At 46.6% G+C, this 72,089-nt stretch overlaps 1 protein-coding gene across 1 annotated transcript; it reads right to left on the bottom strand.

Annotated features, from left to right (window-relative positions):
* Positions 1–26,514: 26,514 nt before the first annotated feature.
* On the bottom strand, positions 26,515–71,538 carry mchr2b (melanin concentrating hormone receptor 2b). Its single transcript, XM_070877667.1, has 2 exons — positions 71,189–71,538; positions 26,515–27,157 (listed from the first exon to the last, which is right to left on the bottom strand). The coding sequence occupies exons 1-2, from the start codon at positions 71,536–71,538 to the stop codon at positions 26,515–26,517; spliced, it is 993 nt and encodes a 330-aa protein (XP_070733768.1).
* Between the last annotated feature and the right edge of the window lie 551 nt (positions 71,539–72,089).

Genomic DNA, 72,089 nt, shown 5'->3' with positions numbered 1-72,089 from the left:
TTTCGATTAGGTACGTTACAGCTTTCTGGATTCAACATCGAGTTCAACAATTTTTTTTCTCCGTTTTCAACAGCAGCTGTTGATGATTCTGTAATTTCCATTTACACCCTTACTGACTCCTCTTTTGCTTCTTAACTTGTCCCATTACCATCTCCTTTTGCCTTGCACCATCATCCCTTTTGTCTCTTAATCTCTTCTGCCTTCTATCTTATCACAGAACTTCCCTTTTGTTCTTTCCTCTCATCCCCTCTTTTCCTGCCCATACACTTGCTTAAATACCTGTTGCATCTCGAACTTTTTCCAGTCTGAAGAAGGTTCATCAGCCTAAAACATTAACTCTGTTTCTCTCTCCACAGATGCTGCCTGACCTGCTGAGTGTTTCCAGCATTTTCTGTTTATATTTCAGATTTCCAGCATCCGCAGTATTTTGCTTTTGTACTGGGATAAGGGAGTCAGAGTTAGCAACGTCAACACCGAGGGCCCAAGTTTCAGGCCGCGCCTATAACGGCGCAGCCCCGACCTGGACGCCCGTTTTTCGCGCCACAAAGTTTGCCTAAAAAAAACTGACAGATTCTCCGGCTCCCTGCTGGTCCTCTGGAGCTGGGCGTGCCGGGACCTCTGCACATGCGCGCTACAGTGAGCACGCATGTGCAGTAGCTTCAGGCGCCCAAAACTTTGTGGGAGGGGCCCGAAGCACACAGCCCCTAGCCCTGGCCGAATGGCCTCACTGGGGCTGCGTGCATAAGACTGCCTCCCACGCCCAGCTCCTGCTTCCTCCCGACCCGACTCGACTCCCGCTTCCCCCCCCACCCCCCCCGGACCGGACCCGACCCCGACACCGACCCGACTCCCGCATCCCCCCCCCCCCGCCCCCGGACCAGACTGGACCCGACCCCCCGGACTGGACCCGACCCGCGCTCCCACCGACCCGAACCGAACCGACCTCCCTCCCACCAGCCCCCGACCCGACCCGCGCTCCCGACCCCCCTCACCCACCTGGACCGGACCTGATCCAACCTGACCTCCCTCCCCCACGCCCCCGACACGAACCGACCCGACCCGACCTCCCTCTGCCCCCCCCCACCGACCCGAACCGACCCGACCCGCGCTCCCTCCTACCCGAACTAACCCGACCTCCCTCTGCCCCCCCCCGACCCGACCCGCGCTCCCGACCCCCCTCACCCACCTGGACCGGACCCGATCCAACCTGACCTCCCTCCCCCACGCCCCCGACACGAACCGACCCGACCCGACCTCCCTCTGAACCCCCCCCGACCCGAACCAACCCGAGCCGCGCTCCCTCCTACCCGAACTAACCCGACCTCCCTCTGCCCCCCCCCGACCCGACCCGCGCTCCCGACCCCGACCCGTGCTCCCCCCGACTCGACCCCCGCTCCCGACCCTGGAGCCCGGACCCCGGACCCGACCCGACCCAACGCCACCTCCCTGTAAATCTGGTGCTGAGGACGGGCCCTGCCCGAAGTCTTGGGCCCGGCACGTTCAGCCTCCCTCCCCCTTCTCCTTTCCCCCCCCTTCTCCTTTCCCCCCTTCTCCTTTCCCCCCTTCTCCTTCCCCCCTTCTCCTTTCCCCCTTCTCCTTTCTCCCCCCTTCTCTTTCCCCTTCTCCTCTCCCCCCCTTTCCCCTTCTCCCCACCTTCCCCTTCTCCTCCCCCCTTCCCCTTCTCCTCTCCCCTTCCCCTTCTCCTCCTCCCCCCTTCCCCTTCTCCTCCCCCCTTCCCCTTCTCCTCCCCCCTTCTCTCCCCCCCTTCCCTCCCCCTTCTCCCCATCCCTCCCCCTCTGCCTCCCTCCCTCCCCTCCCCATGTCCCCCCCTCTCTCCCTCTACCACCCTCCTCCCCCTCCCCTCGCTGTCAGAAACACAGACACTGACAGACAGAGAGTGAGAGACATAGACAGACAGTCAGACAGAGAGATAGAGACACTGACAGAGACACATAGGAGGGGGGGCATCCCAGCATGCTGTTGGAGGGCTCCCGGTGCTGCAGTCGGTAAGTAGAAAATGTTTTATTTATTGATTTTTTAAAAATTATTTCTTATAAAAAATTTTTGATTGATTTATTGGTTGATTTATTGATGTTTTTATCATTTATTATTGATGATGACTCTTTATTTGTAAAACTGAAGTGTTTAATGTTTGTAAACTTCCCTTTAAACCCCCCCCCCATTCCCTATGCCTGATTTGTAACCTACGCCTGATTTTCTAAAGTGTAGACAAGGTTTTTTCGAGCGTACAAAAATCTTCTCTTACTCCATTCTAAGTTAGTTTGGAGTAAGTTTTCACTGCCGAAACTTTGAAAACAGGCGTAAGTGGCCAGAGACGCCCCCTTTTGAAAAAAAAATTCTGTTCCAAAGTGAAACTGTTCTAACTAACTAGAACTGGAGCAAACTAAATGCCGAGAATTTGAATTTCTAAGATATTCCGTTCTACACCAGTTGCTCCAAAAAATCAGGAGCAACTGAGGCCGAAACTTGGGCCCATAGACCCAGCTAGCGTAAATGGCAGTCTCCTAAAATCCGGGATACAACAGCATGAGTTTTAAAGTAGCATTCCTCAATCATCACCTTGGTCTTCTGGTCCGTCCGTTCTGGGCTGGTAGACATCTGGGAAAGAGCACTTCACATTTAGCATTCACCTTTCCAGCTGTTCCTCAGGTGCCCTAAATCCATCCTGGCACACTGAGCACAGCAGCTTATTGCTGTTGGAATGCCAACAAGCACAAAAGTTTTTAAAACGAGCTCTGATTTATTAACTGTTAATTGCTGTCTTTGAACGAACACAATAATTGAATGGGCTAGACTTTCCACTTGGTGGCTAAGGTCAGAAAAAATGGGCCTTGTTCCAGCGATGCGGGACCTATCGCCCATGCTGATCGCCGGCTCAAGGCCCATTTTTTTTTTTTTGCGATTTTCCACTCGGCCTTAGCCCAACGATGTCAAATGGGCGATGTGATTTCTCGGCGATCTCACAATCACCCAAAGAAAATGGAAGTCAATGAAAAAAAAAGCTTCCCTAGCAACGCATTACTGCGCATGTGCAGGATGATTTTTTTTTCAGGTTGATGCTCCTTCCCGTGTTTTGAGAGGTCAAGGGTCTTCACTCATGCTCAGAAGCTCTGTGTGGGTCTGGGAGAGAGAGAGAGAGAGAGAGAGAGGAGAAAGGAAGCAGGTATTTTGACCAAGCCTTAAATCAGATAAATTTAAAGAATGGAGGGATCTGCAGGAAAGCGAAGGGCCAAGCCCTTCAGCGAGGAGGCCAATGAGGCCCTAGTAACATCTAATGAAGCCCAGTGCCGCAAAAGATGGAACAGTCTACTGGTGGCTGCAAGAGTAAGTTGAAATTTAAATTTGAAATCATCCATATTTATTATTTAATGATGTATGGAAATTCTAATTAGAATCTGCAATGTTATCTCGTAATCTTTAAGCATGACAAATAACTAAATTAGGATTAAATTATGATTACATTTATGCACCGCAACATAAATTTGAATGTTACAGTATGAAATATCTTATTCCTATGTAATGTAGTGCAAACTTGTAATTGAACTTATAAATCTGTCAGTCCTAAATGTTTATTGCCAAATCCATTTGCTTATGTCGTGCAATGTTACCTTATCTATTATAGAAGAAGATATCCATCAACCAGCGAGAGCAACGCAGGACGGGCGGGGGCTGTGCCATGCTGCAGTCGCTCACCGTCTACGAAGAGCTTGCAGTGGCCTTGGTGGACCAGAAAGCCGTTTGGTCACAACCCGTGGTGTGGCCGAACCCACCCTAGAGTCACGTGAAAAATGAGAACTATGCATTGTGTAATGTGTGAATCAATAGTAATTATTTGTTATGCGGGTAATCCTATGCAATGATACTTTAATTTGATATATAATTGAGTTATACTATTGAGATGTACTATTGATCTTCAAATGAGGTCATGTTAGGCCTGGTGAGCGCTTGTGCATATGGGCTAATGGTAATGTTTTGAGTTCTTGAAAAATTGAGATGAATTGATTTGCATTGTTAAACGTTGTTTATAACTTCCACTGTCTTTCAAAGGTCAACAAGTATCAGTGGAGTCAACGGACATATTCTCTGAACAATCAGGAAACTCCCAGGAGAAAGAGCCAGAGGAGGAGCCAGTACAGACTCCTGCTGCCGCTATGCATGAGCATGAGCAGGAGGAGGAGGAGGAGGAAGAACAGGAGATTTTTTTTGTGGGGGGGGGAACAACCTGCGGCCATCTCTTTTGAGACAGATGAGGCACCGGGACCAAGCGGTGTGCAGGTGGTGACGCCAAGGCGCGTGACATTGCAGACGCCGACCCCACGGCGGTCTGGTCAGCGTGATATGCACTCGCCTGCCACGGAGGACAAGACGGAGAGCTTTCTTTCCCTGTGCAGGGAGACAGTCGCGATCGGTTGCGACCTTATCCAGGGGTTCGCGGGTTTCTCAACCAATTGGAGCCAGTTCTCCACTACCTGGAGCGAGTTCTGCTCATGCTTCTCCAGCTGGTCTTGGAGGCGATCAGGGAGCAGACAGCCACAACAAATGCCCTACAGCATGCGTTGCTGGCTGGACACGGCACTGCACCCCAAGATGTCATGTCCACTCGCAGCAAGACCCCAAGCACACAAGCGAGTACGGAGGACATAGTTCCTCCTGACTCAGAAGTAGAGCCTGAGCCTTCTGCCTCCGCTCCGTTACCTCCACCACGGAAGGAAGTCTTACTGTCCCAATCTGCACGGCGTCTTGGTGTCGGTCTGCGTAGACCAAAACGGGCGGGTGGGGTGCGAACACGGGCTGGGACAGGATCTGGAGGGAAACGTGGCCGCAGGTAGGGAGGGGGGAGTGCTTCTCAATAGTTCACTTGTTCAAAAATGTTCACTTGTTATTATCACTTTATTATTCTCTTGTTATTGTTATTAAATTGGGCACTTGTAGGCAATACTTAAATGGTCATTTGTTATCATTAATTAACTGTTCACTTTCCATTCTTTCTGAAATGGTCACTTGTTATCATCACTGAAATGGTCACTTGTTATCATGACTGAGATGGTCACTTGTTATCATCAATGAAATGGTCACTTGTTATCATCACTGAAATGGTCACGTGTTCGCTTTACTGAAATGGTCACTTGTTAGCATTACTTAAATGGCCACTTGTTCTTTAAAACTTAAATGTTCAATTTCTTCTTCTAACGTTTTGGGAATTTTGAGGGAAGGGTGGGTTGGTGCAGGGGGTGGGGGTTGGAGGGAGGGTGTTGTTCATTCGTTCTTAAAAAAATATGTATTTCCTAATAAAGAAAAAAAAATTCTACAACTTTTGTATCGTCTCTCTTAATTACTTACAACGTACAGTTTTTCATGCATATTTGTTTGTTTATTCTGTTTCCTCACGGAAATTAAACTTTTGATTAACCGTAACTGTAATTGAACGTTTGAATATCAACAATAGTAATTCATGCGAAGCGTTCATTAATGAGATGCTGATGCAAAAGCTTAGCGGCCGTGTAGCTGCCACTGGCTACTGATCTTCGGGAGAGGTGTGGTGGTACCGGTGCTAGATCGCCATGCTGATTAAACTCCCCTGTGTCCTCGCCTGCATCCTCTCCCGCCTGTTCCTCCTCTTCATCCTCGCCGGTTGCCTCTTCTGTCTCATCTCCTTCTGGAGGTGGACCTGAAGCATGATCTGGCATTATTTGTCCTCTCTTTATAGCTAGGTTATGCAGCATGCAACACACCACAATAAACTCTGCTACCTGATCAGGGTGGTACTGGAGGCTGCCTCCAGAATGATCCAGGCATCTGAAGCGCTGCTTTAGGACTCCAATTGTCTTTTCAACGATGTTGCGAGTCGCTATGTGACTTTCATTATTCCGTTTCTGTGCTTCAGTGACAGGATTATGCAGAGGGGTCATCAGCCAACTGGCAAGGCCATATCCTTTATCCCCCAGCATCCAACCGTGACCTTCTGGCTGATTGGCAAACAGGTCAGGGATAGCACTTTCACGTAAGATGTGCACATCATGGATGTTGCCAGGAAATGTAGCATTTACTGTCATAATTGTTTGATTGTGGTCGTCAACAAGCTGCACATTTAGTGAGTGGAACCCCTTTCTGTTACGAAACATCTCCGCGTTCTTTAAGGGTGCTTTCAGGGCAATGTGCGTGCAATCTATTGCTCCCTGCACCTTAGGGAAGTTTGCTATTCTCGAGAAACCCAAAGCCCTCTCGATCTGGTCATTGGGAAGCTTATGAAGTCCATCCTGTGAGCGTAAAGGGCTTTAGTCACCTGTCGAATGCAGCAGTGTGTAGCGTGCTGAGAGATATGGCAGATGTCGCCAGCTGAAGCCTGAAAAGATCCCGATGTGTAAAAGGCTAGGGCAGCAGTAACCTTCACCTCAACGGACAGTGCAGTTCTGATGGTGCTGGAAGGCTGCAGATCATCCTTGAGAAGTTGACATATCTCATCGATGACCTCCTTCCGGAATCGCAGCCTCCTAAGACAAGCATTTTCAGACAAGTTCAGGTAGGATTGCTTCTCCAAGTACTTTCGTTGGCTATACGGTCTCCTCCTCTGTCTTTGTCTCCGTCTACGCATTACTGTGCCACCTCTTCGATTGATTCTTTCAGTAACCAGTGTGTGAACAGTTGCAATTAAAGGCAGGGAAAGCATAGGCCCCATAATCACTATCAATAATTACTTTCACTAATGTTAATAATCTCTCTACTCTATACTCTCTAATCACTGTAGTCTGCCCTCTCTGTACCAGTCAGTTTGATAGGCCCCAACAACATCATTAAATAACTTCACTATGTAAAAGTTATTACAAAATTATTCCAATATATGAGATCTATTTAGCATAAATAAGTTGATAATACCTATTTATATTCCCTGTCCCAAATTTCTGAGTACAATTTTCTTCAAATTAATCTCTAAATGACTCACAACTAATCCTCCACCCTTCCTCTGAAGTTAAAAATGGTGTCTGTATTGCCCATTTCCTTCTCTTAGGCCCTGAGCGAAGTGCATGGGATGGACCTTGTGTGGGCGATCATTTGGGCGACCAGCTCGGCGATCAAAGTGGAAACCGCCGATGTTTTGGGCCTAGTTTCCACTTTTTGCTCAAAATGGGCGATAGTGGTCTGTTTTGGGCGATAGATGGGCCATAGATGGGCGATGTGAAGTGGTTCACTACATGACACGTCGACTTGTGTTCTCTTGACAGATGCTGTCTGACCAGCGCTTTTGCCTTTTGCTTCAGATTTCCAGCATCTGCAATATTTCGCTTTTTGTTCTGATTTAATGATTGCCTGTTTGAGTTGATTGACATACCGTTAGTGGTTTGGGTGTGATTAAGTGTGGATTTCACCACTCCTTTTTAAATTACCCTGTGATTTAGATGTATGCTAAAGATTTTTAGTTGAATGTTCATGAAAGAAGAGGGAGTTTGAAATGAAGGGTTTAAATCCAGTCATTCATTTGGCTCCTCGCATATAACAGGCTCTGTAGAGATAAGCCATGTACAACTATTTAAGTTGAAACGATAAATCAAGTGCCCCCTTATTTAAGGGGCACTAAAGCTGACAAATTAAACAAATTAAACTTTTAACAATAAGCCATGTGCATTTCTGAAAGCACCGTGCAGTTGCAGCCAATGTGGCGTGGTCCAATCTGAACCTCAATGAGAGTGATTCTATAAATAATACTCCAGAGTGTTACTGTGGTCATGAACATCTGGCCCCAGCAGTCATTTCTTGGTTGGGTTGCGACTAATCTGCCTGCAGAAGCTGAGGCAGCTGCAGTGGCTTGCTGGTTCATTAGCTGAATGAATTCAGACCAGGGGGGGAGGTTTAACCCCCAAAAAAGGAGGGTTTGGATCGGGGGAGGTTAAAGTGCTAAAAATCTGAATCCCGACCCCAACCCACCTCCGACCCATCCGCTTCCGGTTTTAATGGAGGCAGGACGGGGGTGGGCTGTTTCGTAATTTAAATATTCTAATGAGGCTGTGTGTTTTGTATTGATCCATGATTTCAAATTTAACTCTGGCGGGCCAAATTTCCTTGGCCTCAGGGAAACCCACCGACTAAAGGGAGGCGAGGACTGCTGGATCCAGGAGGTAAGTGCTTTTCCATTTACCTGCTGGATCCAGCGTACCTGTCTTGCCAACCTCCCGCAGAAGGACACCCTTCTGATTTCCACCGACCTCCCCTACAATTCCACTAACCTTCCCCACGAGGCCTCCAATCTCCCACCCCCACACCCGGCCACCGATCTCCCACCACCCTCCCCCAAATGTCTGACCCTGCAGGCCTCCGATCTCCAAACCCCCACCCCCACTCTTCGTCTTCCGATCTCTCACATTTCCCCCAGCCTCCAATCCCTCAGGCCTCCAGTCTCTGACTCCCTCCTCCCCTCTCCGCCTTCTGACTACCGCCCCTCCCTCCCTCCTCTCCACTCCCAAGCTGCGGCCTGGTGCCAAAGGCATACCCACCCAACGGCTGGCTGTGGCCAGGAAACTGAGAAAAAGAATGTTAATTAGGTCCTGCCGTTAAATTTAATAGGGCCTGAGGGAAACCCATTCTTCTGGGTTTCCTGATCTCAATCCATTTTTCTCTCTTCTCCTTGCAGCAATTACAGCTCACTTGCAGCCAGCACACTCATTACTCCGAGTGAACCATCAGGATGTTCATGTCAGCCTTTGCTCCGTGGTAGCACTCTCACCTCTAAATCAATAGTTTCTGGCTTCAAGTCCCTTGAGACGAGCACAAAATCCAGGCTGACACTCCAGTGCAGTACTGAGGGAGTGCTGCACTGTCAGAGGTGCCGTCTTTTGGACGCCCAATCTGCCCTCTCAGGTGGGTGTGAAAGATCCCATGGCACTATCTCGAAGAAGAGGAGGGGAGTTATCCCCAGTGTCCTGGTCAATATTTATCCCTCAACCAATATCACTAAAACAGATTATCTGATCATTATCACATTGCTGTTTGTGGGAGCTTGCTGTGTGAAAATAGGCTGCATCGTCTCCTACATTACAACACTTCAAAAATACTTTATTCGAGGTCCTGAGGACAAGAAAAACACTCTATAAATATCTTTCTTTTATAGCGGCCCCGGGGAAAGGCATCTGACTGAGAAACCCTTGGCCTCCACTCCACTCTTTTCCACAGCAGCATGGCAGAGTTAAGGAATTTAGTGATCCTGCAAGCTATGTGTATTGAATGTGGGGATCCACGGTTATTCAGTTTATGTATCAGTGTTCCCTTTATTTTTCTTGCTTCTTGCCAGTTTCTTCTCCTGTAGGACATTAGCGAGCGTTTTCCACTGCAGCGTTCCAGGCACATGGCCAGAAGTGCATGTGGGGAAATTCTGCAATCCCTAGCCATGACTTTCAATCACGGTTTAAAAAATCACAAGCTTTTGGTCTTGAACTTCCTGTTGCACACTCGTGGCATATGACAGGGAGCTGAAGTTATCAGTTCTTTGCTGGGATACAATTCCACAAAATGCCTTGCGCATATGGTATTTCATCATATATGAGGCTCAGCAGTGAGCTTCCGTAGGATATTTGACCATGTCAGGTACCACAGCCAAGTCAAATCTTACCATCACTTGATGTCCTCAGTCAAGCTCTTAATTTATGAGAGACTCAGTCAGACAGAATTCTCGACAAATAGGAAGGAATGCTTAAAAATTCAGATCAGGCAAAATACAACCTCTGTTGTCAGAGTAAACCTTCCAGCTTTAATAGAAAAGTTTAATGAATGCTGTTTTACAGAAAATGAAGCACAAATTTATGCATAGGTCACAAAGCAGAGCCACAATACTTTTAGCTTTTATCATTTAGCAAAGTGCTATAGTGTATGAATGAAGATGAGAACTGAGAACAGACAACAGCTGTAATTATCTCAATAGGATCTAAAGCCATTGAACCTAGGAGGTTTTGCATTTTTGTTTGAAACCTGCGAATTACTTCAACACTGACTTCAATATCAGGCATGAGCGTGACTGGAATTTTCACTCAGAGGGCTTTTACCTTGATGGAGTGCCAGAGACTGCAGACTTAGAGGTCTCCCACTGTCAACCACAGTTGTGGTGGTCGCCCACTGTCGACCACAGGTTTTCAGAAATGGGGGCCTCTCACCATTGACTGCAGATGTAGTACTTTCTCACTGTCACTAGCAGTCGCAGGGGACTCTTACTTAAAGTTTAGCCACAAGGGAGGAGTCCGGGCGAGGGAGGGGGAGTGCAGGGGCGGAGGGGGGGGGAATCCAGGGTGGGTCTCTCCACGAATTGCAAACATTAGAATCTGCAGACACAAGGGTCGACTGAAAATGTAAATTCTCTCCTCAACATAAATTAACCAGCCTCCAGAGAACCATTGCAAACCCATCACTTGCTTTTTTGTGGGTCTTGCCATCTATCACCTCTTGAGAGATAATTAAAATTGGAGTATAATTATGCACTGACAAGCATGGCTCAGTTTGTAGCATTCTCATCTCTGAGTCATGAAAGGTTATGGGTTCAAGTGCAAATCTAGAGACTTGTGCACAAAAATCTAGGCTAACACTCAGTCCAGCACCAAGGGAAGCATTTACATTACAGCCACCTGAATATAAACAGCATGACCTGCAGGGAGCTGTTGACCATGTCGACCGACCAGAATGTGGGTCTCTGAATTTACCATCAGGTTCCAGCAAGGTAATTGTGGGGAGCCAGTCAGTGCAGCCCAGCACTCAGTCGCATTGATACCATACCACGATTATTAGAATAATTATTAAAACATCCAAACCAGCAAACAGCAAATTTGTCTCGTTAACAGCTCTTTAATTAGACTCCAATTTCAATTAACAGTTCTTTATAAATATAGCCAAATGTATCTCCTTCAAAAGTACTTCATATGCTATAAAGCACTTTGGGATGTCCTGAGGTCATGAAAGGCACTATATAAATGCAAGTTTTTCTTTTTTTCTCTCAGCTCCAGACTGATAATGATTCATACTGATCCAGCCCTCCGTGATCTGTGTTTCTGTTACGGAAATGGTGCTTTGCAATTACTCCCACTACATTGCAGGGTGGATATGACACCACCAGCAACAACAATGAAATGGCTGTGGACAGTAGCCTCCAGTTGTGAGTTTGATACCCCATTAATGTTGCAGAACTGCATCCAGTAGAAATATAAAAGAAAAACTTGTATTTATATAGCACCTTTCACGACCTCAGGAATGCCCCAAAGCGCTTTACAGCCAATGAAACATTTTTTGAAGTGTAGTCACTGTTGTAATGTAGAAAACGTGGCAGCCAATTTGCGCACAGCAAGATCCCACAAACAGCAATGTGATAATAACCAGATGGTCAGCTTTTTTTAAGTGATGTTGGTTGAGAGATAAATATTTGACAGGGCACCAGGAAAAACATGTCTGCTCTTCTTTGAATGTTCCCGATGTTGGGGAAGTCCAGAACCAGGGGACACAGTCCAAAGATAAGGGGTAAGCCATATAGGACCGCGCTGAGGAGAAACTTTTTCACCCAGAGAGTTGTGAACCTGTGGACTTCTCTGCCACAGAAAGTTGTTGAGTCCAGTTCATTGGACATATTCGAAAGGGAGTTAGATGTGGCTCTTATGGCTAAAGGGATCAGGAGGTATGGAGAGAAGGCTTGGGTAGGGTACTGAGGTTGAATGATCAGCCATGATCATATTGAATGGCAGTGCAGGCTCGAAGGGCTGAATGGCCTGCTCCTGCACCTATTTTCTATGGGTTTTTTTCTTTGAAATTGTGCCACAAAATCTTTTACATCCACCTGAGAAAGCAGATGGCGCCTTGGTTTAAAGTCTCATCTGAAAAACAGCACCTCTGACAGCACTCCCTTAGAGTCTCAGCCTAGATTTTTGTGCTGAAATTTCTGGAGTGGGACTTGAACCCACAACTTTCAGACTCAGAGGTGAGATTGCTACCCACTAAGCTGCAGCTGCTGCACAATGACGTTCCCGATTTGCAGATAAAACCAACCTCTCTCAGCAGACCCTTGCCCTTCCAAAAAATGTTTTATTTAAAGTGGTCAGAACTTTAATGGAAATAAGACATTTTGCAGTCACAACAGGAATTGAACAACTAATAAAGTTTACACAATCTAAACTGGATTAAATTTTGAGCCAGCTTGTGACCCATCATATCGATAAATAGAAAGGTACATGTACACAGTAAGGAGTTGATCCTTTATGGCAATACATGATTAAATCTGAATAATGCAATCAATAAGTACACATAGAAAAGTTACTACACCTTTAGTACAACCAGAATTCACGGAGCAAAAAGGTACATTTCACTCAACAGTAAAATCAGAGCTAGGCCATCAAAGACTGTAATCAGGGATGCCTTTTCATATAAAGGGTAGTGGCAATCTGGAACTCACTCCTCCAAAGGGCTGTGGATGTTGGGCCATTTTCATTTTCAAGACTGGTAATGATAGCTTTTTGGCAGGTAAAGGGTATCAAAGGATATGGAACAAAGTGGGTAAATGGGGTTGAGGTACAGATCAGCCATGATCTAATTGAATAGCGGAACAGACTCGAGGGATTGAATGGCCTACTCCTGTTCCTATGAGGCTTTCCCACCCTATGAATATGGACCTCACAATTAGTCGGTGCAGTGGTTTTGAGTGCAGTATGAGATTATAATAGGTTGGAAGTGTTTCTTTCTTCCCAATTTTGTCATTTGAAAACACTGACTTTTCCTGGGTTATGGTTCCACAAGCACTGGCAACTCTCTTGTACTATACCTTTGGTGAAAGAAACCATCTCCTCTTACCAAAGAGATGTTCCCAGTGACTTTTCGTACGAAATTCTCTCTCTGAGGTAGTGCTGCAACCCCCTCCCTCAGAGTATTGCCTCCTTTAGGGCTAGTTGTTCCACAGGAGAGAAGCAACTCTTCAGCGGGCATGGAAGTACAAGCAAGACATTTCCATTTGATGGAATCATGAGGAGCTGACTTTTTTTTTCTGTCAATGGTTCCTTGGATTTTTCTCCCCTTATTTTGAAGGACGCAGCTCCGGCTAGAACACAAGCCCACAGGTGCCGACTGCTCTCTGACAGTCACCATTTTTCACGTGTGAATCTAGATAGGCCACTTAGCTGTCAATGGTATAACCGAGCACGATTCTATCTCCACCCAAGATCTGTGCATGTGCACTCATGCCAAAGTCACTAAAATGACTAAAACTCTAGCTTGAAATTATGTCATTATACGTTAGCATACAGCATTTAATATATTTGTCTGAAATTCTTCTCCAATTTTAGAAGATGACTTTAAAATCAATGGTTATATTTTTGCTAAAAAAAGCAGAGAAATTTAGGATGAGCATGTGAAGAATTGTATGCAAGTGTCGAACAGAATCATTTCAAGCCTGGTCCTATAGGGATAGATTTTCAACTTCACAGCTGGGTTGCAGATTGTCCCTCAATTATAGAAACCTTCCATTGATTTCACTGGAAAAGAAAATGGAGCGTTTTTTTACAATGGCCAATCCACATGACTAGTTTTATACCCAGGCGGTAAGCTGAAAATCTACCCCACCCTGGGAAAAGCTGCATGAATTCTTCTTATTTTGCTTTAATTAGCTCTTAATGGTCCTTAACGAACTATTTTTTTTCCTCTTTGGTGGGTTAACTTTTGTAAATACCTTTTACTATGGGTAGTAAAAATAACAGAAGAAAACTGTAACCCCTTTCTACCACTCTTGCTCGCCTGTTTGCTCACATCAACTTTCTCATTAAACTTCATCACACTAGAAAAAAGTGGTAAATTCCGTGCTTAGACAGATTTATACATGGGTGAAATGCCCATGTAACACATTTTAGCACAGATAGGGTAGCATGTTAGTGTGGGGTTGGGTGGTGCGGTGGTCCAGATGTTGTCCTTTTCCTCTATAACTTCAAATTCAATCGCAACTAATGGAATGAAAGTCTATCCACTGGTTGAAAGAGTCCTATGTAAATTGGGAGCCCAATGTCCCTCTGCTGGTCTATTCCAAAGTAGCTCTATGTGAATTGGGATGGCCAGTTTCAATCCAGTTCCTAGTGGGTGCAAAAAGCATCACTAAATGTGTCATTAATTAGTAATAAGAACATAATAAGAACATAAGAATTAGGAACAGGAGTAGGCCATCTAGCCCCTCGAGCCTGCTCTGCCATTCAATAAGATCATGGCTGATCTGGCCATGAACTCAGCTCCACTTACCCGCCCTCTCCCCATAACCCTTAATTCCCTTATTGGTTAAAAATCTATCTATCTGTGACTTGAATACATTCAATGAGCTAGCCTCAACTGCTTCCTTGGGCAGAGAATTCCACAGATTCACAATCCTCTGGGAGAAGAAATTCCTTCTCAACTCGGTTTTAAATTGGCTCCCCCGTATTTTGAGGCTTTGCCCCCTAGTTCTAGTCTCCCCTACCAGTGGAAACAACCTCTCTGCCTCTATCTTGTCTATCCCTTTCATGATTTTAAATGTTTCTATAAGATCACCCCTCATCCTTCTGAACTCCAACGAGTAAAGACCCAGTCCACTCAATCTATCATCATAAGGTAACCCCCTCATCTCCGGAATCAGCCTAGTGAATCGTCTCTGTACCCCCTCCAAAGCCAGTATATCCTTCCTTAAGTAAGGTGACCAGAACTGCACGCAGTACTCCAGGTGTGGCCTTACCAATACCCTATACAGTTGCAGAAGCAACTCCCTGCTTTTGTACTCCATCCCTCTCGCAATGAAGGCCAACATTCCATTCACCTTCCTGATTACCTGCTGCACCTGCAAACTAACTTTTTGGGATTCATGCACAAGGACCCCCAGGTCCCTCTGCGTTGTAATTTCGCCCCATTCAAATAATATTCCCTTTTACTGTTTTTTTTCCCCAAGGTGGATGACCTCACACTTTGTATTCCATCTGCGAAACCTTAGCCCATTCGCTTAACCTATCCAAATCTCTTTGCAGCCTCTCTGTGTCCTCTACACAACCCGCTTTCCCACTAATCTTTGTGTAATCTGCAAATTTTGTTACAGTACACTCTGTCCCCTCTTCCAGGTCATCTATGTATATTGTAAACAGTTGTGGTCCCAGCACCGATCCCTGTGGCACACCACTAACCACCAATTTCCAACCCGAAAAGGATCCATTTATCCCGACTCTCTGCTTTCTGTTCACCAGCCAATTCTCTATCCATGCTAATACATTTCCTCTGACTCCGCGTACCTCTATCTTCTGCAGTAACCTTTTGTGTGGCATCTTATCGAATGCCTTTTGGAAATCTAAATACACCACATTCATCGGTACACCTCTATCCACCATGCTCGTTATATCCTCAAAGAATTCCAGTAAATTAGTTAAACATGATTTCCCCTTCATGAATCCATGCTGCGTCTGCTTGATTGCACTATTCCTATCTAGAAGTCCCGCTATTTCTTCCTTAATGATAGTTTCAAGCATTTTCCGCACTACAGATGTTAAACTAACCGGCCTATAGTTACCTACCTTTTGCCTGCCCCCTTTTTTAAACAGAGGCGTTACATTAGCTGCTTTCCAATCCGCTGGTACCTCCCCAGAGTCCAGAGAATTTTGGTAGATTATAACGAATGCATCTGCTATAACTTCCGCCATCTCTTTTAATACCCTGGGATGCATTTCATCAGGACCAGGGGACTTGTCTACCTTGAGTCCCATTAGCCTGTCCAGCACTAACCCCCCTTAGTGATAGTGATTGTCTCAAGGTCCTCCCTTCCCACATTCCTGTGACCAGCAATTTTTGGCATGGTTTTTGTGTCTTCCACTGGATGTTAGTGTGGGGTTGGGTGGTGCGGATAGCTGATGTGGAGGAAAATAAAAATATCTCACCGTAGGTGTATTCCTCTAAGTCTCAGGCATGCTGTTGGGGCAGAATAGAGGTTGCTTTATTCTGCATCTACCAATGCTGTACCTGACCTCAGAGTGCTTGATGCTGGCACTGGCTGCCTGAAATTGAAAGAGTTCCATTTTGAAGGACTAACAGTCTTCACTTTGATGAACATCAAACTCTCACAGGAATAAAATTACTTATTAAAAATGGGATATTAAAATAAATCCATGCTAAATACAACACAGTGCGAACAGTAAAACGAAAGCAAAATACTGCGGATACTGGAAATCTGGAATAAAAAGCGATATACTCAGCAATTCAGGCTGCATCTGTAGAGAGAGAAACAGATGGAAGATGAAAGATGAATTAATGGCACAAATAGAGAAAAATAGATTTGATCTAATAGCCATTACAGAGATGTGGCTGCATGGTGACCAAGATTAGGAACTAAATATTCCAGGGTAGTTAATGCTTCGAAAAGACAGACGAAATGGAAAAGGGTGGGGGTGGGTAGCCCTGAAAATAAAGGATGACATAAGGACAGTAGTGATAAAGCATCTTGGCTCAAAAGATCAGGAACTCGAATCAATATGGGAGGAGATAAATAACAAGGGGCAGAAAATACTAGTGGGAGTAATTTATAGGCCCCCTAACAGCAGCTATACCATTGGACAGAGAGTTAATCAAGAAATAAGTGGAGCTTGTAACAAAGGTAATGCGATAATCATGGGGGACTTTAATTTTGATACAGACTGGACAAATCAAATTGGCAAAAGTAATTCGGTGAACAATTTCATGGACTGCATTCAAGATAGTTTCCTCGAGCAATATTTAGTGGAACCAACCAGGGAACAGGTTATTTTCGAATCTGTCTTGTGTACTGAGACAGGGTTAATCAGTAATCTCATAGTAAGGGATGTCTGGGGAAGAATGATCATAACATGATAGAATTTCACATTGAGTTCGAGAGTGATGTACTTAAATACGAAACTAGAGTAATAAACTTAAATAAAGCCAATTACATAGGTATGAGGGACAAGTTGGTTAAGTAGATTGGAAAACTAGATTAAAAGGTATGATGGTAAATAAGCAATGACAAACATTTAAAGAAATATTTCATAATTCTCAATGAATATACATTGAGAAATAAAAGCTCCATGGGAAAAGTGATCCATCCATCCATCCTAAAGACGTTAAGGATAGTATTAGATTAAAAGAAGAGGCTTATAATGTTGCCACAAAGAGTAGTAAGCCTGAGGATTTGGAGAGTTTTATATACCAGCAAAGGATGACCAAAATTGATAAAGAGGAATAAAATATAATGAGAGTAAACTAGCAAGAAATATAAAAACAGATTGTAGGGGCTTTTACAAGTATCTAAAAAGGAAGAGAGTAGTGAAAGTAAACATGGATGCCTCAGAGGCTGAAAAAAGAGAAATTATAATGGGGAATAAGGAAATGGCAGAGAGGTTAAACAAATATGATATCTTTCTTCACAGTAGAAGACACAAAAATAGTGAGGAGCCAAGGATCTAATGAGAGTGAGGGCCTTAAAGTAATTAATATTTGTAAAGAAGAAGTACTGGAGAAATTAATGGGACTAAAAGCCGACAAGTCCCCTGGACCTGATGGCCTACATCCTCGGGTTCTAAACAAGGTGGCTGCACAGCTAGTGGATTCATTGGTGGTGATCTTCCAAAATTTCATAGATTCTGGAATTGTCCCAGTGGATTGGAAAGTAGCAAATGTAACTCTGCTTTTTAAGGAAGGGTGGAGAGAGAAAACAGTAAACCACAGGCCAGTTAGCCTAACATCAGTGGTTGGGAAAATGGTGCAATCCATTATTAAGGAAGTGGCACTTAGAAAATCATAATATGATTAGGCGTAGTCAACATGGTTTTATGAAAGGGAAATTGTGTTTGACAAATCTATTGTAGTTTTTTGAGAATGTAACTAGCAGGGTAGAAAAGGGGAACCAGTGGATGTAATATATTTGGATTTTCAAAAGGCATTCGATAAGGTGCCACATGAAGGTTGTTGCACAAGATAAGGGCTCATGGGGTTGGGGGTAATACGGATAGAGGATTGGTTAAAGGACAGAAAATAGAGAGTAGGAATAAACAGGTCATTTTCAGGTTGGCAGGTTGAGAGGGATGCTGCAAGGATCAGTGATTGGGCTGTATCTAAGGAAGGACCTATTTGTCTTTGAGGGGGTTCAATGAAGGATCACTACATTGATCCCTGAGATGAGAGGGTTATATTATGAGGAGAGATTGAGTAGAATGGGCCTATACTCTCTGGATTTTAGAAGAATGAGAGATGGTCTCATTGAAACATATAAGATGCTGAGAGGGCTTGACAGGGTAAATGCTGAGAGCCAGTTTACCTTGGCTGTAGAGTCTAGAACGAGGGGGCACACTCTCAGGATAAGGGGTCGGCCATTTAGGACTGATGAGGAGTAATTTCTTACCTCAGAGGGTTGTGAATCTTTGAAATTCTCTACCCCAGAGGGCTGTGGATGCTCAGTTATTGAGTATATTCAAGGCTGAGATCGACAGCATTTTGGACTCTAAGGGAATCAAGGTATATGGGGATTGGGCGGGAAACTGGAGTTGAGGTCGCAGATCAGCCATGATCGTACTGAATGTCGGAGCAGGTTCAAGGGACTGTATGGCCTACTCTTCCTCCTATTTCTTATGTTCTTATGTCATCAGCCTGAGCATCTCACCTTATTCCACCCTCTCACCTCTCATTTAAAATTCTCATTCTCCGCCGTCCACCCAAGTACCATCAAAATGTTATTACTGATATTTCTTCATTACTTTCCTCCCTCTGCCTCTGCACCAAACGACTTCTCATCCTCGGTGATTTCAACCTCCATCTCAATTCATCATGCTCTCTCTCCTCTGAGTTCACTAACCTCCTGTCCTCCCTTAATCGCGCCCTTCATTTAAACTCCATATTCACGACCATCTCCTCGACCGTTCCAGCTCTCGTGGCCTCGCTACTCCTATCATGTCAATCATAGATAAAGCCATCTCTGATCACTTCCTCATATCGCTCTCCAACCACATCCCCCTGCCACCCGCGCACCCCCCACCCCCACAACCCTACCTCCTTCTGTGTCCACCCCTGGAAAAAACTCTCTCCCAACTCTTACAACTGCACTTATGAACTCCCAACTGTCCAGCCTTTGGCCTTCCATTCAGCATGAAATTTCTGCAGCTTCTGACCTGCTCAATCACACCCTTACCATCGCCTTTGATGCTCCAGACCCTATTAAAACAGTTAATCTCTCTCACCCTTGCCATTTTCCCTGGTACAGCCCTGATCTTCGATCCCATAAGTCCAAGGGACGCAGACTTGAATGGATATGGCGGACAACTGGTTTAGCTATTCAGCACCAGATAAGGGTTAAGTCATGGCAGGAGAGCCAGACCTGTGTCATGCTCCTCCTGTGCTATGTGGGAAATCAGGATCGCTTCCAGTGTCCCTGACAACTATGTGAGCGGGAAGTGTATCCATCTGCAGCTCCTGTTAGACCGCATGACGGCACTGGAGCTGCGGATGGATTCATTCTGGAGCATGTGCGATGCTGAGGATGTCGGGGATAGCATGTTCAGTGTGTTGGTCACACCACAGGTAAAGGTTATAAAGGCAGATAGGGAATGGGTGACCATCAGGCAGAGCAGGAGTAGAAAGGTAGTGCAGGAGTCCTTCTAAAACAGATATACCGCTTTGGATACTGTTGAGAGAGATGGTTCACCAGGGGAAGGCAGCAGCAGCCAAGTTCATGGCACTGTGGGTGGCTTTGCTGCACAGGAGGGCAAAAAAAGAGTGGGAGAGCTATAGTGGTAGGGGCTTCTATTGTAAGGGGAATAGATAGGCATTTCTGCGGTCAAAACCGAGACTCCAGGATGGTATGTTGCCTCCCTGGTGCAAGGATCAAGGATGTCTCGGAGCGGCTGCAGGGCATTCTGGAGGAGGAGGGTGAACAACCAGTTGTCGTGTTGCATATAGGTACCAACGATATAGGTAAAAAATGGGATGAGGTCCTACAAGCTGAATTTAGGGAGTTAGGAGCTAAATTAAAAAGTAGGACCTCAAAGGTAGTAATATCAGGATTGCTACTAGTGCCATGTGCTAGTCAGAGTAGAAATAGCAGGATAGTTAAGATGAATACTTGGCTTGAGGAGTGGTGCAGAAGGGAGGGATTCAAATTCCTGGGACATTGGAACCAGTTCTGGGGGAGGTAGGACCAGTACAAACTGGATGGTCTGCACCTGGGCAGGATCAGAACCAATGTCCTAGGGGAAGTGTTTGCTCATGCTGTTGGGGAGGGGTTAATCTAATGTGGCAGGGGGATGGGAACCTATGCAGAGAGACAGAGGGAAGTAAAATGGGGGCAGAAGCAAAAGATAGAAAAGAGAATAGTAAAAGTGGAGGGCAGAAAAACTCAAGGCAAAAATCAAAAAATGCCACATTACAGCAAGATTCTAAATGGACAAAGATTGTTAAAAAGACAAGCCTGAAGGCTCTGTGCCTCAATGCGAGGAATATTCATAATAAGGTGGATGAATTAACTGTGCAGGCAACTATTAACGATTAAAATATAATTGGGATTACGGAGACATAGCTCCAGGGTGACCAAGGCTGAGAACTCAACATCCAGGGATATTCAACATTCAGGAAGGACAGACAGAAAGGAAAAGGAGGTGGGGTAGCGTTGCTGGTTAAAGAGGAAATTAACGCAATAGTAAGAAAGGACATTAGCCTGGATGATGTGGAATCTGTATTGGTAGAGCTGCGGAATACTAAAGGGCAGAAAATGCTAGTGGGAGTTGTGTACAGACCACCAAACAGTAGTAGTGAGGTTGGGGATGACATCAAACAAGAAATTAGGGATGCGTGCAATAAAGGTGCAGCAGTTATCATGGGTGACTTTAATCTACATATAGATTGGACTAACCAAGCTGGTAGCAATGCGGTGGAGGAGGATTTCCTGGAGTGTATTAGGGATGGCTTTCTAGACCAATATGTCGAGGAACCAACTAGAGAGCTGGCCATCCTAGACTGGGTGTTGTGTAATGAGAGAGGACTAATTAGCAATCTTGTTGTGCGAGGCCCCCTGTGGAAGAGTGACCATAATATGATAGAATTCTTTATTAAGATGGAGAGTGACAGTGTTAATTCAGAGACTAGGGTCCTGAACTTAAGGAATGGTAACTTCGATGGTATGAGACGTGAATTGGCTAGGATAGACTGGCAAATGATACTTAAAGGGTTGACGGTGAATAGGCAATGGCAGACATTTATAGATTACATGGATGAACTTCAACAATTGTACATCCCTGACTGGAGTAAAAATAAAACGGGAAAGGTGGCTCAACTGTGGCTAACAAGGGAAATTAGGGATAGTGTTAAATCCAAGGAAGAGGCATATAAATTGGCCAGAAAAAGAAGTATAGGGTCTAATTAGGAGGGGGAAAATAGAGTTTGAGAGGAAGCTTGTAGGGAATATAAAAACTGATTGCAAAAGCTTCTATAGATATGTGAAGAGAAAAAGATTAGTGAAGACCAACGTAGGTCCTTTGCAGTCAGAATCAGGTGAATTTATAATGGGGAACAAAGAAATGTCAGACCAATTGAACAAATACTTTGGATCTGTCTTCACTAAGGAAGACACAAATAACCTTCCGGAAATATTAGGGGTTCGAGGGTCTAGCGAAAAGGAGGAACTGAAGGAAATCCTTATTAGTCAGGAAATTGTGTTAGGGAACTTGATGGGATTGAAGGCTGATAAATCTCCAGGGCCTGATAGGCTGCATCCCAGAGTACTAAAGGAAGTGGCCCAAGAAATAGTGGATGCATTGGTGATCATTTTCCAACATTCTATTGAATCTGGATCAGTTTCTATGGACTGGAAGGTAGTTAATGTAACACCACTTTTTAAAAAAGGATGGAGAGAGTGAAAACAGGAAATTATAGACCGGCTAGTATGACATTGGTGGTGGGGAAAATGTTGGAATCAATTATTAAAGTTGAAATAGCAGCGCATTTGGAAAGCAGTGACAGGATCGGTCCAAGTCAGCATGGATTTATGAAAGGGAAATGATGCTTGACAAATCTTGTAGAATTTTTTGAGGATGTAACTAGTAGAGTGGACAAGGGAGAACCAGTGGATGTGGTGTATTTGGACTTTCAAAAAGCTTTTGACAAGGTCCCAAACAAGAGATTAATGTGCAAAATTAAAGCACATGGTATTGGGGTAATATATTGACGTGGATAGAGAACTGGTTGACAGACAGGAAGCAGAGAGTTGGAATAAACAGGTCCTTTTCAGAATGGCAGGCAGTGACCAGTGGGGTGCCGCAGGGCTCATTGCTGGGACCCCAGCTATTTACAATATAGATCAATGATTTAGATGAAGGAATTGAATGTAATATCTCCAAGTTTGCAGATGACACTAAGCTGTGTGGCGGTGTGAGCTGTGAGGAGAATGTTAAGAGGCTGCAGGGTGAATTGGACAGGTTAGGTGAGTGGGCAAATGCATGGCAGATGCAGTATAATGTGGATAACTGTGGTGGCAAAAACAGGAAGACAGAATATTATCTGAATGGTGACAGATTAGGAAAAGGGGAGGTGCGACGAGACCTGGGTGTCATGGTACATCAGTCATTGAAGGTTGGCATGCAGGTACAGCAGGTGGTGAAGAAGACAAATGGCATGTTGGCATTCATAGCTAGAGGATTTGAGTATATGAGCAGGGAGGACTTACTGCCGTTGTACAGAGCCTTAGTGAGGCCACACCTGGAATATTGTGTTCAGTTTTGGTCTCCTAATCTGAGGAAGGACATTCTTGCGATTGAGGGAGTACAGCGAAGGTTCACCAGACTGATTTCCGGGATGGTAGGACTGACATGAGGAGAGATTGGATCAACTGGGCTTGTATCCACTGGAGTTTAGAAGAATGAGAGGGGATCTCATAGAAACATGTAAAATTCTGATGGGATTGGATAGATTCGAGGCAGGAAGAATGTTCCCATTGCTGGGGAGTTCCAGAACCAGGGGTCACAGTCTAAGAATAAGGGGTAAGCCATTTAGGACTGAGATGAGGAGAAACTTCTTCACTCAGAGAGTTGTTAACCTGTGGAATTCTCTACTGCAGAAAGTTGTAGAGGCCAGTTCGTTAGATATATTCAAAAGGGAGTTAGATATGGCCCTTATGGCTAAAGGGATCAAGGGGTATGGAGAGAAAGCAGGAAAGGGGTACTGAGGTTAAATGATCAGCCATGATCTTATTGAATAGTGGAGCAGGCTCGAAGGACCGCATGGCCTGCTCCTGCACCTAATTTCTATGTTTCTATCTTTCTATGACCACATAAAGCACTATTGGGTCCTGCTCTCGTCTGCCAAATTTGCTCACTATTCCAGAATCATTCTAGAATGTAGAGATAAACCCCGACTTCTATTTTCCACTGCTAATCGCCTTTTTAAAGCCCTCTCCCCAGTCTCCACTCTCACCTCCGACAATAAGTGTGAGGAGCTCATGGACTTCTTTGTCTCTAAGATTGAGACCATCCGTTTGGCCACCTCTGCCTTTTCCCTTCCTTCTCTTACCTCACTGGGCCAAACTTTCTCTAAGGATCCTCCCTGCCCTAGCCCTGACCTCACATCTTTCTCCAGCTTCTCTCCGATCTCCTCTCATGACATTTCTGATCTCATCCTGTCTATGAGACCCACTTCCAGCTCCCTCGGCAATATTACCACCAAACTGCTGACCACCCAACTTTCTTTTCTGGCTCCCATGTTAGCTGACATTGTTAACAGTTCTCTCTCCTCTTGTACTGTCTCCCTCTGCCTCAAATCTGCTGTCATCATCCCTCTCCTCAAAAAAACAACCCTCGACCCCTCTGCCCTTATAAACTACCACCCCATCTCCAACCTCCTTTTACTCTCCAATGTCTTTGAACGTGTTGTCATCTCCAAAATCTGTGCCCTTCTTTCCCGCAATTCTATGTTTGAATCCCTTCAATCCAGATTCCGCGTCTGCCACAGTACCGAAACAGCTTCATCAAAGTCACAAATGACATCCTTTGTGACTGTAACAATGACAAACTATCCCTCCTTGTCCTTCTTGACTTGTCTGCAGCCTTTGACATGGTTGATCACTCTATCCTTCTCCAGCACTTCTCCACCATCGTCCAGCTGGGTGGGACTGCACTCGCCTGGTTCCATTCGTACCTATCTAATCGTAGCCAGAGAATCACCTGCAATAGTTTCTCTTCCCGCTCCCGCATTGTTATCTCTGGTGTTCCCCAAGGATCTATCCTTGGTCCCCTCCTATTTCTCATCTACATGTTGCCCCTTGGCAACATCATCTGAAAACAGAGTGTTAGTTTCCACGTGTACGCTGATGACATCCAGCCCTACCTCAATATCACTTTTCTCGACGCCTCCACAGTCTCTAAATTGTAAGACTGCTTGTCCAATATCTGAGCAGAAACTTTCTGCAATGGAATATTGAGAAGACCGAAGCCATTGTTTTCGGTCCCCACCACAAACTCCGTTCCCTGAGAAAAAATTGGCATCGGTCTTCCCAATATTCCATTGTAGAAAATTTCTGCTCATCCAGAACTGGACATCGGACAAGGAGTCTGACAATTCAGAGACCGTGGAGGGATCGAGAGAAGTGGTGGTGAGGTAGAGCTGGATGTCATCAGTGTATATGAGGAAACTGACCTCACACTTTCCAACATTATACTCCATGTGGCAAATTTGTGCCCACTCATTTAGCCTGCCTATTCCTTTTGCAGATTTTTGTGTCCTCACACATTGCTTTTCCTCCAATCTTTGTATCATCAGCAAACTTGGCTACGTTACACTCGGTCCCTTCATCCAAGTCATTACTATAAATTGTAAATAGTTGGTGTCCCAGCACTGATCCCTGCGGCATCCCACTAGTTACTGATTGCCAACCCGAGAATGAACCATTTATCCCGATTCTCTGTTTTCTGTTAGTTAGCCAATCCTCTATCCATGCTAATATATTACCCCCAACCCCGTGAACTTTTATCTTGTGCAATAACCTTTTATGTGGCACCTTGCCAAATGCCTTCTGGAAGTCCAAATACACCACATCCATTGGTTCCCCTTTATCCACTCTGTTCATTACATCCTCAAAGAATTCCAGCAAATTTGTCAAACATGACTTCCCCTTCATAAATCCATATCTGGTGACTTCGGCTGAAAAGCGTGCTTTGTGGATAAAGGGTGAGGACAGGGCCAGCCCTATGATGCGATGTGCAAGCAATTGAAAGAGGAGGTGAGAAAACTGGGGAAGGTGGAAGATGGAAGTGGGCAACCACTTGATTAGAACTGAAATTAGCTCTACAAGGAGACAACAAAGAGAGAGGTACGTAAAAAGCAAAAGAACCAGAGATAAAGAGAGCAGAAAGAGGAACTAACAGATACTGTATTGTACAGTTTGTATTGTGCTGTACTGTGAACAGTTTTAAGAACCCCATTATAGGAAAAAAGAAAAAGCAATGTAAAATGTGCAGTGTAGATTTTTGGGGATGTTAATAGCAATGAGAGATTACAATTATGAAAAGATACTTGAGAAGCTAAGGCCTATTTGATGATAACTGACAAAGGTCTTCTGGACTGTGAAGGATTATAATAAGGTGAATAATGAAAGACTATTTCCACTGATTGACAAGATGGTAATAATTTAAGACAATCACAAAAAGAATGAATGGTCACACAGGAATTCATCACCGATAGTGGTTGGAATGTGGATTTCTCTGTCATGGACTGTTGTTGAAGCAGAGTCCATATATTCTTTAAAAACAGGTTAGATAGTTGCTTGAAAACCATTGCTAAGGATATGAGGAGTGTGGAGGAGAGTGGGATTAAACTTGGTGACTCTTTTGGAGAAAAACACCTTCACGAACTTGACGGGCTGAACAGCTTGTTTCTATGAATATACAACATGTTCAAGGACTTTGGAGAGGAAAGGGAAGTTGGAGATGGGGTGGTAGTTTGCAAGGACAGAGGGGTCAAGATTTGCTGGTCCATCCAGTCTAGCCCATTCAAACGTGTTTTAAATAAGCAACACAACCCCCATTCTGTGTTGTAACATTCTATGATTCTCTCATAGGGATCATAATGATTGCAGAAAAATATAGAGACATGGACTGATTCTGTTTTTAGTCATTTGCCAAGGGAATGAAAGCCCAAATGAAATGAAGGCATGACAGCAACATGCACAGAGTCACAGAAGTTTATATGGGTCAACCAGATTTTATAACTAAACTACAGGCTGAGATAGACAGATTCTTGAAATATAGGGGAGTCAAAGGTTATGGGGACTGGGCGGGAAAGTGGAGTTGAGGTTGAAGATAAGCCATGATCTTGCTGAATGGCGGAGTGGGATCGAGTGGCTGTGTGACCTACTCCTACTCCTATTTCTTATGTTCTTATGTCATCGGCCTGAAATGTCAACTCTGTTTCTCTCTCCACGAATGCTGAGTGTTGCCAGCATTTTCTGTTTTTATTACAGTGGGAACAATGCTGATCTTTGACAACACTTTAATGTGTGCCACTTTCTCAGAGGCCTGAGCTTTTACACTCAATTTCCACACTTTCACAGGTTCCGCCTCTTCTAGTGGTGGTCAACTTGACATGAGAGGTGGAGCTGCTCTTTGTCACAGCACCACACAAGCGCTCCTGGAAATTCTTTGTGAAGAACAGGAGCATAAGAGGGTTGATGCAGCTGTGGGCATAGCTCAAACAGATGCTGATATGGTAGATGTAAAGAAAGAGCAAGGTGGGGGTCATGGAGGTTAAATTGAGCATCTGCATCACATGAAAAGGCAACCAACACATCAAAAAGACAGCTATTATCATGAGAACAGTTTTGGTCGCCCTCTTTGCCTGCACTGATTGCTTTCTACCCACTCTTCTGAGCGATTTAAAGACATGAAAGAGAGTCATCGAGTAGAAAGTGCTTATAATAATCAGGGGAATAATAAATCCCAATACAGACTGATAGAGTGTATACCAGTACATGTCCTTCATTCCAGAAGGCAGGTCCAGAGCACATACTTCAGAGTCTCCCATCTGGATAATCCTGGAATATAACATGACTGGGACTGTGAGCGACAAACTGCCGAGCCACACGAGAACATTCACTAGCACTGTCCGACGGACGGTCCGTTTCTCTGTGCTGGGGTGGACTATTACAATGTACCTGGCAAAGAACAAAAAATTCACTGGTTAGAGTTCTCCGTGCAATACTGACCTACTGCGATTATTACAGTAACACTGCACTAGCCCACTGGGATTATAAAGAAAAAGAAAGACTTGGATATATATAGCGCCTTTTACGACCACCGGATGTCTCAAAGCGCTTTACAGCCAATGAAGTACTTTTGAAGTGTAGTCACTGTTGTAATGTAGGGAATTATTACAGTATCACTGTATTGACCTGCTGGAATTGCTGCAGTTACACTCTCTGATGTTCCTGATACAATGGGATTACTGCAGTAACACTGTCCTTGTGGTACCGCTGTGCTCGGGTTAAGTGCAGTAACATTGTCCTTCTGGTACTGCTGTATTGGGATTAACTGCAGTAACACTGTCCTTGTGGTACTAGTGTGTCAGGATTACTGCCCTAACACTATCCTTGTGGTAATGGTATGTCAGGATTATTGCAGTAACGTGTATAGATGTGTTTATAGCTTTAACTGGTTAAGATTCATTCTGAGCCAGCCCCTCGTGATGCTGTGTTTATATTCCAGAAACGGTGCTTTGGAATTGACCTTATTTATATTTCAAAGTTAATTAAAGTTGGCATCATCGAGAGAGAAGAGAGAGGAACAATCTGTGACAGAGAATCATTTTCAGCAGTATTTTGGAACTCTTTTGGACAGTGACTGCCAACGAGATTTGTCTAAGTGGTTCAGGCAGTTGTTGAGAGTATGACAGTGAGGACATTGACTGAACATGCTGAATATAATTATGCAATTGTTGATGTGCTGCTGACTGTATCTCTATTGATGTTAATCCAGCTCTCTCACACTGTCAGCCTGCCATCAAGAATGCCAGCACCTTAGGAAATGCGGTCGTGTGGTGTCAAGACCATTGAAAATAGACAACTGGGCCATTCTCCTGTTGCTGTCAGTGGGAAAGGAGCGGAAATACTGGAAATGTTGAGCATTGTGTCAGTCACCTGTTCAGTACATCTGTGGGCGGTGCATTGTCTGACACTGCCAACGATCCCAATGCTAATATGTAAGGAGGTGGAGGCTGAAAGGCTGAAGATGCTGGTGACTATGACTGCCACTGGTAGTGCCACCTCTCTACTGGAGGTCGGCAGCAGGTGTTCTTGCAGAAGATGGCAAAGCTGAGCAGAGCCTGAAGAGACAGTTTCCCTCACTCACTACCCAGCAGGTTTGCCATAAGAAAACAGAGACTTGTATTTATATAGCGCATTTCACCCACTCAGCATGCCCCTCGTGCACTTTACAGCCAATAAAGTTGTTGTGAGATGCAGTTACTGCTGTAAAGTAAGAAACGCCACAGCCAATTTTGTGCACAGTAAGCTCCCACAACCAGCAATGAGATAATTATAGTGTCTCTGCACCTTGTTACAAACTCACACGAGGCATGTATATATCAGACACGGTCACTCTGTGACCTTCACTTTATTCCCCGGACCAAAGAGTGCTGACCCTGGGTGGGACCTCCCCTTTTATACCTGGAAACCCAGGTGAGGAGTGTCTCCCGCAAGCTTACACCCTGTGGTCAGGGTGTGCATTTCAAGGGTATAGGTACAGTATGCATGACTTACAGTTTCATAACTATTGACATTGCAAGATGGTGACATACATGACATCACCTCCCCCTTTGAGTCTTTTTAGTTTCAGAGGTTAAGTCTATCGGGTGGTCGACGCTCTCTCGTGGAGCGCCGCAGTTGTGGCTCTGGTGGCTGAGCCTCAGCATGCGTCTCTGTCACTTGAGGTGATTCCGGCCTGTCCGGGCTGGTCGCAGGGACTGTGCATGCTGAGGGCTGTCTTTGTTGCTCGTACGCTGGCAGTGGTGTGGGTGCTATCTCATCATGCTCTTCTTCCGGTTCCTCCGTGTCTATGCTGAATCTTGTCTTTACTTGGTCCAAGTGTTTGCGGCATATCTGCCCATTGTTTAGTCTGACCACCATGACCCTGTTTCCTTCTTTGCCAATTACGGTGCCCTCAAGACATTTGGGTCCCAAAGCATGGTTACGAACAAATACCGGGTCATCTATTTCAAACACCTCCCCCTTGAGCCTCGATCATGGAGCTCGGTTTTGGACTGGCGCTTGCACTCAACAATGTCTGCCAGGTCTGGGTGAATGAAGGACAGCCGCATCTTGAGCGTGTGTTTCATGAGGAGTTCCGCTGGTGGGACTTCCGTGAACGAGTGCGGCCGGGACCTGTAAGCCAGCAGGAGGCGCGATAGGCGGTACTGACGGGAGGGTCCTTGGATGCGTAGCATGCCCTGCTTTATGACTTGGACCACCCGTTCTGCCTGGCCATTAGAAGCCGGCTTGAATGGCGCTGTCTGGACGTGCTTGATCCCATTGCCCGACATAAATTCCTGGAATTCATGGCTGGTGAAACACGGGCCATTGTCGCTGACCAGGGTGTCCGGCAAGCCGTGGGTCGTGAAAACCGTACACAGACTCTCCACTGTGATGGATGTCGTGCACGAGTTCAATATGATGCACTCGATCCACTTCGAGTATGCATCGACTACGATCAGGAACATTTTCCCCATGAACGGGCTCGCATAGTCTATGTGAATCCGTGATCATGGCCTGGTGGGCCAAGGCCACAGGCTGAGTGGTGCCTCCCTGGGGGCATTGCCCAGCTGGGCACATGTCGTGCACCTGCGAACCCAGTGTTCCAGGTCTGAGTCAATCTCCGGCCACCATAGATGTGACCGGGCAATGGCCTTCATAAACACGATGCCAGGGTGCTCGCTGTGGAGTTCCCTGATGAATGCTTCCATTTCTTTCTGGGACATGACTACCCGGCTGCCCCATAGCAGGCAATCGGCTTGGATGGAGAGTACATCCCTGTCTGGCGTAAAAATAAAAAAGGGAAGATGGCTCAACCGTGGCTATCAAGGGAAATCAGGCATAGTATTAAAGCCAAGGAAGTGGCATACAAATTGGCCAGAAATAGCAGCGAACCTGGGGACTGGGAGAAATTTAGAACTCAGCAGAGGAGGACAAAGGGTTTGATTAGGGCAGGGAAAATAGAGTACGAGAGGAAGCTTGCAGGAAACATTAAGACGGACTGCAATAGCTTCTATAGATATGTAAGGAGAAAAAGGTTAGTAAAGACAAACGTAGGTCCCCTGCAGTCAGAATCAGGGGAAGTCATAACGGGGAACAAAGAAATGGCAGACCAATTGAACAAGTACTTTGGTTTGATATTCACTGAGGAGGACACAAACAACCTTCCGGATATAAAAGGGGTCAGAGGGTCTAGTAAGAAGGAGGAACTGAGGGAAATCCTTATTAGTCGGGAAATTGTGTTGGGGAAATTGATGGGATTGAAGGCCAATAAATCCCCAGGGCCTGATGGACTGCATCCCAGAATACTTAAGGAGGTGGCCTTGGAAATAACGGATGCATTGACAGTCATTTTCCAACATTCCATAGACTTTGGATCAGTTCCTATGGAGTGGAGGGTAGCCAATGTAACCCCACTTTTTAAAAAAGGAGGGAGAGAGAAAACAGGGAATTATAGACCGGTCAGCCTGACATCGGTAGTGGGTAAAATGATGGAATCAATTATTAAGGATGTCATAGCAGCGCATTTGGAAAGAGATGGCATGATAGGTCCAAGTCAACATGGATTTGTGAAAGGGAAATCATGCTTGACAAATCTTCTGGAATTTTTTGAGGATGTTTCCAGTAGAGTGGACAAGGGAGAACCAGTTGATGTGGTGTATTTGGACATTCAGAAGGCTTTTGACAAGGTCCCACACAAGAGATTAATGTGCAAAGTTAAAGTACATGGGATTGAGAGTAGTGTGCTGACATGGATTGAGAACTGGTTGGCAGACAGGAAGCAAAGAGTAGGAGTAAATGGGTACTTTTCAGAATGGCAGGCAGTGACTCGTAGGGTACCGCAAGGTTCCGTGCTGTGGCCCTAGCTGTTTACATTGTACATTAATGGTTTAGACGAGAGATTAAATGTAGTATCTCCAAATTTGTGGATGACACTAAGTTGGGTGGCAGTGTGAGCAGCGAGGAGGATGCTATGAACTGTAGAGTGACTTGGGTAGGTTAGGTGAGTGGGCAAATGCATGGCAGATGAAGTATAATGTGGATAAATGTGAGGCTATCCACTTCGGTGGTAAACAAGAGAGACAGACTATTATCTGAATGGTGACAGATTAGGAAAAGGGGAGGTGCAAAGAGACCTGGGTGTCATGGTACATCAGTCACTGAAGGTTGGCATGCAGGTACAGCAGGCGGTTAAGAAAGCAAATGGCATGTTGGCCTTCATAGCGAGGGAATTTGAATACAGGGGCAGGGAGGTGTTACTACAGTTGTACAGGGCCTCGGTGAGGCCACACCTAGAGTATTGTGTACAGTTTTGGTCTCCTAACTTGAGGAAGGACATTCTTGCTATTGAGGGCGTGCAGCGAAGGTTCACCAGACTGATTCCCGGGATGGTGGGACTTACATATCAAGAAAGACTGGATCACCTGGGCTTGTATTCACTGGAGTTCAGAAGAATGAGAGGGGATAGAAACGTTTAAAATTCTGATGGGTTTAGACAGGTTAGATGCAGGAAGAATGTTCCCAATATTGGGGAAGTCCAGAACTAGGGGTCACAGTCTAAGGATAAGGGGTAAGCCATTTAGGACCGAGATGAGGAGAAACTTCTTCACCCAGAGAGTGGTGAACCTGTGGAATTCTCTACCACAGAAAGTTGTTGAGGCCAATTCACTAAATATATTCAAAAAGGAGTTAGATGTAGTCCTTACTACTAGGAGGATCAAGGGGTATAGCGAGAAAGTAGGAATCGGGTACTGAAGTTGCATGTTCAGCCATGAACTCATTGAATGGCGGTACAGACTCGAAGGGTCGAATGGCCTATTCCTGCACCTATTTTCTATGTGTTCTATGTTTCTATGTTTCTATGTTTCATCCATCTGTCTCTGAAACGGCTTGACTTCCTTGGGGCACGCCCTGTGTGCGGGCGCCCAATTCCCAGTCAGGACACATTTCTTTATCATGGATAGGAGGGGGTCCCTGTTGGTCCAGAGTTTGATCTGTCGGGCTGTGCTGGGGGAGCCCGCAGTGTCAAAAGCCTCAACGGCCATGACCATCTCGGCGCTCTGCTCCGACGCATCCTTGGTGGTGGGCAGTGGGAGCCTGCTGAGTGCGTCAGCGCAATTTTCAGTGCCTGGCCGGAGCTGTATGGTGTAGTCATACGCAGCAAGCGTGAGGGCCCATCGCTGTATGCGAGCTGACGCATTAGCATTGACAGCCTTGCTGTCGGACAACAGGGATGTTAACGGCTTGTGGTCCGTCTCTAGCTTGAACTGTCTGCCGAAAAGGTACTGGTGCATCTTTTTCACACCGCACACACACGCGAGTGCCTCCTTCTCGACCATGCCGTATCCACGCTCTGCCTGGAAGAGCGACCTGGAGGCGTAAGCCACCAGTTGGAGTCGGCCGTCATCGTTACCCTGCTGCAACACACACCTAACCCCGTTGGATGACGCATCGCATGTTAAAACCAGTTTTTTACAGGGGTCATACAAAGTCAACAGTTTGTTGGAACACAGCAGGTTCCTCGCCTTATTGAAAGCCCGTTCTTGACAATCCCTCCAAAACCATTCACAACCTTTACGGAGGAGCATGTGTAACTGCTCCAACAATGTGCTTAAGTTCGGCAGAAAGTTCCCAAAATAGTTCAAAAGTCCCAGGAATGATCGCAACTCCGACGTGTTGCCGGGCCTGGGCGCCCGGCGAATCGCCTCAGTTTTTGATTCAGTGGGCCGGATACCGTCTGCGGCAACCCTCCTGCCCAGGAACTCGACCTCTGGGACCAAAAACACGCACTTGGCCTTTTTCAACCACAAGCCTACCCGATCCAATTGGCGTAGCACCTCCTCCAGGTTGCAGAGGTGTTCCTCGGTGTCTCGTCCCGTTATAAGGATGTCGTCTTGGAATATGACCATTCCAGGGATGGACTTGAGCAAGCTTTCCATGTTTCGCTGAAAGATAGCCGCTGCCGAACGAATACCAAACAGGCACCTGTTGTAGACAAATAATCCTTTGTGCGTTGTGATGCTGGTCAGAAGCTTGGAATCTTCCACCAGTTCTTGAGTCATGTAGGCCGAAGTGAGGTCCAGCTTCGTGAACAGCTTTCCACCTGCCAGCGTGGCAAAGAGATCCTCTGCTCTCAGAAGCGGGTATTGGTCTTGCAGTGACACTCGGTTGATGGTGGCTTTGTAGTCGCCACAAATCCTAACCGAGCATCTGCTTTGAGGACGGGAACGATGGGACTTGCCCAGTCACTGAATTCAATGGCCGAAATTATGCCCTCTCTGAGCAGCCTGTCCAGTTCACTTTCAATTGTCTCACGCATCATGTACGGCACCGCTCTGGCTTTGTGGTGCACTAGTCTGGCATCCGGAGTGATGTGTATCACTACTTTAGTGCCCTTGAACGTACCGACACCGGGTTGAAACAGTGACTCGAATTTTTGCAAGACCTGCGAGCATGAACTTCGCTCCATGGATGAAATGGTGTGCACATCCCCCCATTTCCAATTCATCTCAGCTAGCCAGCTCCTCCCCAAAAGCACGGGACCATTTCCCGGAACAATCCAGAGTGGCAGCTGGTTCTGTAATCCATTATGCGTTACTACCAAGTTTGCATTGCCCAGCACTGGGATGATCTCTTTGGTGTACGTACGTAGCTGCGTCTCAATGCATTCCAGTTTGGGCCTGCTAGCTCTGTGTAGCTCATAGTCTCTCAAACTGTTAGCCGCTCATGAGAGACTGGTTAGCTCCTGTATCCAGTTTCATGTGCACCGGGATGCCATTCAGTAAGACTTTCATCATCATGGGTGGCGTTTTAGTGTATGAGCTGTGGACGTCAGACACATGAACTCTCTGAACTTCCGCATCCATGGTTGTTCCCCAGGCCTCATCCTGCATTGCAGACCCCTCGTCTGGTTCCTCTGTCTCGCAGATTAGCCTCGCTACTGCTTTTTTGCACCTCCTGTCCAAGTGTCCACTGACATTACAAATCCTACAGGTGTAAAGCTGGAACCTGCAGCTTTTGGCAGTGTGTTTACCCCCACACTTCCACCATGAGCTGAGGTTGCTGTTAACAAAAGGACTATTCCCAGGCATTCCTCTCTGATGGCCCTTTTGGCTGTTTCTAAGCACTCTGAATGGTCCCATCACGGGATGCATTGTTCCTTGTGATGGCGTGAATTGCCGATCCCCTTTCCATTGTCCCTGTTGCGGGCCCACCCTGGAGCTTGTTGCTACCTGGGCGGTGTAGAATTACCCTTGCCTGCCTGTCTGGGCGGTGTCGAATTGTCCTTGCCTGCCTGCGGGGTTCTGTATCACTTTTACAACATTAACTCCCTGGTTCATTGCAATGTTAAATCCAGGGCTGCGTCCGTAAATTAGCTTGGTCTCCTCTTCCCCTGCCATAAAGGTCTGAGCTATCAACGCCGCCCCTTCTAAAGTCAGGTCCTTGGTCTTTATAAGCTTCCTGAAAATGCCGGCATGGTTAATGCCCTCGATGAAAAAGCCCCTTAACATCTCCCCCCTGCAGGCATCGGAGACCTTACAGAGACTGGCCAAACGGCGCAGTTCCGCCACGAAGTCCGAGACGTTTTGACCCTCCTGACGCCGGTGAGAGTAGAGCCGGTGCCAGGCCATGTGTACGCTACTTGCCGGCTTGAGGTGCTCACTGATCAGCTGGCTGAGCTCTTCGAAAGACTTGTCCGCTGGCTTTTGGGGTGCGAGCAGGTCTTTCATCAGCGCATACGTCTGTGGACCACAGCTGGTCAGTAGATGCGCCCTCCGCTTCTCAGCCACTATCTCTTCCAGCCAGTCCTTTGTGACAAAGCTCTGCTGGAGTCTTTCCACAAAGTCTTCCCAGTCCTCACCCACACAGTAGCGTTCCTCTGTGCCACCGGTGGCCATCCTCGTGGTTCGGTGATTCCCGTTTCTCATCGCCAGATGTAGTGTCTCTGCACCTTGTTACAAACTCACATGAGGCATGTATATATCACACATGGTCACTCTGTGACCTTCACTTTATTCCCAGGACCAAAGAGTGCTGACCCTGGATGGGACCTCCCCTTTTATACCTGGAAACCCAGTTGAGGAGTGTCTCCCGCAAGCTCACCCCCTGTGGTCAGGGTGTGCATTTCAAGGGTACAGGTACAGTGTGCATGAGTTACAGTTACATAATTATTGACATTGCAAGATGGTGAAATACATGACAATAATGACCAGATAATCTGTTATAGTGATATTGGTTGAGAGATATTGGCCAGGACACCAGAGAGAATCCTCCTAGCTCTTCTTTGAAATAGTACCATGGGATCTTTTATGCCCACATGAGAGGGCAGACGGGGGCTCAGTTTAGCATCTCATCCAAAAGATGGGACCAAGAAAATGCCATGGCCTGCAGATATGATTGCTCACATAATGGCAGTGTGCCTAATCTGGCTCTGGTGCCTGATAATCTCTCTGGTATGCCTTCTTTCATCTTATACCACTTCACCGATAAAATACTGTAGACTGTAGATAGTGTCTCCTAAAGCTAATGCCCAAATTGATTTTAATTTGACTTGCCACACACCAGGACTCTGCAGCTTGTATTTAGATGCTTTGTTGCTCTCTGGACTCCAGTGAAAGTTGTATTGCAAGAGGTTCTTTTTTTTTAACATCTCTTTTTATTAAACTCTTCCAGTTCTGACAATGTGTTATAAATATTTCAATGTGTTATGTTTTTAACCTGCATAATTGCGGTGAAACTTCATTAAGTCTTTTTCTAGTACGTTTGCAGACAATACTTGCCTATTTTGGTTGAACATCACTATTCCCAAAATAAATGTAAAAACTGCTAAAAAAAAGAACCTCACAAAATAAAGAAAAAACAGAAAAATACATCAAATAAAAAGAACAAAAAAAAAGCACTAAATATTCTAGAAAATTTAAGTTTCATATTTGTCTTCATTAGCCTTGCCCACTAAGAATATATATCGAGAATTTGGGCATATTCTGCCAACCTGAAGAACCCAGTGCGAGAAATGTCTGTCCATTTTCCTGGCCCCCAGCTACTTGTTTCTCTCTGGCAAAATTTGCCAGATGTAACTGGAACATGTGTCTCTCTTGATGTTAATCCAACTCCCTTGTATTTTCAGAGGCAGTGGGGGTTAAGTCAGTTAGGCCAAAAACAGGTACAAAGATTGCGATGCTCGATTAAGTGCGCTCGTTTTATGGAATGCAGGCAGCACACCAACTTCAGGCTGCCTGCTCAATATAATGGGCCGAAAATTCCAGTTTCGCCGGGTCCATACGGAGTGTGCACGGACCCAACAACGCCTCACAAAAGCCGGCTTTCGGGGCGCTGAAAATCAGCTTTTCCGATCTGTCAAAATTTCGCTGGACAGATCCTCCGCATCCACGGGAGAAGTACATCCAAGCGGGAGAGATTGCCCACCTCATGCCCAGCGAATGTCCTTCAAACTTTTACGCCTTCTAAAAGCAGGCGCATAATTTACTTTTACCAGTGTAACACTTTTAAAACATAAAAATGAAATTTAAACACTCATTTTCATATTTAAAACTCTGTCCATTTATTTTATTTTTAGTTTATTTTAATTTTAGTTTATTTAGTGTAAGTTTATTTTTAACCCCATTAAAACACATTTTTTTTAAATCCCCCCAAAAATATTTTTTCTACATTTAATTACAAATGCCATATCCTACCAACTGCACCAGTAACCTCAACCACTGTTCAATTCACCACACCCCCCATCACTCACCTACCAACAATCTTGATCAATCAGGACTCATACCTAACATTCATATGCTTCACCTCACCCTCACACACTTAACACTGTTGCAAGCCTCAAACCCATATCTCACAGCTTGCACACACTGCCAGCTGTTTAACCATGACTGCCACATCACCCGCACAAATTGCATGACACTCACTGTCACACTTCCTTTCTCTAGCAGGAGCAGGTGGTGCACAACTGGAAGCACATTCTTGCTATTGAGGGAGTGCAGCGAAGGTTCACCAGGCTGATTCCCGGGATGGCAGGACTGACATATGAAGAAAAACTGGATCAACTAGGCATATATTCACTGGAATTTAGAAGAATGAGAGGGGATCTCATAGAAACGTATAAAATTCTGATGGGATTAGACAGGTTAGATGCAGGAAGAATGTTCCTGATGTTGGGGAAGTCCAGAACCAGGGGTCACAGTCTAAGGATAAGGGGTAAGCCATTTAGGACCGAGATGAGGAGAAACTTCTTCACGCAGAGAATTGTGAACCTGTGGAATTCTCTACCACAGAAAGTTGTTGAGGCCAGTTCGTTAGATATATTCAAAAGGGAGATGGATGTGGCCCTTACAGCTAAAGGGATCAAGGGGTATGGAGAGAAAGCAGGAATGGGGTACTGAAGTTGCATGATCAGCCATGATCATATTGGTGCAGGCTCGAAGGGCCGAATGGCCTACTCCTGCACCTATTTTCTATGTTTCTATGTTTCTACCCAGAGGGGGAGAGCCACGCCTGCATGTTCTAACCCCCCATGGAGGAGACAGTGCTGACCTTTGTGGGAAGGTCCACCGGCGGAGCTAAAGCCCTAGAAGATGGCGGTATGCTCATAACTAATCCTCTTTTCTCTCATCCCACTTTTCCCTCATCCCACAATCTCTTCTGACTGAGAAGCAACTAATGGTGTAAGCATACACTTCTTACTTTCTCCTTTTCCCTCCCCACAACTCAACCATTGTCCCTTTTTGCTTTCAGATACTCAAGAACTGCCACCATCCAAGGCAGTGGAGGAAGAGGAAGAAGACAATGAAAATGAAGACACATTGTCTCTCGTTTCACTAGAGTGGCAGCCACTAACTCAGAGACTGACACTGTGTGTAATTTAGAGAATAGCATAGAGGTGGGATCTGCACGTGGTGAGATACCGGGCACAAGCACGCTGCAGGATCGGTGCACACACCCAAATGCTTGGTGCACTCGAAAGTCTGTGTTCAATGTCAAAGAGCATGGAGGAGTCCGACACTAACTTGGCACAGGGCTTTGCGCAGAGCCTAGAGTCTAACCTTTCCATCATGGAAAGGGTGACTACCAACAATGATGCAGCATCTGATGGCCGATGTCTCAGCTTCCACTGCAGCAAAAGCAGCATCCACCCAGCGTCTGAGTGCTGCAGTGGTAGCTCAGACTGCTGTCATGCAATCTCAGCACTCCAACAATCTGTTCTCCAAAAGATCTTCTCCTGCTGAGAGCTTCCTCCTCTTCCTCCCTCTTCTAGCAGCTGGTCCTGCTCTGCATGGCTTCTGCTCATTCCCTCAGACATGCTTAATGCCAAGAGGAAGGCCTACTGGTCCAGCCATGTCTGGGAGCAACTGGTCTGTGCAGAGCCTTTAAGTCAGCAAAAAGGTATTTCAGCAACTGCCGCACCACTCCCTGTACACTATTAGAACTTCAATCAACTATAGAAAGCACCCAAAACTCGTAGAAATGCAGAAACAGCCAGAAGAAGTAAAGCAGCAACTATGTAAGTAGCCTGTAAGTAGTTGATGATTCCTTTAAATAGAGCTGGAGGGGGTCCTTCCAGCTGCTTAATGGTGTGTTCAGCTGTGTGAGGTATTATAGGAAGGACGTGATTGCACCAGAGAGGGTGCAGAGGAGATTTACTTGGATGCTGCCTGGAATGGAGAATCTTAGTTATGTGGACAGATTGGAGAGGCTGGGTTTGTTCTCATTGGAACAGAGAAGGTTAAGAGGAGACCTCATCGAGGTGTGCAAAATATTGAGGGGCCTGGACATAGTGGATAGTAAGGACCTATTTCCATTGGTGGAGGGCTCTATTACGAGGGGGCATAGTTTTAAGGTGGTTGGTGGAAGGTTTAGAGGGGATTTGAGGGGGGCTTCTTTACGCAGAGGGTTGTGGGGATCTGGAACGCGCTGCCTGGAAGCGTGGTGAATGCAGAAACCCTCACCACTTTTAAGAGATGGTTGGATGGGCACTTAAAGTGCAGTAACCTGCAGGTTTACGGACCTAGAGCTGGTAATTGGGATTAGACTGGATGACCTTTTGTTGGACAGTGCAAATATAATGGTAAGTACTGCAGGGAATAGAATATACAGTCAGGGTGATCTTCTGGACTAGTTTTGATCACCTGGATGAGTCGGAGAGGAATTTTCAAAGATTTTTTCTCCCTAAATTGGCCTGGGTTTTTATCTGGTTTTTGCCTCTCCCAGGAGATCACATGGCTCCGGTGGGGTAGAGTGTTGAATTTTTTCAGTATAAGGGGTGTCGCAGTTGTGTGAGGCAGATTGGTTGGGCTGGGTGCTCTTTGCCTTTCCGTCATTGCTCATAGGTTTAAGTATAAACTTTAGGGCTGCTGACCAAGGGTCGTGCGGCTCTTTGTCAGCCAGCATAGACACGATGGGCCAAAATGGCCTCCTTCTGTGCTGTAAAATTCTATGTTTCTATGTTTCTATGTTAGGAGAGAGCAAAGGTTGGAGCGTGGAGCTCCAAAGTGGCAGCGCTGTCATCAAATCAGGGTTACATGCTGATTGACATTATGATCTGCCTGCTCTGCACGCTGTCGGTGGATGAATGCTCCCAAACCCCTTTATAAATATGGCGTCTGGCGCATTTTCCATTGGAATGTGTACACGCACCACAGATACCATTTTGAATGCTTAAGGGGCCTCGTAGCACAAAGAAAATGGGTGCTACCGAGCCCAATTTCACCCCCAATAACTCCATCCAGCCAGCCTCTTAATATAATATCATTAGTATCCAGGCCATGCTCCCACATCTTTATGATGCAGACTGATACGACTATGGGTTAGAAGTAGGCTATGTAAGCAGAATTATGAATTTTTGACTTTGAGCAGCCTGGGAAGGTGAAAGCATTCTGGCATTCTTTATCAGAAATGTGAAGTCAAAGAATCTTTCAGACAAGGAATTATTGTGTGTGTAAACAATAGACAATCATTACTCAATTCAGTTGGAATGGGAGATTTGCTTACTGTTTGGAGAGGAGCCTGCGCAAAGTATTGGAGGGCCTGTGTCCTCATTGATCATGATTGCAACTGGACATCAGAGACTCATTGAGAAACATAGCATAACAGAAAAAGCAGAAATAGTTGAGCCAAAAAGAGAAGCAGAGCTACATATAAACTATCAAAACCACTTAACTATGTCTCAGTCCATAGCCCACTCCCAGCAACCCATTATTCTGCATATACACCATCTGAACAACTCATCTATATCCCAGCGCATTTATCTGTATATAAGCCATCTGAACCCTTAGATTAGATTCCAGCCCGAAACTCACTCCCGGGTGTTCATTATTCTGTATATAAACTATCGTGAAACTTAGATTCGATTCCAGCCTGAAACTCCCTCCTTACAACACTGTGGGAGTACGTTCACCACAGCGGTTCAAGAAGGCGGCTCACCACCATTTTCTTAAGGGCAATTAGAGACGAGCAATAAATGCTGGCCCTGCCAGCGACACCCGCATCCCAGGAACGAATAAAAAAATAAATGGGGAGAAATTCCCAAGTGCCCTAACCGGCTCGGGACGGGGCTTCCTGCTCCTGGTGCGGAAGTCCCAAACCAGCCGCAAAATTGCGGTGACCGCCCCTTGGAGGAAGTAGAGCCCAATCTCGCGCACTCCACTTCCTGATGGGGCTGGTTCTGGGGCGATACTGGGGCATAGTGCTAATGCGGTTCAATGACCCTTCCCTTCACTTAAAGGGGAGGGCTGCTGCGCACTCTTCTGGGCCACCAGGGTGGCGAGATACCGAGGCACCAGCCCGGCACGATGGCGGAGCACGGCAAAGAAGTAAAGAAGGGGCCGACCGGTGAGTCGGCCAAACCATCAAGATGTCAGCACGGTGTGCTCCCCACCTCCCCTTTAACTTCCACCCTGCGAGCGGAGGTCGACCCGGTTCGCGACCCGCAAGGCTGGCGCTTGCACCGCTCACGGCAGTCTCGCAGGGCACAGGGCAATATCTGCTGCGGGACAGAAAGGGGATGGTGCCTGGCGCTAAAGGGTTGCCGCACACGGCGGTAATGTAATTGCCGGCTGATCGGCGGCCCGGGGCGCTATTGGTGGGGCATGGTGTTACCATGACAGCGGCTCCGCTAATTCCCACGCAATTTCGTGGGAGCCAGTAATGCCCTCTCTGCCACCCCATCCGCACCCCCCCAAGCCCTTGGGCGAAAACTGTTTTACACCCTGCTGGCGCCTCCCGGAGACACTAATGGGCATCGCAAAACAGGGAAATTTCAATCCCAAGGTTTCCATTATTCTATATTTAAACCACCTAAACCCCGAGATTAGATTATAGCCTAAAATTCATTATTCAATATATAAAGGCCTGAATTTTAATATTTTGGTAGGTTAGCAGCAGGGGCACTCGGAAGTGGCCGGGAAACCTGGAAGTATGGGTTTCCCACAGGCCCTGCCGAATTTAACAGTAGGGCCAGATTTGGATTTGAAACCTCTGTTACTGACCCGCGGCCTGCCAGAGGGAGAGACAGGCTGGCTGCGGGTGAGTAGGCCTGCAACTCTAGGCCGCAGAGAGGAGGGAGGGAGGGATCGAGTGGGAGTTGAGGGTTGTCGGGATGGGGAGCATGGGGGGGGTGGTGTCAGAGCATGATCGGGGGGGCGGAGGAGCATGGAGGGGGCCCGGAGCATGATCGGAGGCTGGAGGATGATAGGGGGGGGGGGCGGTGTGGGGGCTGATCAGGGGGCCGGGGGATCATCGCGTGGGGGCCAGACGAGCATGGGTGGAGACAGACAACATTAGGGGGCCAGAGGACCATCAGTGCAGAGGCCGGGAAGGCGATCGAAGGCCTCAGAAGGTGGGGACGGAATCGGAAGCCTGGCCGGGGGATCAGAGATCTCGTTGGGGTTCTCCAATAGGGGTTAGGCAAAGATGCCGGTTCCAGGAGGTAAGTGTAAAGGCAATTACCCCCTAGATCCAACAGTCCTCGCCTTCCATTCACTGGCAGGTTTCACGAGGCCTGCAAAACCCAACCAGCCACTGTTAAATTTAAAATAGTGGTTAAATCTGAGGTGCACCAGCCTCATTATAATATTTAAATGAGTGATCCACCTCCTGGAATCTGCCCGCCCTCCGTCTCGCCTCCGTTAGAACCGGAAGTGGGGTTTGGAGGCAGGTTCTGGTCAGGATTCAGACTTGTGACACTTTGGATCAAAATTCAGGCATGCCAGAAATCTGGCGCACCTTCCTTTTTCCAGATGTTTTTACCATTTGGTCCGACGAGGCAGACTCTTGATCCATTTTCACTTCATTGGCAATTGTTTTTGTGCGGACCGGAAGTCAGTCATAATGCGGGCGGAAGTACGGCGGTAAGTGCTGGAGAGGGACGGAAGTGGGAGTGGGACCGAGTCCTTGCTGCTGTCACTCAGCGGCGGAGCGGTGGTGATGTCAACGCGTGTACCTCACCACGTCTCTCCCCTCATTTAAAGGGGGAGAGAAGCAGCGATTTTTTTAGGTTCGACCACTGAGCCACCAGGGAGGGTTTCGGCCGGGCCAGTGGCCTGGCACCCAAGAGGGGGTGCCAGACTGCCTGTTGGTGGCCCGGCTGAACCCGGCCGAACCCGGGGCCATAATTGTCCGCTCGATCGGGAAGTCGGCCGTCAAAAAAAAACATGGTGGCCGCAGCAGTGCGCCCTCCCCTTGAAGAGCCGCCGTGATGCCATGTCTCACACACACAAAACAGGGTGCACCGACAGAAAAAGCTTGTATATTTTCTGAGGTAAATTTTGCGGGGAGTGGGATGGAGGTGCAGGAGAGCGGTAGTGCGCGCTTTGATGACACGTTTGGGGTGGTCGACAGCAGTGGGGCAGAAGTGGGGACCACTCGAAAAATCCCCGAGGTGAAATTGGATCGTGACGGCCAATGGGCTGCAACGCAGCGGCCATTTGATTCCCCTGCATAGCCGCTACAAAACAGCTGTAATAGGCCTTATCAGGACCCTGAATTTCAGCCCCTTTAACTTCTCACCCGACCCCAAACCACCCATTTTTTGGGGGTTAAAATTGCTCCCAAACTCTTTAAATTCAAGGATGTCAGAAGGAGGACACAATGTACACCATGCATACATATTATTTCAGATCATCACGGCAGCAGCATAACCCTATCCTTCACAACTTCATCAGGAGGACAGGAAGAGTAACAGACTCCAAGTTGTTAGCTGTCCAACCTATAATTCGTTCAGGTTTCCATTATTCGATATATAAAACATCCAATATGCTTAATTACATAGTATAACTCATTTCCAGGTACTTGCTGCTCTCCATGTAACTGACAGCCTCCACAGTGAAATCTATTTACAAAGCACATTGACACTTATTGTTTCCAAAGCACTGTGTAGCTTGAAAGCAACAATGATGCAGCACTGAAGTGGCAAAGCTTGCTTCTGATCTAAAGCACAGCCATTCCCCCTGTGCTAAGAGTGCTTCTGCATCAGGTACCCGTATTTTTTGAACAAACTAAACAGGATTTTGAGAATAAATCAAATCAATAAAAACACAAAACTTCCAGGCAAATACAGGTGGAACTTATCGGCTGCTGTTCTTATACCCAGCAACATCCTCCTGTGTCTCTGTGTAATTTATGTAACATAGAGATAGGCAAAGATACAGCAAGGGGAATGGAGGGAAGCTGAAAAAGAGTTTATCATAATCCATAATTATTATACAGCGCTCCAATATAAATGAGAGCAGCATACATGCCTCTAGAGGCACTGCTGCCCATCTTTGGATGCAGTTTACTGCCTGGCTACATAGGAAGAGCACAACCACTACCAGAATTAAACAGCATCTGCTATCAGGGCCAGCATTATGTTCTGGCTGGAGGTGGGTTGAACTCACGACCTGCCACAACAGAACCTTTAACCTCTTGTCCTGCTCTCTAGTAGAAGATAGCAGAGCTTTGTAATAACTGCACATCTTTGAATCTTGCAGTTTTTTGTTTGATTGAGAAACCGAGATGAAAGGCCAAGTTCCAAGATGTAGGACACCACCACAACTGAGGAGAGTGAAAGAAAAGCCGAGGTAAATGGGGAAGTAATGATGAGGCGATGTCAAGGTTGGATTTTAAAAGCTTGAAGCTTGTCGGGGATAGATACGACTGAGGAAAACGAGGAGCTTCACCGTTTCAGGTTCCTGGGAATGAATGGGAAAGAATAAGAGACAATGCACTGAATCTTGCTTTTAATACTGCGGGGATGTGTTGGTCAATAGCATTATAACTTAGAAGAAACAAGTGAAGACATTTCAGAGGAATACTGACCATAGTACAGTGGATATAATAAAGGAAAACAAGAACATTTGCAGTGGAGAGATTGGGGAACTAAGCAAGGTGAATCTATGATGACTCAGATGTAACCTTCTCCACTTTCCACGTGGCTTATTAAGATCTGGCCATGGGTTGTTACCTGCAGCTTAGTCGTCTTTCTTTTGCTAATATACCCAGCAGGCAATGAATGTTCTTACAATAACTGCATGCTTATCAAGCAGACAGAGCTGCATTCAATAAGTTACAACATGGTGCTCTTTACATAATTTGTGCACTAAACAATTTGAATGCTTGATTTGGGTACTGTTAGCAAGATGCTTGAATCTCTGCCATACCAGAGGCTACAGAACACACTTTTTCTATTCTCTTTCATTTGCTCCTTGCCCTCACTCTTCTAAGTGCAGTGACTTATGCTGGAGTTTGATACTATATATGCCAAAAGCCTTCTTGTATATCACCCAAGAGGCAATTCTTGTGTGAACCTAATCAGTGAATTTTAGCATTTTATTGTGTGTGTGTGGGGGGGGGGGAGGTGGGGGGCAGCTTGCAGCACAGCCTAACTGAGGTGAGGTAAGAATGACAGCCCTTGACACCAAGCCACATTTAACTGAACCAAATAAAACTGAAGTCAATGGGGATCAGGGGCAAAGCTTTCCTGTGGCTGGAATCATACCTGGCACAAAAGAAGAATTTTGTGGTCATTGGAAACCAACCATCTCAGCTCCAAGACTTCATTGCAGTAGTTCCTCTGGCATCCTTGGCCCAACTATCTTCAGCTTCTTCATCAATGTCATTCCCGTCATCATAAGGTCAGAGTGGAGCTGTTCCCTGATAATTACAGTGTTCAGCTCCATTCACAATTCCTCGAATAATGAAGCAGTCCATTCCTGCCTGCAGCAAGACTTGGATAATATCCAGGCTTGGCTGATAAAAGGCAAGTAACATTTGCACCAAGTGTCAGGCAATGATCTTCTTTAACAGAGAGCATAACCACCTCCCCTTGATATTCAATGACATTACCTTTGTTGAGTCCCCCACCATCAATATCCTGGGGGTCACCATTGACCAGAAAATTAACTGGACCTACAAAATCATTGGCATGGCTACTAGAGCAGGTAAAAGGATGGGTATTCTGTGATGAGCAGTTCACCTCCTGACTTTCCAAAGCCTCTCTACTACCCATGGGAGCAAAAGTCCTTATTACCCGAATACCTCACTGATTCGCTTTTTTTGCAGACTGTGAGATCAACACATGCTGGGTTAAAAGTTCAAGCAGCTTTCCAATGAGTGTGGATTGTAAATTGGATAAGAGATCAAAGTAGAGGATGTCTCCACAAGAAAGAAGATATTAGAAGGTGTGAGAGTCATTCAGCCATATTCGAATGTGTCAATTTGGTCACCTGTGTGTTACAGTAATAAAATGAATGGCAAGAGTTGATTGCAGTAATAAAGCAATTTCAGAAGAGTTGAGTGGCTGGTTGTTTAGTTTACATTGTCATTCTGTTAGCATTTGTATGTAACTTTGATGTACCAGAATTTATTGATAGTATGCATGGAATATAGAGATCAAATACCTGCCTGAGTATAAGAAATGTAAATGACATCCTTGACCCTGGCACCAGGGAGGAAACATACCATCCTGGAGTCATGTCTGTGGCCGCAGAAATGCGTGTTGCTCCCCTGACTATTGAATCCCCTACCACTCAGAACAGAGTACCGGTTGGAGAGCAAGGTGGACTCAGGGGACTGCTGCATTACCTGCCTAGTCCTCCTCTTCTGTCTGGCGATCACCCACTCCCTCTCTGCCTGAACACTCTTAAGCTACAGGGTGACCGCCTCTAGAAACATGCTATCGATGAATAATAGGGTGAGTAAAAGAGTTCCATCATGACTGAGAAACTTTCGGAGCATGTGTAGAGCGGCTAGAAATGTTTTTCATCACAAATAGTACTGTCAAAGTCCCCAATGATGAAAACCATATCCGAGTGGTTTTAGAAAGGAAACAAGCTACTTTCTTGACTGAAGCAGGCCCCGAGGTATATGAAACCCTGAAAAATGTGCTTGTTCCCATCAAGCCATAGATCACACCACTGACGGAGGTTCTAACCAATAGCACTACAGTCCTGAGCCCCTGGAAATTGCTGAAAGTTATCATTTTAGAATACAAGCTCAATTAATTGACGATGGTATCAGTGAGTATATTGTAGCTTTAAAAAAGCTACCCATTCACTGTCATTTTGGAAACTTTCAGGACCGAGCATTGCATGACCGTTTTGTTTGCGGGATGAAAAATGAAGCAATCAGAAGGAAGTTGTTGACAAACCCTAACTTGACTTTTGATTTAGCTTGTCAGACAGCTATGTCGATGGCAATGGTCGACTATTACTCCCGAGAATTTTGCACCATTTCCAGTCGTCAGACAACCGAGGTGAATCGTCTGCAGCTTAAAAGTAAAAGGCAATTGAAGTCATGCTAATGGTGCTTGGGACAACACATTGCTCACAGCTGTCCATATGTGAAGGCAGAGTGTTTCTATTGCAAGAAAACTGGGGATGTTGCGAAGGCATGCTGACTAGAGAGTAAACAGACTTTCAATGTTAGAAGTAGAAATCACCAGAAACGACAGAGCACTGAAGAGAAGCAACAGGATGAGGAGGTTCTGGAGATACACATCATCAGCAGCACAAGGGTATCTAACAGTGATTCACATAGTATCATCATCCAAGTAGACGTTGCAGGAACCAGGATACCCATGGAAATCGACACTGGTGAGCATAGTACCAGAATTGCTATATCTCGATAAGTTGAATGATTTGCGACTGGAGAAATAGAAGATAAAGCTGCAAGAATACGCTGGAGAGAAAATCTCTATGGTAGGATGTATCATCATACCGGTAAAATACAAGGATCAGTTTCAGAGCTTGTGGCAGGAGACAAGCCTGCCTTGATAGGTAGAACTTGGTTGGGATCACTGAAGCTTCATTTTTTCGTGTGGAAATGAAATTTGCACTGAAAGATGATGTCATCAAGCAGCATCCGAAGATGTTCCATGAGATAGGCAGTCCGATCCCAAGGCTTCAAGGTGAGTGATAGAATGCAGAAGGATGCTAGACTAGTTGACTACAAACCATGTTCCATACCATCCGCACTCAAGGAGAAAGTTGAGCCAGAACTCAAAAGACTAGAAACTGAGAACAGTATCTCAAAGGTAGAAGAAGGCATTCGATAAGGTGCCACATAAGAGGTTGCTGCACAAGATAAAAGTTCACGGGGTTGGGGGTAATATATTAGCATGGATAGAGGATTGGCTAACTAACAGAAAACAGAATCGGGATAAATAGGTCATTTTCAGGTTGGCAAACAGTGACTAGTGGGGTGCCGCAGGGATTGGTACTGGGTCCTCAACTACTTACAATCTATATTAATGACTTGGATGAAGGGACCGAGTGTAATGTAGCCAAGTTTGCTAATGATACAAAGGTGGGTGGGAAAGCAAATTGTGAGGAGGACACAAAAAATCTGCAAGGGATATAGACAGGCTAAGTGAGTGCAATAATCTGGCAGATGGAGTATAATGTGGGAAAATGTGGGGTTGTCCACTTTAGCAGAAAAAATAGAAAAGAAAATTATAATTTAAATGGAGAAAAATTGCAAAGTGCTGCAGTACAAAGGGACCTGGGGTCCTTGTGCATGAAACACAAAAAGTTAAATGCAGGTACAGCAAGTAATCAGGAAGGCAAATGGAATGTTGGCCTTTATTGCAAGGGGAATAGAATATAAAAGCAGAGAAGTCCTGCTACAACTGTACAGGGAATTGGTGAGACCACATCTAGAGTACTGCGTACAGTTTTGGTCTTCATATTTAAGGAAGGATATACTTGCATTGAAGGTTCACTAGGTTGATTCCGGAAATGACTTATGAAGATAGGTTGAGTAGGTTGGGCTCATTGGAGTTCAGAAGAATGAGAGGTGATCTTAACGAAACATATAAGATAATGAGGGGGCTCAACAAGGTGGATGCAGAGAGGATATTTCCACTGATAGGGGAATCCAAAGCTAGGGGACATAATCTCAGAATAAGGGACCGCCCATTTAAAACTGAGATGAGGAGAAATTTCTTCTCTCAGAGGATTGTAAATCTATGGAATTCTCTGCCCCAGAGAGCTGTGGAGGCTGGGTCATTGAATATATTTAAGGTGGAGATAGACAGATTTTTGAGAATAAAGGGTTATGGGGAGCGAGCAGGGAAGTGGAGCTGAGTCCATGATCAGATCAGCCATGATCTTCTTAAATGGTGGAGCAGACTCAAGGGACCAGGTGGTCTACTTCTGCTCCTATTTCTTATGTTCTTATGTTCTCACGTTCTATTTTTCATACATTGATGAGCTGCAAGTCACAGCTGAAGATTGGTAGAGCAACCAAACTTGACCCAGTTATGTCAAAGGTGTATGATTACATAGCAAATGGCTGGCCAAGCCAGGTACCAGAGGAAGATGTTCATCCATATTTCATTCGTAGGAATGAATTATCATTGGATAAAGATTGTATCATGTGAAGTGCAAGAGCAGTTATTGGGACGGGAAAGTTACCGGCCGGGAATAGTCTGCGCTTTGGTAAGGAATTTTCACCATCTGGGCCCTGCGGCAGGCACGAAGGGAGGCGTTGTACACTTTTCGAGGTGCAAAAATGGGAAACTCATGAACTAAAGTACCGAGCCATGTGTGCTCCGAGAGAGACTTGTGGGTGGGGGGGGGGGGTTACCTTAAAAAAACACACAAAGACATTCCCAAAACATTGCTCATGCCACCACAACACAAATTGCTGAAACAATTAAAAGAACAAACTTTCATACTTACCTTCGGTAGAGCACAAAGTACAAATTGTAGAACGTGTCCTCATCAAGCAAATGTTGAATCCAAATCCAAAGAAACGGCTGTTGTCGTTGGACCACAAATTGGCAAATTTTCTAATTACTTATCGTAATACTCCTCATACAGCTACTGGTAGAACACCAGCAGAGTTGTTTCTCAAATGACAGTCACGAACTAGGTTCTCATTGTTAAAGCCAAACTTGTCACAGTCAGTAGAAGAGAAATAATTAAGACTGAAAGAAAATCATGATAGAGGTACAGTAGGAGAGAGAACTGTGAAATTGAAGGTTAGAGTGAAGGTTAGAGTGAAGATTAGAGTGAAGAACCATCACCATAAATGGTTAAAGTGGTTACCAGGAAGAGTGGTGAAGATATGTGGCCTCGCACATATTTGGTCAAGATGTTTGATCATGGAAAGGTTAGGTTTGTTCACATTGACCATATTTTACCAACAGATGTGGACGGAGTTGAAAGTTGGAATGATTCGATTATTTCTGATGAATCAGATAGCCTTGTTACAACTAGAGTAGCAGTAGCAAATCCTACATCAGAGGTACTAGAAACAAGTCCAAGATAAGAAAGAATTTAAGTCTGAGTCCAAGTCAGGCAGACAAATAGTCTGAAATTGTAGAGAGTCTGAATATAGATCAAGGGTTGCACTTGGAGAAAAATTATCCTCAGGCTCAGCCTAGAATGAGTCTAAGTTCTTCACCAAGTTTGGAAAATTCTGTCGAGAGCGAAAGTATCCTCTTTGAAACAGAAAAATAGTGGTTAAGTTTCATTTGTAAATATGGAAAAATAAATCCGTATCTTTTGTTGTGTATAACCAAGCAAGTTATGTATGATGATTATTTTGTTATGATTACTTCTTCATTAAGGAGGGAGAAGTGTAATAGAGCTCCCCCTAATGGATTACAAGTGGACTATTGTGGTAATGCAACTACTGCTGTATAACAATAAAAGGGTCATGTGGCAAAGTCACATGAGGACAGTTTCAGTGTAAAGCCATCTTGTAGAGTGTGTTTCTTAGTGATGTCATAAGAATATATGACATTAAACCGAGGCCTCGTCTGATCTCTGAGTTGGACTTAAAAGATCCCATGGCACTATTTTGAAGAAGAGCAGGGGAGTTATCCCTGGTGTCCTGGCCAATATTCCTCAATCATCATAACAAAAAACAAATTATCTAGTCATTATCACATTGTTGTTTGTGGGTGCTTGCTGTGTGCAAATTGGCTGCCACGTTTCCTACATTATAACAGTGGCTACACTTCAAAATTAAAAAGTACTTCATTGGCTGTAAAGCGCTTTGCTATGTCGGTGGTTGTGAAAGCCGCTATATAAATGCAATTATTTATTTCTTATTTATCCTATTGCTGTTTGTGTGTCAATGTTGATGCAGAATGGCTTCACTTCATAACGACAGTCATTTCACTGAATAATTCATAGTGTGAAGTGTTTTCAGGCATTTTCACATGATAAGGTGCTGTATGAATGCAAGTATTTTTAGAAAATCCAAATCATCACGAGAAAAATATAAAAAGTGATGATTTCATATCTTACATTCAGCTCCCTCTGATCTATTTAAAGAGACTTGCTGGAGGTCATTATTGTAAACTGGGTGATATCGGATCAGCCGCCCGTTATATACCTTTCCACTGAAGTCATGAAAAGTAAAATCAGGAGAGGCATTTAACGAGCAGCCGATCCATTGTCGCCTGTTTTACACTATCGCCAGAAGTTCAAATGACCTCCATCCTGGCTGAACTAAATAATTCTCTATTGGTTTCTGCTTCACATCCTCCAGCACTTTCCATAATATTATGCTAATGTTTTCAGTGTGTCTGCTTTACACTTTAAAAAGCATAGAGAGAGTTGGAAATGAGGCACAGTTGCTAATTGTATCAGTCACATCCTGTGCCTTAGAAATAATGAGATATCTGGTTTGGTCAGGTCATTTTAAATCATCATCATAGGCAGTCCCTCGGAATCAAGGAAGACTTGCTTCCACTCTAAAAGTGAGTCGTTAGGTTACTGAACAGTCCAATACGGTAACCACAGTCCCTGTCACAAGTGGGACAGATAGTCGTTGAGGGAAGAGGTGGGTGGGACAGGTTTGCCGCACACTCTTTCCGCTGCCTGCGCTTGATTTCTGCATGCTCTCAGTGATGAGACTCAAGGTGCTCAGCGCCCTCCCGGATGCACTTCTTCCACTTTAAACTGAAGCTGGGTGCTCCCTTGTTTGTGCAACTACCAAATGGTAGAAATGTCTCACTTCAGTAAGATTCCAAGTGGAATCAATTATCTTTGAATTCCCCCTTCCACAAAACAATTTGGATATTGGGTCCAAATTTTCCATGTGTTTTATGGGGGAGGGGAGGGGATGGGTTGATTTTTTGATACCAAATTTTAGTGTGTTTTTTAGTGCATAGATAATGCAAAGTTGCAATGCAAAAACTACAGATTGAGGAAGTATTTTATATTTTATACATATTAGATTTTATATATTTAAAAATAAAAACCAGTGAGATTGTGGAAACAGTTAAGAGAGGCTTGAAGGTGGTGAATGTCCAGATATAGTAATGAAGCAGTTTAAGGATGTGGAGACTGGGATTACAGAGCAGAACAGATTCGAGCAGCTCTCGGTGAATACAATGAAACATATCATGCTGCTGGGCAGCTTGATGAAAGTTAGCTGGAGATCCTATGTTAATGTTGTGTTAAATCCTTGCACCACAGCACACTTGAGATGTGAAGCGCCAGAATATTTTTGAAGATGCAATATGTGTTTTGGGGCCATAAAATAAAATCAAGAGTTCAGGCAGAACCTGTGAACCTGCTCTTGGTATTAAACCTGTGTAAATAACTGTGTTCAATGATGTGGGAACTTGATGTAAATCATCATCATCATAGGCAGTCCCTTGGGGTCGAGGATGACTTGCTTCCACACTAAAAATGAGTACTCAGGTGACTGCTGAACTCATTTTAAATGGTGGAAGTTGCCTGTGCGTGAATTATTTTAATGTGGGGTGGCCATTGCACACCAACCACCACACGGGCTTGACGGAGCAAGGTCTTGGTCCAGTGGCAAGGGGATCCAAGACGACTGGAGACCAGGCTCCGCCGCATGTGCCAATACATACACACAAACTCAAACATACTCCTACTGTCCTCCTTCCTTCCTCCTTCCCACAGGACCTCTCTCTACGTGGAATTCATAGACCTCACAGCCTCGCTATTAGCCCATGCTGCGCCTTCCCTTGGTCTTGTCCACGCTGCTTCAGTTCTGGGCTCCGACCTCTGCTCCTCCATACCTAGTCGGTCCTCTCCTTTCTGCTTCCAATCTCCGGACCGCGCCCATCCCAAGCTCCGGACCTCGTCGGTCCCTCCCTCCACTCCTCGCCACTTCCGACCTCCGCTCCTCGTCAGTCCCTCCCTCCACTCCTCGCCGCTTCCAACTTCCACTCCTCGTCACCTCCGACCTCCGCTCCTCGCCGCTTCTGACCGCCGCTCCACACCATTTCCAACCTCCGCTCCTCACCGCTTCCATCCTCCACTCCTCGCTGCTTCCACCCTCCGCTCCTCACCGCTTCCATCCTCCACTCCTCGCTGCTTCCACCCTCCGCTCGTCACCGCTTCCATCCTCCGCTCCTCGCCGCTTCTGACCTCCGCTCCTCGCCGCTTCCATCCTCCGCTCCTCACCGCTTCTGACTTCCGCTCCTCGCCGCTTCCATCCTCCGCTCCTCGCCGCTTCCATCCTCCACTCCTCACCGCTTCTGACCTCCGCTCCTCGCCGCTTCCATCCTCCGCTCCTCACCGCTTCTGACCTCCGCTCCTCGCCGCTTCCATCCTCCACTCCTCACCGCTTCTGACCTCCGCTCCTCACCGCTTCCATCCTCCACTCCTCGCTGCTTCCACCCTCCGCTCGTCACCGCTTCCATCCTCCGCTCCTCGCCGCTTCTGACCTCCGCTCCTCGCCGCTTCCATCCTCCGCTCCTCACCGCTTCTGACCTCCGCTCCTCGCCGCTTCCATCCTCCACTCGTCACCGCTTCCATCCTCCGCTCCTCGCCGCTTCCATCCTCCGCTCCTCACCGCTTCCATCCTCCACTCCTCGCCGCTTCCATCCTCCGCTCCTCGCCGCTTCCATCCTCCGCTCCTCACCGCTTCCATCCTCCACTCCTCGCCGCTTCCATCCTCCGCTCCTCGCCGCTTCCATCCTCCGCTCCTCGCTGCTTCCACCCTCCGCTCCTCACCGCTTCCATCCTCCACTCCTCACCGCTTCCATCCTCCGCTCCTCGCCGCTTCCATCCTCCGCTCCTCACCGCTTCCATCCTCCGCTCCTCGCCGCTTCCATCCTCCGCTCCTCGCCGCTTCCATCCTCCGCTCCTCACCGCTTCCGACCTCCGCTCCTCACCGCTTCCATCCTCCACTCCTCGCCGCTTCCGACCTCCGCTCCTCACCGCTTCCATCCTCCGCTCCTCACCGCTTCCATCCTCCGCTCCTCGCCGCTTCCATCCTCCGCTCCTCGCCGCTTCCATCCTCCGCTCCTCACCGCTTCCGACCTCCGCTCCTCGCCGCTTCTGACCTCCGCTCCTCGCCGCTTCTGACCTCCGCTCCTCGCCGCTTCCGTCCTCCGCTCCTCGCCGCTTCCATCCTCCGCTCCTCGCCGCTTCCATCCTCCGCTCCTCGCCGCTTCCATCCTCCGCTCCTCGCCGCTTCCATCCTCCGCTCCTCGCCGCTTCTGACCTCCGCTCCTCGCCGCTTCCGACCTCCGCTCCTCGCCGCTTCCATCCTCCGCTCCTCGCCGCTTCCATCCTCCGCTCCTCGCCGCTTCCATCCTCCGCTCCTCGCCGCTTCTGACCTCCGCTCCTCGCCGCTTCCTTCCTCCGCTCCTCGCCGCTTCCATCCTCCGCTCCTCGCCGCTTCCGTCCTCCGCTCCTCGCCGCTTCCATCCTCCGCTCCTCGCCGCTTCTGACCTCCGCTCCTCGCCGCTTCCTTCCTCCGCTCCTCACCGCTTCCATCCTCCGCTCATCACCGCTTCCGACCTCCACTCCTCACCGCTTCCATCCTCCACTCCTCGCTGCTTCCATCCTCCGCTCCTCACCGCTTCCATCCTCCGCTCCTCACCGCTTCCGACCTCCACTCCTCGCCGCTTCCATCCTCCGCTCCTCGCCGCTTCCATCCTCCGCTCCTCACCGCTTCCGTCCTCCGCTCCTCACCGCTTCCGACCTCCGCTCCTCGCCGCTTCCATCCTCCGCTCCTCGCCGCTTCCATCCTCCGCTCCTCACCGCTTCCGACCTCCGCTCCTCACCGCTTCCATCCTCCGCTCGTCACCGCTTCCATCCTCCACTCCTCACCGCTTCCATCCTCCGCTCCTCGCCGCTTCCATCCTCCGCTCCTCACCGCTTCCGTCCTCCGCTCCTCACCGCTTCCGACCTCCGCTCCTCGCCGCTTCCATCCTCCGCTCCTCGCCGCTTCCATCCTCCGCTCCTCACCGCTTCCATCCTCCGCTCCTCGCCGCTTCCATCCTCCGCTCCTCACCGCTTCCATCCTCCACTCCTCGCTGCTTCCATCCTCCGCTCCTCGCTGCTTCCATCGTCCGCTCCTCACCGCTTCCATCCTCCGCTCCTCACCGCTTCCGACCTCCGCTCCTCACCGCTTCCATCCTCCGCTCCTCACCGCTTCCATCCTCCGCTCCTCGCCGCTTCCATCCTCCACTCCTCGCCGCTTCCATCCTCCGCTCCTCGCTGCTTCCGTCCTCCGCTCCTTGCCGCTTCCGACCTCCACTCCTCGCCGCTTCCATCCTCCGCTCCTCGCTGCTTCCGTCCTCCGCTCCTTGCCGCTTCCATCCTCCACTCCTCACCGCTTCCATCCTCTGCTCGTCACCGCTTCCATCCTCCGCTCCTCGCTGCTTCCGTCCTCCGCTCCTCGCCGCTTCCGACCTCCACTCCTCGCCGCTTCCGACCTCCACTCCTCGCCGCTTCCATCCTCCGCTCCTCGCTGCTTCCGTCCTCCGCTCCTTGCCGCTTCCATCCTCCACTCCTCACCGCTTCCGTCCTCCGCTCCTCACCGCTTCCATCCTCCGCTCCTCGCCGCTTCCATCCTCCACTCCTCGCCGCTTCCATCCTCCGCTCCTCGCTGCTTCCGTCCTCCGCTCCTTGCCGCTTCCGACCTCCACTCCTCGCCGCTTCCATCCTCCGCTCCTCGCTGCTTCCGTCCTCCGCTCCTTGCCGCTTCCATCCTCCACTCCTCACCGCTTCCGACCTCCGCTCCTCGCCGCTTCCGTCCTCCGCTCCTCACCGCTTCCGACCTCCGCTTCTCCCACTCCTGCTCCTGGGTTGTTTCTCCACCACTAGGCTCCACCACACTCCAAGAGATGCCAACAATCATCTACCTGCATTTTGATGAGGTCTAATTTTGTCGCCCACTTTGGTTTTGTTGGCCCCTCGAGACCGTTGTTGATTCTGCTGCTGAGGTGGCTAGCTTTTTTTGATTTGCCAACAGCTCCAGCCTCGCACTCCAAACTGCTCCTCTGACTGTCCCACAAAATAATAACAACTTTATATAGCACCTTTAAAATAGTAAAATGTCCCAAGGTGTTTCACAGGAGTATTATAAGAAAAAGGAATCTGGCACGGAGCCACATAAGGAAAAATTACAGCAGATGACCAAAAGCCTGATCAAAGAGATAGGTTTTAAGGAGCGTGTTAAAGGAGGAAAGAGAGGTAAAGTGGTGAAGAGATTTAGCAGGGAATTCCAGAGCTAGGACCGAGGCATTTATTTTAAACAAATAAAGTGAGTGTGGGTTCTATACATTATTAATAGTTTAGTTGTAAATTATACCTATTAATAGTAAGGGGTATAACTAATATAATATGAATAAATTGGGTGCATAACAATATGCCTGCCCAAGAATAAAATACCTTGCATTTATATAGTGCCTTTCACGACCTCAGGACATCCCAAAGCACTTTACAACCAATTAAGTATGTTTGAATTGTTGTAATGTAGGAAATTCGGCAGCCAATTTGCATACAACAAGGTACCACAAACAGCAACGTTGTAATGACATGCTAATCTGTTTTAGTGATATTGGTTGAGGGATATATATTGGCCAGGTTAAGAGGAATAGGGGAATTGGTCTGGAGGTAATGAATTAGCTGCTGTATGTTCAAATTTGCTACCTATCTCACTGGCCTCAGCCTGACTCCACTAATGTCCCCTGCTAATCAGTGCCTATGAGACCTGTGATTTTTCTGGTCTGTATGACTTAATGCCACAAAACTTAAGGTAGCACCTCTGCTTGTCCAATCCATGCTTTGTTTAAGTAACAGTGATCCCATTAATCTGAATTAACACTCTAGAATTGTCCTACTGGTGGATACACGGGATCACTTTACTTTCCATGAACTCTGACCGAGCATTGAGCTACTTCTGCAGTGTATTTAAAACTATTGTCACATCTCAGCATTCTGTCAACATATCTTCGTCCAAGCTCTGATCTACTCCAATTTAATTTACCTCTGGAGGCAGTCGACGTGTGATGGAGTTGCATTCACTGCAGCTTACAAAAATGAACACCGAGCAGTTTTAGTACATAAGAACGTAAGAAATAGAAGCAGGAGTAGGCCTTCAATAAGATCATGGCTGATCTGATCTTGGCCTCAACTCCGCTTTCCTGCCTGCTCCCCATAACCCTTGACTCCCACATCGTACAAAAATCTGTCTATCTCTACCTTAAATATATTAAATGAACCAACCTCCACAGCTCTCTGGGGCAGAGAAATCCAAAGATTCACGACCCTCTGGGTGAAGAAATTCCTCCTCATTTCTGCTTTAAATGGGCGGCTCCTTATTCTAAAACTATGCCCCCTAGTCCTAGATTCCCCCACGAGGTGAAACATCCTCTCTGCAATCTATCCTGTCAAGCCCCCTCAGAGTCTTATAAATTTCAATAAGATCACCTCTCAGTTTTCTAGACTTCAATGAGTATAGGCCCAACCTTTCTTCATACGACAACCCCTTCATCTCAGGAATCAACCTAGTAAACCTTCTCTGAACTGCCTCCAAAGCAAGTATATCCCTCCTTAAATAAGGAGACCAAAACTGTATGCAGTACTCCAGGTGTGGTCTCAACAACACCCTATACAGTTGTAGCAGGACTTCCCTGCATTTATACTCCATCTCCCTTGCAATAAAGGCCAACATTCCATTTGCCTACCTAATTACTTGCTGTACTTGCATGCTAACTTTTTGTGTTTCATGCACAAGGACCCCCAGATCCCTCAGTACTGCAGCATTTTGTAGTCTCTCTCCATTTAAATAATAATTTGCTTTTTTATTCTTCCTACCAAAGAATACTTCCTTGGTTAAAGTGGACTGGGAAAATAGATTAAAGGGTAAGACTGCAAATAAGCAGTGACAAACATTTAAGGAGCTATTTCATAACTCTCAGCAAAGATATATTCCAGTGAAAAAGAAAGGCTCAAAGAGATGGTTGAACCATTCGTGGCTAACTAAGGAAATAAAGGATGGTATCAAATTGAAAACAAAGGCATACAATGTTGTGAAGAATAGTGGGCGGCCAGAGGATTGGGAAATTTTTAGAAACCAGCAAAGGACAACTAAAAAAATGATAGAGAGAGAAGATATCTTATGAGAGTAAATTAGCAAGAAATATAAAAACAGACTGTAAGAGCTTCTACAGGTATATGAAAAGGAAGAGAGTAGCTAAAGTAAATGTTCATCCCTTAGACGGTGAGACTGGAGAATTAATAATGGGAAACAGGGAAATGGCGGAGACTTTGAATAAATATTTTGCATCGCTCTTCACAGTAGAAGACACTAAAAGCATTCCAATAATTGATAATCAAGGGGCTATTGGGGGGAACTTAAAACAATCACTATCACGAGAGAAAAAGTACTAAGCAAACTAATGGGACTAAGGGCCCAAATTTTCCCAGCCGCCTAGAGCGGCACAGTTAGGGGTGGCACGCCGACTTTCTAAGCCAAGAAAAGCGCAAAAAATGACCTTCCACTTTGGTCGCTCCCTCATCGTCCGGATCCATCGGAGTGGCGCTGCAGAGCCTGCAGGGGGTAGAGCTTCAGCCACGCTTGCTCAGCACGGCCAGCAGGGGAGTGGGGCTTCAGCCCAGCGTCTTGTGGCATGCCGACGCATGTCTATTTGAACGTGCGCGCATGCGCAATGGGCATTTCAGCATGCGCGCATGCGCGGTGCAACATGAAGCTTCGCAATCGGCCAATTAAAGGGAGAGCGTCCTCAGTATCATTGACAATGGATCCTATATAAAGGTAAGGTTTAAATATTGATTTTTGTGTGGCTGAGGGAGTGGAAAGGAGTGCTGGATAGGTGGAAGCCGAAAGGTGAAGTGTGATTTTTGAACATTACCTGAGTGTAAGTCCAATACACGAATGGCGCAGGAGCGTGCAACAAGAACAAAGAATTTCCTCCATGAGGAAGTGGAGAAACTAGCGACAGTCATTGAGGAGAAATGGCTGGAGCTGGATATCAGCAAGTGTGGTCTGTCAAAAGTTTCACCCAAGGAAATGAGAAGAAGATGGAACCTAATTGCAGAAGAATACTCCGCAGGGGTCAATACCGCAAGATCTGGAAGCCAGAAGAAGAAGAAATGGCAGGATATTAGTCAAATAGTGAGTGTAAGTAATATCTTCATCTTTAAATTGAATTGCAATTGAAAATGTGATCATCTGTATGTGTTCCACCCATCAGAAGCGCACCATGTGTGAAAATTAATATTTTCATCTTTGCAGAAGAAATTGGCCCACAACAAAAGGGCAAGACTTAGAACAGGAGGAGGTCTGCCAAATCTGCACCAACGGTCACCCCTGGAACAGAGAGTTGCTGCCTTGCTGAGTCGCACTGGCAGAAAAAGAATCAGCTCTGCACAAGCTGGACCCACACGCAAGGGTGAGGGTGAGTCATTAAAATGCATAGTCGCCTTTCAAATCAACCTGCTGACTGGCCAGCTACGCATCAACTACTCATGCCACCCATCCTGCCCCCTCCTTTGCTGCTAACCATTTGACTGTTCTGTTATATTTTGCAGAAGAAGAAGACACTCCTCAACATCCTGAAGATCCACCAAAAGATCCAGATGCAGGCGCTCCAGACCAAGGCGGGTGGGGGCAGGAGGGGTCCATGGAAATGTGTTCACGGGAGAATGCTGACCACGATATGGATCAGTCCATAGTACAGGGCATCACACTGTCAGGAACCTCCATGAGCTCCTCAACAACATTTCATGGTTTCACACCTTTTGAGGTCGTGGGTCCCAGTGGCAGTCGTGAAATGCATGTTGGGACATCCAGTGCCCCACCGTCCCAGCCTGCGCCTCACACTGGAGGGGTGCCACTAGGCAGACCTACGGCGAGGGGAAGGAGAAGCCGACCAGTCTCTCCTGAGGTGCAGCCCACAGTAGAGGTTAATCAGGTTCTGTCATTAGGTGAGGAGACCAATGCCCTCACAAGATCACTCGTGGCAGCTGTCAGTGGGGTGCGTGATGAGATAGCGACACTGTCGGGTGAAATCTCAGCACTGAGACGGGAAGTGAGGGCAGCATTTCAGAGGGTGTGCAAACGATGGCAGATGCCATGAGGGAGCTAGCTTCTGCAATAAGGGCACAAAGGCCGGATACTGAACTGCCACTCCCACTTCACTCCATGCACCAGCCACCGGTGAGACCCAAGCCGGGCCCCCAACCCCCACAACCATCACCGACCCTATGAGGAAGTGCACTTTCCCCGAGATGTGGGTGAGGGATGGGTGCAGACTTTCTTTGCTGTTGTTGTTGCTGTTCTTGTTGTTGTCATTGAAATGCACTGAAAAATATCCAATAAAAGATATTTTGCATTAAAACTGAATCATGTTCCATTAGGACCACGCAACATTTAGGGACAACTGTAAAAAGTAAAAATCCCTCACCCCTACAGTCATGCGTGCCTGCTGCCTCAGGTCCTGGTGGGAAGACGAGCCGGTGCGTTCTGCAGTCGGCAAGGTAGGACTGCTCTATTTTCAGTAGCTGATTTATCTTTCATTTATTTTTGATGATGTTGTGCAGCTTTTGTGCTGATGTTGTGAAGGTCTTTAGTGCTTCAGAATCCTCTAACTCACCTCCCCACCCCCACCACCCCCACCCCCGCCTATCTCTGGCTACCTGCGCTGATTTCTTAAATGTCGGTAAGGTTTTTCTGTGCCTACAAAAGTGGCCACATACACTGGCCTAAGTTAGTTTGGAGTAACTTTCAGCTGGCCAAATTTACTTCTATGGCCAGAAGAGGTGTAAGTGGCTTGTCATGCCCCCTTTTGGAGAGAACAAACTAAACTAGAAAAAAACCTAACTAACTGACTTACACTGGAGCAAGTTAAATGGGGAAATTTGCGATTTTTAAGTTACTCCAAAAAAAGCTACTTACTCCAAAAGAAATAGGGCAACTCCTGGGAAAATGTGAGCTCTAAAGATGGACAAGTCCCCTGGACCTGATGGTCTGAGTCCTAGGGTCTTAAACATGGCTGCAGAGAGTGTGGATGCATTGCTTGTAATCTACCAAAATTCCTATGATTCTGGGGAGTCCCAGCGGACTGGAAAACAGCAAATGTAACGTCCCTATTTAAGAAAGGAGGGAAACAGAAAGCAAGAAACTATAGACCAGCTAGTCTAACATCCATCATTGGGAGTCCATTATTAAGGAAGTAGTAGCAGGACATTTAGAAAATCATAATGCAGTCAAGCAGAGTCAGCATGGTTTTATGAAAGAGAAGTCATGTTTGACAAATTTGCTGGAGTTCTTTGAGGATGTAACTAGCAGAGTGGATAAAGGGGAACCAGTAGATGTAGTGAATTTGGATATCCAGAAATCATTCAATAAGGTGCCACATAAAAGATTGTTGTACAAGACAAGAGCTCACTGGGTTGGGGGGTAATATATTAGCATGGACAGAGGATTGGCTAACAGAAAACAGAGAGTCGGGATAAATGGGCCATTTTCAGGTTGGCAAACTGTAACTAGCGGGGTGCCACAGGGATCAATGCTGGGGCCTCAACTATTTACAATCTATATTAATGACTTGGATGAAGGGACCGAGTGTAATGTAGACAAATTTGCTAATGATATAAAGATAGGTGGGAAAGTAAGTTGTGAGGAGGACGCAATGAATCTGCAAAGGGATATAGACAGGCTAAGTGAGTGGGCAAAAATTTGGCAGATGGAGTATAATGAGGGAAATGTGAGGTTATCCACTTTGAACATAAGAATATAAGAAATAGGAGCAGCAGAAGGCCATTTGGCCCCTCGAGCCTGCTCCGCCATTCAATAAGTTCACAGCTGATCTGATTTCTCCTTATGTAGCTCGGTGCCAAATGTTTTTTGTCTTATAATGCTCCTGTGAAGTGTCTGCGGATGTTTTACTATGTGAAAGGCACTATATAATTACAAGTTGTATTTGAGTCCTTGAGAGCACTGCACACTACAAGCCGCCTTCTCTGCTCACTGCTCTGTCTCTCCTTCAAGCACTGTTTCTTAAAGAGAAGGGAATGCTATAGAGAGTGCGCTCCAGGGTCCAGAAATTCCTGGACCCCATCTCTGCCAACAGAAATGCAGCAGGTCGGGAACCCTAGGCGCTGGTAGGGAAAAGGACAGATCCCATCCCTGAAAATTCATGATGGACTTTGCCACTTCTCTCCTGTATTTTGTGTGAGAAATTGTAAAAAAGATAAACTGACTAAAAGAATAGAAGGAGAAACTGACTAGGCAGAAAGAGAGAATAGGGAATAGGGAATCAGGATAGGGATGTGATAGACAGAAATAAAGAAAACGGAGAAAAAGAGAAGAGGAAAGACAGATTAGAGAGAGAGGCAGGCCAGTGGGGCCAGAAAGAAGAATGGAAAAGAGAGGGATTAGGGAGAGAGAGGAAACTGGAGGAGAGAGAGGGGATAAAAATGGTGAGGGATTTGCTACATTCTGAGCTTGGTAGTGCCAGTTGCTGTATTCTAGTCATTATTTGGTTCTGGATTTGAAGCAGCTTTTCACCCTGGAGAATCCAATTCGCAGCATACAGGAGGAAAGTCAGTGGATGGGTCTCAAAAGAATCATAAAAACATTTTCATATTTATATGCTGTTTGGAGCGCTACCTGAGAGCACTTTCATCAGCTTGGATCTAATGTTTGAAACATTGTCAGAGGCAGCTTGCGTTGGGTAAAGATTGATGAGTGATTCTGATTAACAATAAACCCACCTGGGTCAGGCATTGATCACCACAGCACAAGCTTTTAATTATTTATCATCCACTGAAAACAAATTAGTGCTTTGGAGTGACAATCTGCTTGACAACTCAAGATGCACCAGGCTGACTGCAATATAGTAAAATGAGCCAATCATATTGGCTGCAGAAGTTGCACCATACTTTGTAGGTTGTGGGAAGCTGCGTACATTGAGCTGTGTGCCGTCCACACTGAGTTTCACAATGTCAGGCAGCCGAAGGAATTGGAGCAGATTACAATGAATGGCAAAGGATTCATTGTGACAGAGTAGGATTGCAGCAACTATGGTATGTAAGCAAAGTCTGACATGTGTGCTATTCATTTGTTTGCTTCACACATACTCTCTCTCTCTCTCTCTATTCCCTTTCACTCTTTTTCTCTCTCTCAAATTGATCTTTCTAGTTCTGTCTGTTAAGTTCCTTTTTGGGAGATCTCTCTATTCCCCTCAAGAATAACAAGGCTACGGGTGCGGATGGAATTCCTGCTGAGGCGCTAAAGTATGGCAGAGAGGCGCTGTTGGTGCGGATACATGACCTCATTTGGAGGGAGGAGAGATCTCAGAGATACAGTGATCATGACCCTCTTTAAAAAGGGAACAAGTCCGACTGCGACAACTACAGGGGAATCTCCCTGCTATCAGCCACTGGGAGGGTTGTCGCTAGAGTTCTCCTCAACCGTCTTCCCCCTGTGACCGAGGAGCTCCTCCCAGAATCACAATGCGGATTTCGTCCCCTACGAGGCACAACTGACATGATCTTTGCAGCGTGACAGCTGCAGGAAAATTGCAGGGAGCAGCGCCAGCCCTTATACATGGCCTTTTTCGATCTTACAAAGGCCTTGACACTGTCAACCGTGAGGGCATATGGAGCGTGCTCCTCCGTTTTGGATGCCCCCAAAAGTTTGTCAACATGCTTTGCTTGTTCCATGATGACATGCAGACCGTGATCCTTACCAACGGTTCCATTACAGTCCCAATCCATGTCCGGACCAGGGTCAAATAGGGTTGCATCATCGCTCCAACCCTTTTCTCAATCTTCCTCGCTGCCATGCTCCACCTCACAGTCAACAAGCTCCCCGCTGGAGTGGAACTAAACTACAGAACCAGTGAGAAGCTGTTTAACCTACGCCACCTTCAGGCCAGGTCCAAGATCACCCCAACCTCTGTCGTTGAGCTGCAGTATGCGGACGACGCCTGCATCTGCGCACATTCTGAGGCTGAACTCCAAGATATAGTCGATGTATTCACTGAGGTATATGAAAGCATGGGCCTTACGCTTAACATCCGTAAGACAAAGATCCTCCACCAGCCTCGCCGCACAGCACTGCCCCCCAGTCATCAAGATTCATGGCGCGGCCCTCAACAATGTGAACCATTTCCCATACCTTGGGAGCCTTTTATCAATAAAGGCAGACATTGATGTGGAGATTCAACATCGCCTCCAGTGTGCCAGTGCAGCCTTTGGTCGCCTGAGGAAGAGTGTTCGAAGACCAGGCCCTCAAATTTACCACCAATCTCATGACCTACAGGGTTGTAGTAATACCCACTCTCCTGTATGGATCAGAGGCATGGACGATGTATAGAAGACACCTCAAGTCGCTGGAGGTATATCACCAACGATGTCTCCGCAAGATCCTGCAAATCCCCTGGGAGGACAGGCGCACCAACATCAGTGTCCGCGCCCAAACTAACATTCCCAGCATTGAAGCACTGACCACATTTGATCAGCTTCGCTGGGCAGGCCACATAGTTCGTATGCCAGACACGAGGCTCCCTCAGCAATTGCTCTATGCGGAGCTCCTTCACGGCAAACGAGCCAAAGGTGGGCAGCGGAAACGTTACAAGGACACCCTCAAAGTCTCCCTGTTAAAGTGCGACATCAACACTGACACCTGGGAGTCCCTGGCCGAAGACCGCCCTAGGTGGAGAAAGTGCATCCGGGAGGGCGTTGAGCTCTTCGAATCTCAACGCCGCGAGTGTGAAGAGGTCATGCGCAGGCAGCGGAAGGAGCATGTGGAAAATCAGTCCCACCCCACCGCCCCCTTCCCCCGACAAATGTCTGTCCTACCTGTGACAAGGTCTGGGGCTTTCGCATTGGACTGTTCAGCCACCAAAGGGCTCACTTTAGGAGTATAAGCAAGTCTTCCTCGATTCCGAGGGACTGCCTATGATGATGATGGGTTGAAAGGGCCATCGATCATGTGAATTGCATTTCCCGCTCTTCTGCTCTCAACCCCTTCAGCTCCCTCTCAGAACCATAGCAGGGTTTCCCCTTGTCCTCACCTTCCACCCCACTAGCTTCCACATTCAACGGATCATCTTCCGTGATCCTAACTCCAAACCCATCTTCCTCACCCCTTCTCTCCCCTTTCCGTATTCCAAAGGGGCGGTCCCTTCCATGGCACGCTGGTCCACTCCTCTACCATCCCCAACACCTTTCCCACACCACCTTCCCGTGCAAGGGCAGGAGATGTAACACCTGCCTTTTTACCTTCTCCCTTCCCACCATCCAGAACCTCAAACACTCCTTCCAGGTGAGAAAGCGATTTACTTGTACTTTTCTCAATTTAGTATATTGTATTCGCTGCTCACGATGCGGTCTCCTCTACACTGGGGAGATCAAACGCAGATTGGGTGATCACTTTGTGGAACACCTCCGTTCACTCTGCAAGGGTGACTCCGAGCTTCTGGTCGCCTGTCAGTTCAATTGTCCGGACCACTCCCACTCTGACCTCTCTGTCCTCGGCCTCTTTCACTGTTCCAGTGAAGCTCAATGTAAGCTCGAGGAACAGCACCTCATCTTTTGATTAGGCGCTTTACAGCCTTCTGGACTCAAAATTTAGTTCAATAATTTCAGATCATAACCTCTGCCCACTTTTTTGGATGGCAGGTTTTGCTGATGATTCTGACAATTCCATTTAAATCTCTTCCAGATCCATCTTTTATTTCTTTACTTGTCCCATTACCATCTCCTTTCGCCTTGCACCATCATCCCTTTTGTCATTTCTCCTGCCTTCCACCCTATCACAGACCTTCCCTTTTGTTCTTTCCTCCCCTCCCCCTTCCTCTGCCTCTGAACTTGCTTAAAACCTGTTACATCTCTAACCTTTCCAGTTCAAATAAAAAATCATCGACCTGAAACGTTAACTCTGTTTCTCTCTCCTCAGATGCTGTCTGACCTGCTGAGTAGTTCCAGCAGTTTTTGTTTAATTTCTCTCTATTTTTTATTTTCTCTCTTAGCTTTTTCGCATTTCTTGCTGTTTCCACCCTGTCATGAAGAATTATTTCTCATTCCTCTTACTCAGTCAGCTGCCTGACACTGTTGAGACTGACACTGCTGGATATTTCTTTGGATCTTGCTGAAGATATTTTGCTGCTTTGGATATGACTAGCAAATAAAAATTTAATTGAAATATGGCGTAAATGCTGAGAAAATAATATTTAAAAAAAACTGGAACAACAAAACTCAATAACACTTTATCAATATTACCTCAGTTCTGCAATGCATTACCTTCCTGAAACTACTTCAGCTGCTGGAACTGTATGTAACATATAGGAGTGAAGTTCTTGGGGGAAAAAAATTATTGACTGTTGAGCAAATTCCTCTCCTGTCCCCCAGCGAGTAGCCTGTGTCACAGCAGATAATGATAGATGAGAGACTTCAGTGATTGAATCATGTGACTTGTACAACAAAAGTTCTGCTCTTCCCTCAGATGGGATTTCTGTTTGTCTCTTTTACCTTGTTCATCTTCTTTGCTTTCTGTTTCCCTTCTCGTGTTTGATCAATGGATCATCCTCCACCATTTTCGCCACCTCCAGCATAATCCCACCACCAATCACATCTTCCCCTCCCCTTCCCTCTCTGCGTTCTGAAGGGACTGCTCCCTCCGCGACACCTTGGTCCATTCCACAGTCACCCCAGCACTCCCTCCCCTTCCCACAGGACCTTCCCGTGCAAGCGCAGGAGATGCAACATCTGCCCTTTTACCTCCTCCCTTCCCACTATCCAGGGCCCCAAACACTCCTTCCAGGTGAAACAGCGATTTACTTGCACTTTTTTCAATTTGGTGTACTGTATTTGCTGCTCACGATGTGGTCTCCTCTACAGTGGGACGATCAAACGCAGATTGGGTGACCACTTTGCGGAATACCTCTGTTCAGTCCGCAAGGGTGACCCTGAGCTTCCGGTCGCCTGTCACTTTAATTCTCCACTTCACTCCCATTCTGATATTTCTGTCCTCGGCCTCCTATACTGTTCCAATGAAGCTCAACGCAAGCCCGAGGAACAGCACCTCATCTTTCGTTTAGGACTTTACAGCCTTCCGGACTCAACATCAAATTCAACAATTTCAGACCATAACCTCTGCCCACATTTTGTACCCTTTCCTCACTTTTTTTAACAAAAACTTCCTCCCCTTTCTTATTTTTATTTTGTTTCTTTCTATTTTCTATGTCAGCTGGCATTTATTCCATCACTCACCCTCTATCTAGACTCATCTTTTGTTTCCTAACTTGTGCTATCAATTCGGCCAATCATTCCCTTTGTCTCTCAAATCTCTTCCACCCTAACATAGACCTTCCCTTTTGTTCTTTCCACCCCCCCCCCCCCAACTTCCTTAGGAGCATGTTACATTTTGAATTGTTTCCAGTTCTGACAAAGGGTGGAGAAAGCACAGGAGATACAGCAGCTGGCCGACAGCCATGATGTGTGAGGATTCTTCATCGCAGTCAAGGCCACCTACAGGCCAAACACCCAAAGCCCCACCCCACCGCTGGCCAAGAATGGAGAAACACTCATCAAGGACACCGAGGCAGTCAGAGCCCACTGGAAGGAGCACTTTGAAGATCTCCTCAATCGATACTCTCCCTTTGGCTAGAGTGTTCTCGACTCCATACCGCAGTATGCTACCCCCAGCACCTCAGTGAGACACCAACACTGCACGATGTAGAAAAAGCCGTAAGACAGCTTAAAAACAACAAGACTATGGGTGCGATGGAATCCCTGCTGAGGCACTGAAGTATGGTGGAGAAGCATTGCTGGCGCGAATACACAACCTCATCTCTCTCATCTGGAGGGAGGAGAGCATGCCGGGGGATCTCAGAGATGCAGTAATCATGACTATCTTTAAAAAAGGGGACAAGTCCAACTGCGGCAACTACAGAGGAATCTCCGTGCTATCAGCCACTGGGAAAGTCGTCGCGGGAATCCTCCTCAACTGTCTTCTTCCCGTGGCCGAGGAGCTCCTCCCAGAGTAACAGTGAGGATTTTGTTCCCTATAGGGCACAACGGACATGATATTTGCAGCAAGACAGCTACAGGAAAAATGCAGGGAACAGCGGCAGCCCTTATACATGGCCTTTTTCAAACTTACAATGGCCTTTGACACTGTCAACCGCGAGGGTCTATGGAGCGTCCTCCTCCGTTTCGGATGCCCCCAAAGGTACGCCACCATCCTCCACCTGCTCCACGACGACATGCAAGCCGTGATCCTTACCAACGGATCCATCACAGACCCAATCCACGTCCAGACCGGGGTCAAACAGGGTTGCATTATCACCCCAACCCTCTTCTCAATCTTTCTCGCCGCCATGCTCCACCTCACAGTCAACATGCTCCCCGCTGGAGTGGAACTAAACTACAGAACCAGTGGAAACCTGTTCAACCTGCGCCGTCTCCAGGCCAGGTCCAAGACCACCCCAACCTCTGTCATTGAGCTACAGTATGTGGACGACGCCTGCGTCTGCGCACATACAGAGGCTGAACTCCAGGACATAGTCGACGTATTTACTGAGGCGTACGAAAGCATGGGCCTTACACTAAACATCCGTAAGACAAGGGTCCTCCACCAGCCTATCCTCACCGCACAGCACTGCCCCCTAAGATCTACGGCACGGCCCTGGACATCGTGGACCACTTCCCATATCTCGGGAGCCTCCCATCAACAAGAGCAGGCATCGACGACGAGATCCAACACTGCCTCCGGTGCGCCAGTGCAGCCTTCGGCCGCCTGAGGAAAAGAGTGTTTGAAGACCAGGCCCTCAAAACTGCCACCAAGCTCATGGTCTACTGGGCTGTAGTAATACCTGTCCTCCTGTATGGCTCAAAGCCATGGACTATGTACAGTAGACACCTCAAGTTTCTGGAGAAATATCATCAAAGATGTCTCTGCAAGATCCTACAAATCCCCTGGGAGGACAGGTGCACCAACATCAGCATCCTCATTCAGGCTAACATCCCCAGCATTGAAGCACTGATCACACTCGGTCAGCTCCGCTGGGCAGGCCACATAGTTCGCATGCCAGACATGAGACCCCAAAACAAGTGCTCTACTCGGAGCTCCTTCACGGCAAACAAGCCAAAGGTGAGCAGCGGAAATGCTACAAGGACACGCTCAAAGCCTGCCTGATAAAATGCGACATCACCACTGACATCTTGGAGTCCCTGGCCCAAGACCGCCCTAAGTGGAGGAAGTGCATCCGAGAGGGCACTGAGCACCTCGAGTCTCAACGCCGAGAGCATGCAGAAATCAAGCGCAGACAGCGGAAAGAGCGTGCGGCAAACCAGTCCCACCCACCCCTTCCCTCAACGACTATCTGTCCCACCTGTGACAGGGTCTGTGGCTCTCGTATTGGACTGTTCAGCCACCAAAGAACTCACTTCAGGACTGGAAGCAAGTCTTCCTCGATTCCAAGGGACTGCCTATGATGATGATGAGGGGAACACAGACCTTCCCTTTTGTTCTTTCCACCCAACTCCTCCCCCTTTCAGGCACCCAGCACTTCCTTAAGAATATGTTACATTTTGAACTGTTTCCAGTTCTGATGAAGGGTCATCGACCTGAAACGTTAACTCTGTTTCTCTCTCGACAGATGCTGCCTGACTCGCTGAGATTTCCAGTTTTTATTATGCATCATATATAACTTGATCTGAAGCTAATGTGTAAGCTGTGGCTTAGTGGGTAGCACTGCCACCTCTGAGTCAGAAGGTTGTGGGTTCAAGTCCCACTCCAGGGTTTTGAACACAAATAAAATCTAGGCTGACATTCCAGTGCAGTGCTGAGGGAGCGTTGCACTGTCAGAGTTGCCGTCTTTCAGATGAGAAGTTAAACTGATGTCTGCTCTCTCAAGTGGATGTAAAAGAACCCATGGCACTATTTCAAAGAAGAGCAGGGATGTTATCCCAGGTGTCCTGGTTAATACTTATCCCTCAATCAACATAACAAAAAAACAAATGATCTGGTCATTATCAAATTGCTGTTTGTCGGAGCTTGCTTGTGCACAAATTGGTTGCTGCGTTTTCTACATTACAATAGTGACTGCACTAAAGACTGCATTGGCTGTAAAGCGCTTTGAGACGTCCGGTGAAAGGCGCTATATAAATCCAAGCTTTCTTTCTTTAAACTGGAGAGATAACAGGCATGAATCGTTATTACAGAATAAAACACCTTGTTCTATATTAGAGAGAGAGAAAAATATTTTATTTTTCAGCCCTTGAAGGAGAAAGTGTTATTTTTGGTTGTGATGGGGCATTGGAAGTTAAAAAGAGTGTTTGCACTTCTGGTAAAATGCTTAACATTTTGAATGGTCTCTGGGTATAGTAGTTTACAATTGTATTTTCTCTCTTTAGGCCATCCCCTGCAAATATTGACACATTCATGGGGATCCACTCATCCCTGTAATTATTGGCACACGCCTAAGAACCCCGCTCATAAATTCTGAAAGTGTCAACCAACAAAGTACAATAGTGCAAAAGAATCACTGTAAAAAAACTCTTATTAGTATATAGCTACAGAAATTACTTACTAGTAAGTCAACAAATAAAGAAATCTGACGGCAGACAAATCTTGCGATCACTTTTCTCCATCCCCATGAGATTCCCTGGTGAACAAACTATAGTGTTTGATCATCAGTGCCACCGTTCTCATTCTGTTTTCTGTAATGTATTCCTGTTAAACTGCTGAAAATGTTCACATTTTAGTACCTTCGCTGTGGAGCCTTTCTGTATTACATGGATTCACAGGGACCGTTTTATTAGTCTCTGTTCTCCAGATTTCTGTTTTTGCAACAAGTGGCCAAGTTGCTGATTCTCAGTCAACTTCATTCCAAACAAGCTCCAGAGAACGGATCTGCACGCGAGGTAAGTTTCAGTTAAATACTCCGAAACTATCAATGAAAGACCATCAATGTAGATGTTCCAGAGTTGTTGAGAGATATCATTCACAAATTACCATATACTTTCCAGTACAGGTCATCATATTCTTGATACAGAATGGTCATCATAACAAAAATAGCACAATATTGTTCTCTCCCATAAAACATTACCAAACGCTCATTCAAACATTGGTCATCTTGAAGATTTGGGGGAGCACATTCAAAACAACATTTTTTTTTGGGGGGGGGGGCGAACAGGGCATCGTTGTAGATCTGATCTGTAACTTGAGCTTCCCCCAGTTTCTTACCTGTCAATACACAGGACGGTAATGATGCCCACTGTAGTGAACTGGTTGGTGACATCCATGACCGTTATCGTCTTGCACATGAACTGCCCGAAGACCCATTGCCTGTCCCTGACCAGTTGATGGATAGTGAAGGGCATCCCCAATAGAAACAGCAAGTCGGCGATGGCCAGGCTGAGCACGTAGATGTCTGACACCCCTTTGGTTTTGCACGCCAGTAGTGTGTAGATGACCAGGCTGTTGGCCCCGACCCCGACGATGCACAGGATCCCATACACCGAGGGCAAAATGTGCATCATCGTGGCATCGTCCAAAAGCTTCCCGGCAGCGATATCCAAGGAGATATTCGGCATGCCCGAGCCTTCAGAAGCGTTCAGCCACCAGCTTGCTCCAGCGATTCGGTTCAATCCATCCATGTCCAGAGACGGAGCCCAGCAGCTGGATGGGTCCGTGATTCCAACCAGCACAAGCGCTGTTAATTGCTGCTTATTCAATGAGTTGCGCTGATCAGTAACTGGCAAAAGTATTGGTCAGTTTCAAAAGCGAATGTCAGTTTCTTTTGTCCTGCTCAAACATTGAACATGGTGCATCCTTGTCTCACATTTGCCATTTTCTGCTCCTCGGGCGCTGCTGTGAATAATCTCAGAGTCTCGGTGAAGTCTTCCTCAGGAAAGACTTGAGTGAAATGAGTTCCTGAAGTCGCTGCAGGCTGTTTTATATTCTCCCGTGTAAACCAGGAACGATCGAATCCGCGAGAGCAGGAGGCTGGTGAAAGAGCGGCTCTCGTTTGTGAAGTGTATACTGTATTTTTGCAGTAAGAAGCTTGAAGCAAGAATCTGAGCTTGCTTTGCAACTACTGTATAACACTAAACGAGCCCCTCACCACCCCAACGCAGAAAGAGTG

Source organism: Pristiophorus japonicus, chromosome 4 (assembly GCF_044704955.1).
Source record: "Pristiophorus japonicus isolate sPriJap1 chromosome 4, sPriJap1.hap1, whole genome shotgun sequence".
NCBI classification, from domain to species: domain Eukaryota; kingdom Metazoa; phylum Chordata; class Chondrichthyes; family Pristiophoridae; genus Pristiophorus; species Pristiophorus japonicus.
This window is presented reverse-complemented; position numbering and strand designations above follow the sequence as displayed.

Coding starts and splice junctions, on each gene's coding strand:
- mchr2b (XM_070877667.1), bottom strand. CDS start 71,538: ATGCCGAATATCTCCTTGGATATCGCTGCCGGGAAGCTTTTGGACGAT. Junction 27,158..71,188: donor ACCGTCCTGTGTATTGACAG/GTAAGAAACTGG, acceptor GTTCTTTGCCAG/GTACATTGTAATAGTCCACC.